The 72,089-nt window shown below is 34.7% G+C and overlaps 1 protein-coding gene across 1 annotated transcript; it reads left to right on the plus strand.

Moving 5' to 3' along the window:
* The first annotated feature begins 2,159 nt into the window (after positions 1-2,159).
* Positions 2,160-29,488, plus strand: LOC138711834 (uncharacterized). The gene is made up of 4 exons (XM_069843092.1): positions 2,160-2,262; positions 7,272-7,306; positions 18,667-18,965; positions 25,267-29,488. The coding sequence occupies exons 1-4, from the start codon at positions 2,211-2,213 to the stop codon at positions 25,268-25,270; spliced, it is 390 nt and encodes a 129-aa protein (XP_069699193.1). The 5' UTR covers positions 2,160-2,210; the 3' UTR covers positions 25,271-29,488.
* Positions 29,489-72,089: the final 42,601 nt, after the last annotated feature.

The following is a 72,089-nucleotide window of genomic DNA, read 5'->3' on the forward strand; positions in this document are numbered from 1 at the left end:
CGATATAGTCTCAATTTTTCCCTTTACATCTACTGTCATCCTCTGAGGAGTTAGTGCTGAGAGGAATGCGGTTCCGACTAGTCTAACGCGATACTGGAGTGGGAGGGAACAGTGACAGCGGCAGCCTGGAAGGAAGTACAACCATACTGAAAAGATTCGCCCAATTTACGAGAGCAATATGCCTATTAGTTTTCTAACGTAGTTTTTGCGAGATAGAGATACAAAAATTCGTACTTACGTGTTCAGAGAAGGAAAGTATTGTAGAAAATGTTATCTATTTCTTTATTTATTTCTTTGTTTATGTTTCTTTGTTTATTTATTTATTTATTTGTTTATTTATTTATTCTGGTGAAATTAAGGTCATCACACCACCAGAAATACAAATACAATAAAATAAATAAAAAGAAGCAAGCATAGAACGTACACGACAGTTAAACTACCCATATGCAAACCAGAAAACTCTAATGTTAGATCATTCTAGATGTGGAGATATTCTTTGGGAGGGGTATGATGAGGTACGAGGGTCAATAGAAAACATAATGTGCACTACATTTTTTATATTCAATTTTATGTAGAATGTAGTCAAATTTAATTAAACCAGTTCCCATTATTGACGCCGTCATACCATTACTTTAAATTGGCTGCTGCAGTTGACATCAGTCAAAAAAACGTGCTGTTACACTGTTCCTGTGTAATAAGAACGAGACAGTAGGAAATATTCACATACGTTTGAAAAATGTGTGGTAGATGCCGCTGTCGATCGCAGTAGATGGGCAAGCAGATTATCTGGTGAAGGAGGACATGTCGATATTCGGAATTCTTCTCGTAGCGGCAGACCACACACGTCAAAAATGCCTAACAATATGTTGGGTGTTAACAACATTGAAACAGTTGGAGTTGAAAAAGTTTTGTTATCAGGTGGATTACGAAGATGTTGACAGAAACCCACAAAGGAACCCGAATTACAGTGTACAGCGAACTTTTGGAACAGTGAGAAAATGGTAAAAATGACTTTCTTGCCAGAATTGTGACAGGAGATGAAACATGGCTTCACTTTTTTGAACCGGAGACGAAGAGGCAAAGAATGTAGTGGTATCGTGCGAATTCACCCAAGAAGAATTTCGGCAGAAAATTTATGGTTTTTCCGATTCAGAAAGTCTCTTATTTGTGGACATCATAACACAAATATTCTGACGCGTATGTGGCAAGCCAAAAGAAAGTTCAAACTCGACTACATGGCGTTCGATCATTTCGGGATAAGTAAGATATTGTGATATTTCACGACAATGCCCGACTATATGCCAGTCACAAAACCGTGGACGAGATCAGAAAACTTGGATGAACAGCATTGAAACAGCCGCCTTACAGCACTGATATGGAACCGTGCGATTATCATCTCTTTGGTAAACTGAAAGAAATCCTTCACGGAACGAGATTTGAACTCACTCGTGAACACTGCTAAACAATGGATCAAACGTACTGGTCACAATTTTCCCGTACTGGTATACAGGCCCTTCTTCCAACGTTACTTACAGCCCTGATCTGGCACCGTACAATTACCATCTCTTTGGTTAACTGCAGGAACCCCTTCGCGGAATGGGACTTGAATATAATGATTCCGTCGTGAACCCTGCTAAACAATGGCTCAAACGTGCTGGTCTAGACTTTTACGGTACGGGTACACAGGACCTTGTTTCAAGGTAGTGTAAGGCAAAATGAAAGAGACAGTATTATATGGAAAAGTGACATTTTGTTCCCAATAGATTTACCTGCATTCTGTAAAACGTTCAAAGCTATAGAATAAAATTTGAATAAAAAAAATGCTATGCATTTCTTTTGGAGTGAACCTATTACTTTTGAGACAAGAAAGCACTTTTTTCTCTGATAGTGGGTGCACTGTTTGCATACAGACTCCTTGAAATAGTAAGCTTTCTGATAAAATCCTGTAAACGTAGGAGGTTCCTCCTTGTGAGATAATGACTTGACGGTAAACTGTGTCCCTGAATGTTAATTGGTTCACACAAAAGACATTTACTTTACACTTCGTTAATCAAATAGCGAAATCATTTAAAAAAAAATAAGGTCGAGATAATTTTCAAGACAGTTTTAAAGCATATTGGTAGGAAATTATGTAAGCTTATAAGGGTGTTCACTTGAAACATCAGTCCAGAGCAGAACACTTCGAACACCAGACCAACTGTTCATCGACAATGCGACCTGGCACGCAGTTCTGGATCTTGGTTATTACTTTTCTAACCACATGTAAGTTACTGATTAATCATATCATGCCGACTACTTAATTTCATATTCTTGGAACAGGTTCTGCTGGTTTTTATAGTCTGAACTTAATAGTACTTATTTTCAGCATGAATATTTTATCTGATGATTTTGTTTTAAATTCATATACGTAATGTTTGATAATTTAAACGAAACAAATTGTTTCTGAGTGTGAAGGAGGAAGAAAATTGTATAAATACTCTTAGATATTAGTGTGGGAAAATCAAGCAATAGCAATTTGTTACGTAGATCACAAATTTAGGTATCAATTCAATATTTGTAATAAATAAATTATGAAAAACGTTCACGACTAATTCATCAGTATACCAGTAAAAACTAAAAGGAAAGCAATGACTAAGATAATCTATTGTCTTATGTGTTTACTTCGGAATAAATAAGGAACATTGGAGCAGGGGTGGAAAAAATACCTCCTTATGATGAGGATGTGAAACGAGATTAACATCAGTCGTTTTTCTGGAGTTAATGAGGTTTCCAATATCGTGCGGTAAGATGTACATGAATATTCAAATCAAAATTATTATAAAACGGAACAGAAATGTAATGATGATCGTAAGAATAAACAAGAGTGAAACTATAACTCATATCTTAAGCGACAAATCTATTATTATCCCTTGCATAACCGATGAGGTCCATTCTGGATCCCATTATTATGTTTTTTAAATACTATTGAAATCTTGAACTGCTATCTAGTGTTTTTTCTATGCCTTAATTGTATAATAATATAAAAATAATTCTCTCTTCCCACGGAAACACTGTTAAAAAAATCTGACCCAAAATAGACCCCATACTGTAATAAATGTGACGAAGCTTGTATTTACAAGAACTGACTGTACACATCTGCGGAGCGCATTGCTGGTAGATCCCAATCTATTTAATGCCCTTGCAGTTATGTTGGCGGCAGTTTTCCCTCTTGGATGACAATTATTATTCTCCCTTCAATGTGTGACATCAATTCTCAGAGTGAAGTTGGCGCAGTTTTTTTTTTTTTTTTTTTTTTTCGTTTTTTCCTTTTTCGTCCGTAAAAATGTTTGGGGGACCTTCTAAGAAAACAATGGACATTTTCACAAGTGACAAGCAAGTATATGGAGAGCAATTGATATGAAATTAGCAGTAGTGACTCAGAAGATGAGTGATACAGAATATGTGCCAAGTGAACATTCCGATACAGATGAAGTGATGGTGTAAGTGGAGGTGAAAGTGAACTTGGTGACAGTAATAGTTCAAATGAAAGGTACAGGGAAAAACAATGAATGTCACATTTCCGTAAGGGTGAGATAATAAGCTAATTTACTATATTACTGCAAAATTTATTGCTCTTCTCATTAAAAATCAAGGAAAGGATGACTGTACCTGTGGTGATAATTCTTCTTTTCACCAGCTTTAATTATTTATTTATTTATTTATTTATTTATTTATTTATTTATTTATTTATTTATTTATTTATTTATTTATTTATTCTGGTGTAGTTAAGGCCATCAGGCCTTCTCTTCCACAACACCAGGAATACAAATACAATAATAGAAATAAACAGAAAAAAACACTATGCACAAAGTAAAGCTACACAAGAAATAAAGAGAGAGAGAGGAAAAAACACTATAAACAAAGTAAAGCCACGCAAAAATATACACAGGTTGCAGTCACACAAACTTTAAATGAGTGATTAAGTATCATAATTAATTCTATCCTAACTAATTAACTAACATAAATAAGAAACGTGCAATTTTAATCTAGATTAAAAAAGAAAAAGAAAAAAAAACACAAATCAATACTTCTAGCAATACCTAAAAAAACATTAACTAAGACAAAATTTTCCAATTTAATTTTGAATTGTGATAAAGTCCGGCAGTCCCTGACGTCATTAGGTAACGAATTCCAGAGGCGAGCTATTTCTACAGTATAGGAAGATAAGTATAAAGGCGTTCTATGATAAGGGATAGAAAGAAGTGCTTGATGTCGGATTCGAAGAGTTGTGAGAAATTGAAAGCGCGATAATGAGGTCAACATTAAATTTTGTTGTAATCTTTTGAATTAGAGTCAAGTGTATTTGACATCATCCTTACGGAATTTTGATATTTATTATTTTTCTCGTGTACCCTTCAATGGTCACATTGATTTGCCGACTGCACCAAATTGACGTAGGTCTAATTGGCTAAAAATTCCTCTTCCTCCCACCCATCTCCTACGGCATAACATACTAGAACTGTTATGAAATGTCAAAGTTAGTAGCACTAAAAAATGTTCTATTGCTCATTACGGGCCCAAAATGGATAGTGTATAATATAAAGAAGCCATGTAATGGGAAATTGTGTGTTTGATTCTCATATCAAATAAATAAGCAAGGATCTAAAATGGGCTGGTTGGCGAGTTGGTATAGCGCTGGCCTTCTATGCCCCAGGTTGCGGGTTCGATCCCGGGCCAGGTCGATGACATTTAAGTGTGCTTAAATGCGACAGGTTCATGTCAGTAGATTTACTGGCATATAAAATAACTCCTGCGGGACAAAATTCCGGCACATCCGGCAACGCTGATATAACCTCTGCAGTTGCGAGCGTCCTTAAATAAAACATAACATCTGAAATGGACCCCATGCAGTAAAAGTTGTGAATAATTTTGTTCAATAATGCGAAGGTTAAACCAGAGTAAAACTTAAAACAAAGAGGAACAAGGAAGATCTGTTGCCTATGTGTACTTTTACGAAACTGGAATTTAAAATTACCGTACTATGCAATTTAAAATTGTAACTCTATTCTAAATAACCTGGAATTCCATAACCAATCATTGGCACTATACCAAATAGGGACATTTCAGGATAAAGTGGAGATAAATATAAAAAATTGAAGTGCTAGTCCCATCAACTGAACATTATTAATAATAAAATATGTTACTAGATCTTCATTAATTTGATAATATCGCGTAAAAGAAGCACTCTGTGACGCTTCATTCCTCTGGGAGAGTGGAGTGAGTTATGAGTACGTTTTGCACCATAACTGATAACCTTTCTAACTGCACGATAAAAATCACATGACTTGATCGTGTCTACATAACTATGCTGTTTACTGTTAATATAGGTATTCTAGTTCTAATTTGTGATTGTATTTGTGTACTACTCTGAATCAGTAAGTACTTGTAACATGTTGAATACAAACTAAATCTTGGGTTACGTTAGTCACAAAAATTAAAAATTTTTCAGTTCCCGAAACATGTAAAATATTTATTGAACTAAAATGCTACATTCTCTTAATACTATATATATTGACTACAATCAGTCATAAATTAATTTTAAATGTAAAAACAGTTTTAAAATATTACTGTGACTAACGTAACATCCAATTGTAACTAACGTAACATTAAAATTATGTCACGTTAGTCACACCTCATGTTGAAATGTTATAAGCTAACAGACGTATTCTTTTCCTGCTAAAGTCTTGCTGTCGTTAGGTAATTTAAGTGGGTTCTAGAACATGGAAAAGACTTCCAAAGGAAGAAAGCAAGACAGCCGTGCACTCAGGACTGTACATAAAATATGCCGAAGAAAGGCAAAAAGCGAAGGAAGGTATCAGACGATACAGAGAAAGAGGAAGAAATAATGAGTTCAAGAAGGAGGAAGCAGAAGTAGGAAAAATCTGTATGCGTAATATGAAAAAGAAAAAAAAAACTAGTTAGCAGATGTCCATAGCTCTTCATTACCCATACAAATCACCACAAACATTTGGGAAAACTGTAAGAGGAGTTCACGCTCCACTTCCAGCAAGTCCCTGCAAGAGGAACGTTGTCCTGAAAAAGCTTGTTGTGTGGAAAATGAGGAACAAACAAAAACTAAGAGAGTAAACTGCTGGACTCTATATCAGAAAAAAAAAAACTAAAAAATTGGTACAAGACTTTTATCAACACTATTATAAAGATAACTGCTTATGTATACCCCTATCTAATATGGAAGATGATGAGAATGAATTTGAAAACATGTTTGCTCAAGTTAAATCCATACACGGAATAAAGGCATGCCACAGTGTGGTTTTATTTTATTTTAGTAGATTATTTTACAACGCTTTATTAACATATTAGGTTTTTTGGTGTCTGAATGAAGTGAAGGTGATAATGCCGGTGAAATGAGTCCGGGGTCCAGCACCGAAAGTTACCCAGCATTTGCTCATATTGGGTTGAGGGAAAACCCCGGAAAAAACCTCAACCAGGTAACTTGTCCCGACCGGGAATCGAAGCCGGGCCACCTGGTTTCGCTGCCAGACGCGCTAACCGTTGCTCCATAAGTGTGAACCCATAGTGTAGTGAAAGTAGGACATCTTTACATTAACCTCTACAGGAATACAGGAGATGAGGAGACAGTTGCAACAAATGTGAAACTGTTATAAGATTCTGGCCGTAGGAGTGTCTGTTTCCGTATCTATATTATTATCTATTAATTGATTAAGTATTCATCGTAAAAACTTACAGATATGAAACCTGAGATGGAATATGTAATGCTATTCTTCTTACTCAGTAGTAAAAATTGTTCGGTATATGCGTATCAATTTACTTTTGTGCATGTTACTTTCTCTTGTGTTAGTCACGTTACGTTGGTCACACACATATATTGACATATATTCATATACTGTGTGATCTATTTATAATTGAAATATGAAATTTTCAACGAAGCTTATTTAAAACATATAATTAATTATGCAATTTATAGTTTCATTTTGCAAACAACCAAATCACAGAAAAATTGCTTAGTTTATATCTCTATTTTCAGAGGGTAATAAAAATGTTACCTAAAATGAGTATTGTATAAATAGAGTTGACATTTAAAACGTCTCTTTAATTTCACCAGTAGAGCTTTATGTACCACATAATATGGTACTAATATAAAAATACCAACATTTGTTATGTTTCACGTACGTATCCACAATTTATTTACGATTGTTGCGTTAGTCACTGTGAAATATCCCGATACTGAAATTATTTGTATCTCTTTTCAGATTTGAACGATGCAGAGGCAATCATTTTTCCACCGGTAGGTACACATAGATTTAAACACTTATGAACCACTGTACATTCATAAAATGTCATCACTATTAATTCTCAAATTAAAGTTACTTTTAACATTGACTACTAAAATGAATTACGTGTTAGACGTCTACAATTATTGAGCAATAATGAACTGCTTATATGAAACGTGGTAATAAATAATTCCTCTGATTAATGAAAGTGAATTAAAAGATAACGAAAGTACTTATGTCTAGCACACCAGTGAATTAAATAACTAAAGATACATTTAATTACAAACAAGATTAATAAAATTACAACATCATAATATCATCTACATGGTGGTTCATCCATAATCTAATAATAACACAAATTATCATGATACAACAAACCTTACGAAACACCTTTCCATTTCGTGGTTACCAGAGTCATGGCGTCCATGGATGTGATGAAGCATTGCTTTCTTTTTAATTTTTAAGGGAAAGTTTTTTGTATGCATACGGATAAATGAATTGTTATTCATTTTCCCTTATATTTCATTATTTTGTGTTTATGTAATACTTTGACTCGGGATAAATTTGAACACGTGGGTGAGCTGAGACGTTAGCTTCCGATTACCTGCTTGTGATAATGGGTTGTTGGGAAGAAAATGGAGACAGAGATATACAGAAACATAATGCTGAAGTACTACAGTATATGCTCGTGCATGCAGACGAAGCTAACGACCGCTATGCTTTCAGATTCCAGGCGACTAGTATAACGTGAGTTTTACTTCCAGCCTATTTCTAACGTTTCTTTGCTGTATTGACATCAGCAAACAGCATTTAGTACTGTCCACAACGCGATAATTTGTAACGATTCAAAATTTGTTATCGGTTAATTTACGACGCCTTATCAACTGCTGTGGTTATCTAACGTCTGAATGAGATGAATGTGATGATGTCAGTGAAATGAGTCCGGGGTTCAACGACGAAAGTTACCCAACATTTACTCTTAATGGGTTGAGGGAAAACCCCGAAAGAAACCTCAACCAGGTGACTTTGTCCCAACCGGGATTTGAACCCGGGGCCGCTCGTTTCATGGGCAGATAGGCTAATCGTTACTCCACAGCGGTGGACCGATGCAAAAATTAATTAACTAGGATGTTATTAGCAAAGCTCGGAACTTGGGGACTTGTGTCTTTGAACGTGGCTAAGCGACCGGACTTCAATGACAACAAACTCCCGCTTCCAGCACAGAGGTACTGTAAGGTCTGCTATAAAAGTGGTTTCTGGCTGGAACAACATAATGATAATATTATGGTAGGTTGAAACAAGTAATTTTATAGCATATATATAAATAAACATGCAAAATATATCAAATTTACAGTTCTGCTCTGTATATTTTATTACAGTGTATGACTACATACATTCGAATATTTTTCGAACCCATACCTTCTTCGTCTGTTAGTTAAACGTGATTTGAAACGAAAGAAACTTATTTCCACGTCACATGAAGTGACGGGAGCAAAATTAATTTTTTTATTTTATTTATTTTAACTAGCTACCTACTGAATACAAATTACATTTATAAAACAAAAATGTTTCTAGCCACTACCGTAAGAGCCAGGCTCGTGTACGGTGTGGTCTTAGTCAATAATATAACATAAAATTTACAAGGACACTTTACAAAATACAGTAAGTAACTTAATTCAAACCAATAAATACAACACAAGAGCAAGAATAAAGAAGAAAGAGAAAAAGAGAGAAAAATACACATTTAATATAAATTGACAATTCGACAGAAGCCAGTGATATTCAATAAAAACAAGAATATAGTAGACAGAAATAAAAGGTAATAAAATACATTTGTTAATATTATATTATATCGTGGATAATTTTACAAATTTATTTTTTAAAAGCTTCAATTTTAAAAAATTTCAAATTTGGAAAATGGTTTGTAATTGTATTATAAAGTCTTAGGCCGAAATAAAGTATTGAATGTTTTCACTGTCACTGTTTCCTGTTCGATTTTCAGTAGTTGCTAGCTGATCTCGTATCTGAGAAAGATAAGTATCCTAAATTTGTCTCGAAAATAGTTTTCAATTTCTATGTCACTACTAGGGAAGGTTCCACTACGACTTGATCCATGGCTATGGACAAATTTTCCACCGATTTAGGGACTGCAATGTATTTCAATGAATGCCCGTTTCCAATCTCTAGTTTGTTTGACACAAGTTACAAAATATAAACTCTCCATTCGAAGAAAATAATGTATCTCCTCAGAATTCCTCCACGAAATTCTGTACCTAAATTTTAAGAAATATATTTTCAAACGCATACAATACCCATTCGAATAATACGTATATTCTTATTTTCAAACAGATCGTTTACCTCTAATTAATTATCTGAATGTCATTGGCTTCGACACGACAGTTTCCTCGTCCGTCTTCCTGTCATTCGATGTGACCACTTTCTTAGTACACACGACTGTCCCTGAGCACTTGCAGCGTGAGCTTTGTGTACGCTGTACCTGTAACCTTATTCATGCACACGACACACAAGTCCCCAAGTTCCGAGCTTTGGTTATTAGTAGTTACATATGTTAATATTACAACTAGTTACAAAATATAATATTAACTAATGAATAATAATAATAATAATAATAATAATAATAATAATAATAATAATAATAATTCAATTTTAAAATTAATCATTATTAACTTATTCTTGGTTGCTTCCACCGCTTCGGAATCCACGCTATGCCACTGGTGATTACAAATGACTATAGACACAATACTGACACTATTTCATTCCAAAATTGTCATGAAACCAGATTCAACTGAGTGACTTTGAATCCGTTAACAACCAAGACAAAGTTTCCGAATTATCAATAATTTCATAGTGTAGATATCGACATAAACGGACAGATATACATTTCAAACAACATTCTAAAAGGTTAAGCCAAAAACTGCCCGTCATACGATATCGCAACACGCTGCTTTTTGTTAGGAAGGTCATTAAGGCTGGCATTCATAGTCGCCACTTTGTATCACCACTTTGCAAAGTGACACTTTTGAAGAAAGTGGCTCTTTCATATTAGTGGTATACATAGACGATTAAAGAAGCGCACTTTACAAAGTGTCACTTTACGCCAGCAAAGTGTAGAGTTACAATTTGGTTGGTAACAGAAGTCCCACAATGCCTTTCAAAACAAGTGAACAAACGATAACAAATTAATGTATAACCCACAGATTATAATGCTTGTGATTTGAGTTGGGAGCCTAATTGATCGCTCGAGAAAGAAAATACTGTATATTTAAAATTGTTTTATTTCAGTTTCTAGTTTTTGTTGCCGATAGTTTAGATTATTTCAGTCAGTTCAGATATATAATATTTTATTAAATATGTAGTGATACTGCTGGTGAAATTAGGTTAGGTTTTGTACAGTACATAGATGATCCATTGATTTATATAGTTAAATTAGGTTTTGTGCATATCTTTTTCATTGATTTATATCGTTAAGTTAGGTTTTGTATGTATCCGTTCCACTGATTTATATAGGTAGGTTAGATTTTGTACGTATCTTTTATTGGTTTATATAGTTAGGTTAAGTTAGGTTAGGTTTTATACGTAGCCTATCTGCTTCATTGATATATCGTTTTATTCCCTTTATTTTCATTTTTGTCTTTTTCGTGAATAGTGAATAGAGATCATAAGAATGAATTACATACATTACTACTGCTATTATTATTATTATTATTATTATTATTATTATTATTATTATTATTATTATTATTATTTCTCTCTCTCTTGTCCATTATTGCTTGCTCTTCAGGAATATTTTGAATGCCAAGTTTTTCTACAATGCAAAACAAAATAGGCCTAGGCCTAATGGTATGATATCCCTTTTCATGTTGAGGTTATGACTGCACATGAACTAGAGACAATATCTCAGCAGAAGCAGCCATATCAGATGTATTTTTTACCGGCATGAAAATATATATTATCAAAACAGTAATGATTATATCAACATCAAGATAAATCTTATCTCAAAATACATGTAGTCAACAAAAATCAAAATCATTTTAAATCCAATATAATTATGGAATCTGCTTAGAAAGCAGGCACGTGAGGTCTCTCAATGCTAATTTTTAAGATAGTTACGCCTACATTAGATTGAAGTTAAATAATATTTAAGTTAAAAAATTCGTTTCAGTAATAAAAATAGGTTATATAGGCATATCTACCTACATATCACTTCATCGAATTGAGGTTATAAATATACGAATGTTACTACAGAAATACCTGAACTATAATATTATAGATATTAATGTATGGTACATATAAATGTCCGATTATTAAAGAGTCGTCTGAAGTTAAGTATTTAGGCATAATTTTCGATAATTATTTAAAATGGAACCAACACATTAATTACCTTTGTAATAAATTACGTAAAATAGTATATTATTTTGTTTTATTGAGGAATTACTTGTCAATAAGTTTATTACGTACAATATATTTAACTTTATTTCAATCGGTAATTATGTATGGAATTATAGGATGGGGTAGCTCATTTAAATCCAATTTTAATCCACTTTATTTATTACAGAAGAAAATAATTAAAATATGTCTTCATAAACCTATTGATTTTCCATCTCAAAATTTGTTTATAGATTTTAATGTACTTAAAGTAAGACAAATTTATTATATTGTATTAATAAAATTCATACATAAAAATCGAAATAATTTTGAATCGTATTCTCATAGTTATGAAACAAAAGGTATGAATTCTTTAAGATTGTTTGAACCAAAATGCAACACTTACAGTATTTAATCATAGTAGTAATTTAGGCCCAAGAATATATAACAAATTAATATTTAAATATCCTAATCTTGTCAATTCTAATAGTTCTACTATTAAATTTAAAAAGTTATGTATGGATTTTATAAAAATTGAAAAATTATAAATTTAAATTTATATACTATAATTTCAAATTGTATTGTATAATTATTAATTTCAATGCAGGAATCCGCCCCTGAGCACGAGTTCTACTCTTTCAGGGGCGAGCTAAAGTTTCTCTGTATATTTTATAATTTATGTTACAATTATTAGCAAAATAATAAATAAATATCTGTAGCATAGAATTTTAATGCAGGCAATAACTGTATTATTGGAGGCACTGGCAAACCTCTATTATTCATTTTTGTCAACCGGCCATCGAAAAGATGAGCAGTCTCAATAACAGTTTCTTTATCAAATCGGAACAGTTTTTTTTAATTCTATAGCATTATAAAATTTCACGGGTTTGTTTTTAGGCCTATCCCTAATGTAGCGCTTTCGTACATTGTCCACTAATTGTGCCACCTCTTCCGCACGTTCTAATAAATAGTTCGACAACTTCCAAGACATCCGCCATTTTTCTACAAAGTGACACTTTCGGCTCAAAGTGTGGTCGGAAGTACACTTTCATCCAAAGTGATCCTTTGCACCAAAGTGTCGACTGTGCAAAGGAAAAGTGATACTTTGCGTCTTCCAAAGGACACTTTAATCAAAAGTATCGACTATGAATACCAGCCTAAGACGTCCAAGGCGAGTACTACCTCGCGGTTCTGCGAACTAAATTGTTATCTGTTGTGGCTGTGAGTACATTCGTGTTCCCTTTCAGTCGGCCTGTCCACTAGGGCGCATCGAAAAGAATTCCGAAATTCAAAACGTAAGGGTGTACAGACGTTGTCTTGTAGTCTCTACTATAACCAGTAAACAGAACTATTGTCACTGATTACATTTTTCACCGATCCGTAGAAGTTTTAAAGGTTATCGTATAGACCTACCTAAAGTAAAATTTGTATTTTTTTTTTTTCATAATTTTTCGGAGCATGGTTAATGGGGCTCAAGTTACTTCTTTTCTACAATATTTAGTTCTGAAAAGCTATTAAAAAGAAAAACTTAAGATTTCATTTGGAATTACGGCTTTGTGTCTGAATGGAATGCAAGTCACAGTGTACAGTAAAAATGATCATTTTGGCATAAGTCTTATTTTCTAAAATGTTGTCGGTATTAACGTTTATATCGACTTATGCCATTAATATCATCACTATATGATATACTGGAAAAATATTATGTTGACCGCTTAACATTTTTATGTATCTGTACTTTAGCTAACAGATGCCAACACATTGTTAATGAAAAAGCTTGTAATATTTTTGTTTCCACTGTTCTTACATTCTAGAATATGAAAGAATAGTATTAACGAGTTACTGAAAGTGTTGTTAAGATTTTCTATAGTAGAAATAAAATGGTTCTTCTTGTACAAAGGCAATAAATGTAGGTATATATATTTTAATAGGAGTATTTTCTGTAAGTATTTCTATTTGTCATATAAAACAGGCAAATCGACTCGCTCTAATGATTAGAATCAAATTAAAATCATGATTTTAGTGACTGATATTATTATTATTATTATTATTATTATTATTATTATTATTATTATTATTATTATTATTATTTACTACATACAACGATTCCTTAGGGGTTATTTTTTGTCTACTGCAATAAAATTTTCTTCAGTTCCTCTTCATTCTGGATGTGATAGAAACTATTGTACATATATAAAAACATTAAAGGTTAATGCAGTGAATTACACTATGTTCAGAGTGTAATAATTACTGTATAATATTGATAAAATCGTAGTTATACTTTTTTATGAGTATAAATGCATCATGAAACGCTATACATTGTGTTTAGTGGAATATATTATTTATAACAAGTAACTAAAATTATGTGTAACTAAGTATATCACTAATAATTATTAACTTTTTAGATTTTATTTATTTGCGTAATGAAACGAGATATTTTTCTTATGTGAAAGCAAAAATGATGCCATGAAATCCAGATAAATATGTTTCGTGGTCGCCTCATATGACGTTGCGTTAGTATCTGGTACTTTATTTTCCTCTATAATCTGGCTGTACCGCCTGCAAGACAATATCGTTCGTAAACAGAACAAGTGGCGAGCTCATCTGCTAGCGCTCACTCGCCTTGGATGGGTAATACCATACATTTTGTGGAAATATTTGACCAGCCGAGAAGGGTAATTCGGAGAGAGACCGGTAAGCGAATGAGTATGAATCTCATCGGTTTCTCTGTGAGGTAGAACCGAAACCAATTACCGCGAATGAGCCGAGAATGGTTGCATTTTACTTCGGTAACAATAGAAACCTTGTAGCCTGAAATTTCACATTCTGTCGGGCGGGCGAGAGCTATTTTATGCCCGCTGCGCGCGCGCGGAACTCTTTTAACTGTGAACATTGCTAAAGGATGTACAGCTCTTAGAACACAACGCATCATGACGGAACGGAAGCGCTTAAAGCTTTCAAGGAAGAGTGGAAGATACAATATTTATACTTCGAACATGGTGATGAAGTCCAGTGTTTGTTGTGTAAAAAAAAATATCATTTGCAAAAAAAAGCAACACAAAACGGCAATCTGAGACGCAACATGAAAAAAATATAGGCATTATTCAGGAGAAGAGAGAAATAAATTCATTTCGGAATTCACATCGAAGGTAAATTAATTTACATTTGGGTCAGCAGATAGTATCTAGATTCATTTTATTTCTTTATTTTAAATGTATTGTTCATGTTTTATTTGTTGCATGTTTCTGAATATTTACTTTTATTACACTACGTGTTTCTTTAATTTAGAAATAATATTTTATCTTTGATTGCACTTTAACTTATACTATTACTAAACTCAAAATGCTAATTCACTTTTATTCCCATAAACAATTTTCAGGATTTTTAGCAAATATGAACTAAACATTTTGAAAACTTTGATGCAAGGAGCTTTTTAGTAACGTCAATATAAAATAGGCCTATACTTAAAAATATAATTTCAAAACTATTAGACCTAATTGCACAAAAGTTTGTACAGATGATATTATTATAGATCTGTTTATATAATTTAAATTTCACAAATTTTGGCGGAAATTGTGGACGTTTTAAAAGTCATCCCTATCCCCTTAAATGATTGACCCCAAAAATTACGATGGCTCTCAATATCTTAATTTAATCAATTTGTTTTTTTCGTGTTACGTGCATCTCACAAATCACTCTAAGAAAACTCATTACATAATCACGACGGAGAGTAAGGACTACATTTTCACAATCACACAATATACTCTATTTCAATCAATATTGCCATTATTATTTTTTCAACAAATACTCAAAAATGCTTAGAGATCACACACGTCGAGCAGGTAGACCTATTAGTTTCTCCTAACCAATGAAGTGAAGTATTTACATAATAAATAATTGCTTTTAACAATAAAATGGTTTACATACAATTAACTTTTCCCATTTCTCTTTTTGTTTCTAAAAACCCTTTCCTTTGCGATTTGTTTATATATTAGCCCTATTACATAGCCAGAAATTTAGTAACGCAAGTTATTATAATACTTGCTGCCTTTATTCGCTGCATGTGCATGTACATCCCTGTTGTCTACGTTACAGTGAATGCGCTTTGCGCTCGTGATCAAGGTCGAGCTCTTCTACCATGATTGGGAGCTGATATAGTCTCATCCCTGGAGTACAAGTATCACAGAGAGACTCATACCGATACATATGCTAACGTAAATTAAAAACACAACATCTGCCACAAAAGAATTCGTTCACCACAAATCTCATATACAGTATATAATTTTTATTTAAAGGTGTCTTTTCAACTCTATTTTCAATTTCCTAATTTATTTTGCGGTGTGAGTAATAGAGTGCACAAATTTCATTTTAGCTCATTTCACTCAACAAGGAATTCCATTTTTATTTAACAGTGAAAAGTAACTTTTCACTGCTACTAGGTTCAAAAATATTAATCTATGTACTTTAATTATCCCATTGATTGCTATTAACATTTCTTCAATATTTTTCTCTCCAAATGTCAATTAAAATCTTTAATGTATTCATATGACGGATACTGTTAAATATTCAATGCAAACTCAATATCATATTATTGCAAAAACCCTACGGACAAGTTAAGGAGTACTTTTTTTAAAAGCTCATTATCTTTAATATCTTTACTCAAACAATCCACTTCTTTACTGCTCAAAAATGTCTACTCTATTTTAAATCAACGAAATTACAATTTATTTTGTTCAGTAATTTTTCAAGATATATAATCATATTATTTACAAATATATTAATAATGAATTCAGCAATTTAACTTGTGAAATATTATCATAAAGTGTACAAGGATAAAATTTTCATAATATAATCCTATCTAATAGCAAAATAACACTTTATTATATAAATATAGTGTGAATCAAAAGTCTGGTACAATATAAATATCTTCCATATGCTTGATTTTCGATTACTATAGTTGTTACCAGTATTTGTAAGACCAAATGCTGTGCCAGTGACACATTCGATTCTAGCCCTCAGCTATCTCAAAAGCCGTCATTTTGGATGCAACTTTGAAATTTTAAACGTAAAGGGGATCATGAAGGTACTCAAAATCATATGAAATTTTCTGAAAAAGAAAAACAATGGTGAAATCTGTTTTGAGATATCTCTAATCGTTTTCAAGTTATTTAAAGATAATTGTCATAATGAAGATATTTATATGATTCTAGACTTTTGATTCAACCTGTATTTGTTTTAAGATTCGTATGTTATAGACAAAAAATCTAGTCCCAGTATTACAGTACATTATCATTACATCAATTATGTTACATGACATTGCATGATATTTCATAGCTGAAGTTAGTCATGAGGTGACTCTGTGTTATAGTTCTTTCGTACGCTGACACTGTAGAAAATGATTTACATGATTTAACAAGCGATATTTTGTTGTTACTGCTACTAGAAATAAGACTTTTAAGTAAAACAAACACTACATAATATTGCAAATTTTAATTCAAAAGAAGTTTACTTCGAACTACATTACACTTGTCTTATGTAAATGAATATCAAGACTAATCTATACTAATAATAAATCTGTAGCCGAAATTTTTTTGGCAATTTTCGATTTTCCAAAAATAATTGGTCCTAACATATATAATTAACCACCCTGAAACCGAAAATCGCTTTTTTGAAATTTTTGTTTGTATGTCTGTCTGTCTGTCTGTCTGTCTGTCTGTCTGTCTGTCTGTCTGTCTGTCTGTCTGTCTGTCTGTCTGTCTGTTACCTTTTCACGCGTTAATGGCTGAACGGATTTCGATGAAAATTGGAATATAAATTAAGTTCGTTGTAACTTAGATTTTAGGCTATATGGCATTCAAAATACATTATTTAAAAGGGGGGTTATAAGGGGGCCTGAATTTAATAAATCGAAATATCTCGCTTATTAGTGATGTTTGTGAAAAATGTTACGTAACAAAAGTTTCTTTGAAAATAATTTTCGATAAGTTTTATTCCTTGAAAAATTTTGATAGGACTGATATTTAATGAGATAAATGAGTTTTAAAATTAAAATAACTGCCATCTAAGGCCGTGTAATGAATTAAAAAACAAATGACTTCGTCTATAAGGGACCTTGGACAGCAACAATCGAAAGCTATGAAAGATAGCCTACAGAGAATGTTTCTGTGTTTGTATGAAGTAATATCGGAAGCTAAATTAACCGATTTGTTTAATTAATTATTATTTCACCATTGGAAAGTGTAGTTTCTCTAGATGGACATAATGCTATAATGTTATTACAGTAACTTCTAATATAATATAATATAATATAATATAATACAATATAATATAATATAATATAATATAATAATACAATATAATATAATAATACAATATAATATAATATAATACAATACAATACAATATAATATAATACAATACAATACAATACAATATAATACAATACAATACAATACAATACAAATACAATACAATATAATATAATATTATATTATATTATATTATATAATTTAAATTACTTTAAGGGTTCACAACCATAGTGGGCCAAGCGCCATTTACTGAATACGTAGAAAACAAGGGTTAAAAGTAAGTTATTACCATAATTCAATGGAAACCTATAACAAGTAAAATAAAATATACACATTAAATCTAAATGATGTCAATCTTCAATAAACTATGATTGCATGTAATAAAAATTAAGAAACAGGCTAAAGGAATTGTCATTGCACCAAATGAGTGTCTCTGGACCAAAATGATCGCATTTTAATTATTTGGATGCAATTTAAATTAAGTAACATATTAAACGATTTATCCTTCTATCAAACACGAATGTTGCCTGGATCAAACGTCCTATTTTAATTATGTAATTACTTTATATTTATTTCTAACGGGTGCAGCGGAGCGCACGGGTACGGCTAGTATTAAGAATAAGGCATCAATTAACGCCAACACCTGAACTGCTGCTCACTCTTACGTGTTTTTCTGTTCACAGGTGCTACTGTTTCCTCCCTTGTTACTTCTCCGAAATTTCTTTTTTCTTAGAATGGTTCCCTTCCTTCTATCCTTTTTACGCTTTTTACCTTTCATCGGAATTCCACTGCTACTGCTACGAGGATTAGCGTCTTTGTTGGGATTTATTCGACCTAACCCAACATCCGGTGTGTTAAGTCTGGTAGGAGGAGTGATCAACTTCTTCCTGGGATTGATTCCAGGCGTCGGAAATGTTATCGGCTTCTTCGGCAGACTCATCAGAGACATCAGTTACATTGCTGCACCTTTCTTCAGACGAAGGTTATTAAGATAGAATATCGTTTTTCTTCGTTCAATGTGTATATAAAGCAATGAATAATCAGGAACTACTTAATGCATTGCCTAGTAACCCATTGAGAGGTAGTGATACATGCATGTGTGTGTCGAACTGCGCTCTTTAAATTCTCAAATAGACTAATTGTTCCATTCAATTAACTGAACGAGATTACGTAATCCGTAGAGAGAAGGAAAATTAACCTTGGAGCACTTCAATGATAAGTTTGACAATAAGGCTATAAACATAGAATTATCATAATTCTTTTATTCGTATTCTCAACCTCAACCTACGTTTTCCTCACATTTGTATCATTTAGGTTTTAACAGATTTTATGCACAGAAAGAAATTCATGATGACAGATCATTTCTTTTCTTGTCGTTAGATTTTTAAACTAATCTATAACTATCATTTTGGATAAGTTTTTTGGAAGTAACATTAAATTAAATTAAACAAACGTTCGGGAGATAAACAAATGAACAACTGTGGCCAAAGACTCAGGAAGGAGAAGTCTTCTATATTATGACATATTCATAATTAATGGTAAAATCCAATATTATTAATAAATAATTAGCCTAATCATAATAGCTGAGCGAAAAAACGTTGAAAATGACATTTCACTTCCTCTTGCAATATAATCAAGTTGCACGTACTCTGTTTTACATTTTAGTGAACTCTGTTGGTTTAAAATGAAAGTAGATCCTTCAATTCAGGACCTTTTAACATTACTACCGGACCTAACACTGACATCCAAGTTGGCGGCAGGTTGAAGGCTTTTTGTAGATTGCATTAGGATACCGAAGATATTTTAACAAATTCTCGATGAAATAGTGTATATTAAATTTTCTTATCTACATAAATGGATATAACATATTCAGTAATATAGAAATATGTCTACTCTACACCAATAACTGGTTATTAGCTTTAAAACTTTATATTAGGCCTATGTGTATTTATATGTGAACACTGGGAACATTCCATTTTAATCGCCTATAAAATCCCAGTTTAGGGGAAATAGAAGGCAATACTACAACACTGAACAGATGTTACATCAGGATTTAGGTAATCTTACCTCAGTTATGCCAACAGGTTCAATCTGCAACTGGAAATTAAGCCTACATATTATGAAGTCTAGTATTCCCACTCACTAAACTTTGTTCACTGAGATTGATTGAAAATAAACCTAGCTATGCACTACAGCTTGCCACTGTGTCCATAGATGTTGATTTAAAATGACACTATTTACTAGTACTACAGTTTCACAATTTCCACAGATGTTGATTTAAAATGGCACTATTCACTAGTACTACAGTTTCACAATTTCCACAGATGTTGATTTAAAATGACACTATTTACCAGTACTACATTTCACAATTTCCACAGATGTTGATTTAAAATGACACTATTTACTAGTACTACATTTCACAATTTCCACAGATATTGATTTAAAATGACACTATTTACCAGTTCTACAGTTTCACAATTTCCACAGATGTTGATTTAAAATGACACTATTTACCAGTACTACAGTTTCACAATTTCCACAGACGTTGATTTAAAATGACACTATTTACTAGTACTACAGTTTCACTATTTCCATTGATGTTGATTTAAAATGACACTGTTCAGAACATTTTGTCACTGTGTCCACTAATACACAAGAAATTAGACACAGGCCTTGCACCTAAAAATGATCGGAAATTCACAGTTTGAAGAGCACAAAAATCTATTTTTTTTTTATTTGGAAGGCTTGCAATGGCTCATTTTTATCTTTCAATCCCAATTTTTTTCATTTTTTACCTTACAGTAATTATTAATTAATGTGTTGACCAACACCTTACTGAACTTCACTGCTAGTTTCTTAAAGTCATTTCACACTTACACGCAACATCAAAATGTGTTGTGTATAATTAAAGAAAGTCATTGCTAAATTCATGACAAGTTTCCTCTGGCAGTTCAACTGTAAGAAGTCATTTTTAAATGTTTCACTGAATAAAACATTAAGTAGTTTATATCCTAGACAACTGTTCACAAATTGACAACTAAATCGGAAGAACATTTCAGACCACAACGCTTTAAGGCATCAAATAAAAAAAAATTGTAGTGTTTTAAATTATTGAGTCCCTGCCTGTAGTTAAACTTGACGCACATGATTAACACTTTCCTGTGTTCGATTCCAATGAGTTAGGTAGGCCTACACTACTCATGTGCAACATAACCACCAATGCAGATCAGATTTTTCTGTGCACTTCTGTCAATTTCAACGGTATATATATATACCGTTGAAATTGACAGATTTCTAATGCACCATCAAGCTTGTGGTACATTCTGGACAGCAGAGATATTCATGTCTGAATAAGATGATGCAAATGATGTTACTGACATTTCTCCTAATGAAACTGATTTCATTCTTAGAACACAATTTCAAATTGATATTTTACACGTGCAACAACAGTAGCTAAATGTTCACTGGGGGTCTTCTTTTCTGTGGCAATTGTTTAGTTAATTAGGAGTGTACATTTGAAAAAAAAAAAAGTTTTTATACTACTTGAAGTTTCAAATTTATTCTAGGCACAGTTAACGAACCGTCCGCACATGGAAATGTATCTTCACTGATAACAAAATCAGAATCAAAATGTTTTATACAAGCCACTAAGTTGTTTCTTTTGGTAAAGTATTCACTTATTCCTTAAATTTTTATCTTTCGGAAATAAAAATACATGTGCAAACAATTGTATCAATTGTAAGATCACAACTTTCTTATAATACGCTATCTTTTAAACCTCACAACGATTACACTAGAGAAAAATAATACAAGAAACACAATGAGTAGTCACATGAAGTGCACGTGCTTTCGCAAATGCATTACAATTCAACTGTCCACTCAATGTCAGGCCCGATAGGATATTTGGAAGGTCCTGTTTAATTTGTACTGTATAACCTGAGAGGCTCTGGGAAAACGTTACAATGCTGAGCACCAAGCAAAATTCCTGTAAAATTTCAATTTGGCGTTCGTAACATTTTCCGCTCAGCTATTCATATATTTATCATCCCGAGTCCTGAGAGTATAGTATACTATACCATATTTTATACATGATTGAGATATGAGATGTATGTGCACAGACCCAAAGTATATAGTAATATACCTGCATTTGTGCCCTAACTGTAACGTGCAGAAATTTTTCAGTATTTTTCCTAATGTCAGTGACTTTTTTTAGGTGTAGAATTATATTGAACTTTAAAAATAAAAACTAATATCTCAGGACTCAGGAGTGTATTATATATATATATATATATATATATATATATATATATATATATATATATATATATATATATTACTTACTTAGCCTATGACTTTTAGAGAACCCGATGGTTCATTGCCGCCCTCACATAAGCCCGCCATCGGTCCCTATCCTGAGAAACATTAATCCAGTTTCTACCATCATATCCCACCTCTCTCAAATCCATTCTTATATTATCCTCCCATCTACGACTCGGCCTCCACAAAGATCTTTTTTCCTACAGCCTCCTAACTAATATTCTATATGTATTTCTGAATTCGCCCATACGTGCTATATGCGCTGCCCATCTCAAACGTCTGGAATTAATGTTCGTAATTATTCTAATGAAGAATACAATGCGTGCAGTTATGCGTTGTGTAACTTTCTCCAATCTCCTGTAACTTCTTTCCTCTTAACCCAAAATATTTTCCTAAGCACCTTATTCTCGAATACCCTTAACTTGTGTTCTCTCTCAAAGTGAGAGTTCAAGTTTATGAACCATACACAACAACCAGTAATATAACTGTTTTATAAATTCTAACTTTCAGCTTTTTTGAGTACAGACTGGATGGCAAAAGCTTCTCAACCGAATAATAACAGGCATTCATTTCCCATATTTATTCTGCGTTATATATATATATATATATATATATATATATATATATATATATATCTCACAAAGGAATCATAAATTTACTAAACATTTTTATAAAAATTTTAGTGAAATGTTGAAATTCTATGGTGCCAGGGCAAAGTAGAATAAGTCGCTAAAAGCACATTTTGAGATACAAGCATTTAAAAGTTTAGACAAATATGTCAGATCGTGGGGTAATGTGTTTTACTGAAATGAACTCGTTTCTAAATATTTTAAGGCTGCTGAATTCAACTAAATCAATAAGAATTCATTATTTTAATATTTACACCGATTTAAGGACTTATACTATTTTGATCAGACAGATTTATCAAGTTATACTATTTTGTTAAGTTAATTTTATTAATATTTTAAGCAAAATTACGTAATTATATGTAAATTATGAAAGCAAACACACACTTTTCTCATTTTTATCACAATGTAATGATGATTTGAATACCAATAGTCATTTTATGGTGTGATTTTAATTTTTAAAGTCACTTCAGGATGAGTTTATATTAAAAAGAACAGGCTCAGAAATGAAGAAATGTCACGTTATAATGTTGATTTGAGTAACAATAGTGACTTTGATATAACATTAAATATTTAAGTCACTTCAGGATTAGTTTACATTAATAAGAACAGCTGCAAACGTCGATAAATTAATAATTAAGTCACACCAGGAGTAGTTTACGTTAATAAGAAGAGACACAAAACTAACAATGTAGTATTGATTTGAATAAGAATAATCACTTCGTTGTGGCTATTTATTTTTAATTCACTCCAGGATTAATTTGTATTAGTAAACACAGACATAAAAGTCATCAAATAATCACTGACTGACTATCTTTTAACTTGGAAGTTAAATCTCGTCTCCACTGTCAACAAGATCCGGATATTTATCAGACTGAAGAGCACGACAGAGCTCATGAAACAAGAGAACAATGAGTGGTAGGAGACAGGAGATCCTCTTTCTCTTTTGAGATAGGGAGAAGTCTATCACAGAGACGTGATGGTGGTAGTTTGGGATTTGAATTTCCTTGACGAAAGAGATTCATGATCTTAAATTCTTATCTTCATTCAGTTTCATTTTGTTCATTCTTTTTTTTTTTTTTTGAGCACTAATGCAGTAGATAAAAGCGACGAAAAATTATGATAATCAGTATACTTCAGCTCGACACTTTGAAGTTCTGAATTTCTTCTTCTTCCCTACTGCACGAATCAACTGATACCAATAATACGGAATTGAAATAGAAACCTATGTCTTCTTCTTGTGTTTTTCAATAATGATTATTCCACATCTACATCACACTCCATAAAATAGCTATGTCCACTTAACACCAGTTTATATAATCTATTTGGTTCAAACTTTTCTTGCCCTGTAATACATTGAGGAAAATGTCAGATACATGTGAATTTCGATTTTTACCTCCACATGCACAAGAATAAAAACATTTTTTTCCTTATCTAGAAAAGATATTAACTCTTTGTGTAGACATGTGGCAATTTGATTACCTCCCTTTCCTCCTTCACCTCATGCCACGTGTAGCATGTCGCATCTCTATTGCCACAGTTTTGCACCGTAATGTTGTAAGTCCAGAAAGATTTCTTATAAAATGCCACGGGAAGAGTTTAGGTAAGGCGTCTGAGACGCTGTTGTAAAAGTATAACACCTATAACTGCAATCAGTTGGTGTTCTCCATTGATACTGAAATGAAACGAGTTGCTCTGCGTGTCTTTTCTTTTCTTGTTACTCGAGTTTTGATTTGATGCATTTTAATTGGTTTAGAATTTACCTTCGAAGTAAAAAATGTAACTCCTTGCTACTTAATCTCCAAGAGACCAGTATTCATCAAATCTATTTTGCCTTCCATCTTCCTGAATTTTTCCCTACCCTTCATTCTGCAGGGTGTGAGTGTTTTAGGACCTCTTTGTCTCGTTACTTTATCATTTCCTGTAACATAAGATTGTCCTGCATTCCACTTACTCTTCTTCTCCTGCTTGTAAGTTCTGAATTCATTTTTTGGTCTGACTAAGCTCTCATTCTCTGACGCTCTCTGTCCATACATACGTATCTTAAGTTTGTGTGTTATTCTCAGCTGAAGTATTACCAGTCTCGTATAAAAATGATAGTCACGCAAGTGAAGTGGGTAGGCATTACACACACACACACACACACACACACACACACACACACACCACACACACACATTTCGTAAGTGATTTCTAATTCATAAAAGGGTTAATTATATTTTTGAGTTGAACGTTTTAAAGCATTTTATAAGAATACAGCTCTGAACTTACATTTTATAACATTAGGTATTGTTATAGAAATTACTAACGTGCCTTTATTTTCATCTCTATTCTTTTCAGGTAACATTGTCAAAATCATCCTTGCTTTGAGACATAATGCTATTTCACAGAGACCATGTGCACAATCTAAGCTGATAAGATGCATTCAAGTGTCGACATTACTGCAAAACTGGGCAAAAAAACCACTCTTGCTTCAAGCACGAGACTATCAATATAGCTCCACTCGAGTCACATCCACAACACACAAGCAATCAAAGTTATCAGACTTTCAACGTAGGAATAATAGACATAACAATCATGTTTATTCAGAGTGGGATGTTACCTTTAAGTTTGCTTATTTTAAATTGCTTCATGTACAATGACAATCAAATGAATTACATTAGCCAATATTATTAAACTAATCATTGTAGTCAAACATGGGGAAAAGTAGTATAACTCAACTTATATTCTTTGGATAATCTGTTTAATAACGTATAAAGTATTATAACTCAACTTATACTGTTTTGCCCAGACACAGAAGATATAAATGTACTTATACTGTTTGGTTTAATGATAATGACTCAGCGAAAAATCGCTACACAGCTATTCCACTTTGCCCAGACCTGAAGAGCGATATAATACATCCCTGGAAACACATATCTCATTTTCTGAAATTGTTGACTTATACTACTTTAACTGGCACTATAGAATTTATAATTTTCTTGTACTCAGTATTAATTAACAAAATTTCTAATCTATATACCTAGATAGTTGTCACAGAACCCGTGAGATACGAAGGTGTCCGGTTAAATGCACACTTGAACAAATGCAGTCACGTCACATAGCAAATAGATTAGCTGCGTAAAGTTTAAGGCCGTAAAGGCAACTATGTTAATTGCATTGCTATAGTCGCGTCGCTGTTATTTCCGGCGTGACTCCTTCTCTTTGCTTACGCCTTAGGAAGCGAAGGCTCTATAAAGTCTAGGTAGGTAATATCGCTCGCCATTTTTGTTCTTTCGTTGTCGAACTACCAGACGAGGAATTTATTTGCCGCATAGTTAAACATTATCGTGTCGTAGCTCTTATGATAATAAATCAAACGCACTGTAATTGAGCAAATAATTGAGCGGCAAACAACGCCCTCGTGTGCTTTCTGCGAACATCAACAAAAGAACCAAAATGGCGGGCGATTATATTAAATATTTATCGAGCCTTATGGAGTGCATAACGTCATCAGCAGCAAATGACAAGACGTTTAAATGTAGCCGACCTGCAACGTGATTGGCTGTCGGAAATAAGAGCGACGGGATTATAATATTAGTAATTAAAATTATTTTTATCAATCAAATAATGTTACGAAGGCCAAAAGTAAGAAGCATGATAATCATGAACGGCACACTAGATGAATAGAATACAATGTCCTTGCAAACAGAATGTGTGTGGTAGAGCAGCGCCGAATGTACTCATTACTAGTGGCCAGGCTGTATTGAGCCATGTCAAATAAAAAAGAAACGATATATTTGTATTAAAACTTAACTGCAGTAGTCACGTGCAAGGCTTAGGCTGGGATTACAATAAACGTTCGTTTGCGTTACGTTTCGCTATGGTGAAGTTTATGGAAGTTCGCAAATAGAAGCTCCATGCATTTGATTACGGCCAACGTTAGAAATTACGCAAGAGGGCACTGATTCTATATAGTCAAGGTATACTCGTACCTTCCACAAACGCAAAGATACGCAAGTTGAACGCCACCCAATCATGAATCGCACTTCGTTTATTTTTATCTTTTATTTCGTTGTAAATATGGCCATATAGTTCTTGAAATATAATATTAATTCTATACTAATAATAAACGGCTGGGGGGATCATCGTGCTAACCAAACGATACCTCCATTCTGGTTGGATGATCGTCCACCTCTGCTTCGGCATGTGGGCGTGAGGCCAGCAGCCGGCTGGTCGGTCTAGGCCCTTCACGGGCTGTAGCGCCACGGATTATTATACTAATAATAAAACTGTTTTCTAAATTTTTCTGGTAATTTTCGTTTTTGCATTACTGATCGGTGTAAACATACAAAATTAGCTCTTCTGAGACCAAAAATCGCATTTTTTTTTAATTTGTTTGTGTCTGAATATATATTTGTAACCTTTTCACGTGATACTGGCTGAACCGATTTCTATGAAAACTGATATATAAATTACATTGGATCCCACTTAAAATTTAGGCTATATGGCATTCAATATACTTTCTTTAAAAGAGATTAGAAGGGCTCCTGAAGTCAATAAATCGAAATATCTCGCTTATTATTGATTTTTTAGACGTTACATTACAAATATTTCTTTAAAACATGTTTCCAACAAGTTTTATTCTATGCTAAATTTTGATAGGACTGATATTTAACGAGATGTATATGTTTTAAAATAACATTATCGGTTTTATTGGTGCAGATACAGTTGATCGTAAATTCAAGGCATAACAAGATCCTAAACTAATCGAACTTACCTGTCACACATACGTAATTCAAGATCTATAAGAGGTGTGAAGGAAACTACCTCAGTGCTAGCTTAGCCGAGCACTAATTGTTGCATAAAACATCTTTTATTTAATATTTAAGAATTCAAAATTAAATATTAAAACAGTTAACTGACATGAAAACATCTTTAACGATCGAAATCAACTTATAAATCACGTAGGTGTGTGTAAAATAAAATGTGATGTAAGTCGACCCGGATTCGACCCTGAGATTAATTATTTTTATCTCTTTTATCATTTATTGCAGATACGTTATTTTATTTCAACCCGGAGTAAAGGGGGTTTTACTACGCAAATAATAATTATATTCGTAATTCGCACTAGTCCACCTCGTTTGGTTATATTGTTATTAATACTTCATCATTTTCATCGTCATTCTATATTATTCCGTCGTAACATGTTTTCGTAATGTCCTATTTATGATGTCTCTAACAAAGTTACCATAAAATTTCATGTTTATCGTTAACAGCTGACTGTCCGACGTGCACATTTCAGTACTCATTATGGCCGGCAGAGTATAGGCCTAGTTGTCACGAACGTCTATGAAAATAAGTTACAACTCTGAACGTTGGATAGAAGTTCAACGTAAGGATGAAAGCAACGCAACTTAAAGCAAACGAACGTTGATCATAATCCCAGCCTTAGTCTGTACAGTGGCGTAATTTTCAATGCACTGTAAGAAAATACAGAATTTGAAAATATTGCTATACATTATCAGAGCAAAAGGAATGAGAAAAATGGTGTGTTCCAAAGAATGTCATTAAAATCGACAATCAAGATTAATTTAGAGGTAATCTTCTCCAAATATACAAATAATTATGGCCGCTTTGGCGTTGTATTTTTGGTCGCCTTTTACGACAATATTCTCAGCATGCAGAATTCTTTAAAGTTTTAGCGAAGTGTACAAATTTTGAAAGCAAATATATTACATGGGTCAAAATGTTCCATCATGTTGACGACATTGTGTACTTAGCTGTTATCATAATGGCACGGTTCAAAGATATGATACCAATCTTGCAGTTTAGCCTTAATGTCATAAGAGTCAGAAAAACTACATGAAATAATCAATTACAAAAGGAATGATTTCAAGTTATGTGAATAGATTGGACCAAATCTACTAATTGAAGTAGGACCGTTGTAATTCCAAGTAATCGTGATATAACAAAATGCGAATAGCTCTGCGAAAAATCGAAGTCTTTGCGAACTATATGTTCAAGAAGTGAGGAAAGAGATTCACGAGAACAAGTTATTTTGAACAGAATTTTTGTTTACAAATAGACAGCAATGAGATAATATTATAAAACACAAATTACTTCCAGATGAGAGTTCGAATTATTAAACACTCAATGCTGTCAGCCAATTAAGAATGTTTCTATTTTTTCATAAATACAACCACTCACCCATATATTTTATTTTTTCTAGAATTAAGCGAGCACAGTGTGTTGAAAGAACATAAGCCTATATAAATATCACTGTAGCTTTCATTATTTTATATTTTGTAATTACAAATGTAGAATTGTATTGTAAAATAAGATGTAGAAAACAATATTGTAAAATAAGATGTAGAAAACAATATTGTATTATTATAATGTAAAGACGAAAAAACGAAACATAAATAGTAATGTAGCTATCGAGTTGATGTTTTTATATAATAAAATTTGATTGATTTGAATATTTATATTTTCAAATGTGTCATGTAATCACATATATATCAGTTTGTATATGTAATTTACTTACAGCTTTCCGTGATAATATTGATAACAAACTCCTTAGATATAAAAACATCTCCACTAGTTTACAGTGCTAAAAATAACTGCTTGCCTTTTTAAGTTCCCAGGACAACAAAACTAGTAAGATGTGAAATTGTGAACATATAAATGAAAACTATTTGAACAGCGAATCATTCTACAAGAAAGTGTGGATTCTTTTATGGTGGAGGATAATTAAGTTCAAATATGAAATAGATGAACCAAGAATAAGACACTTTTTAAAAGACAGAAATAGTTGGAGTCTTATAAATAAAATGATGACGATAATGGCGATAACAGTGAAGTCAACATTGTGACAGAAACAATTAAACTTATAACTTTTTAATAGATTATTCAGCGACGGTGTTTCTGAATCAAGAGCATGCCGTTAGTTTTCTATCCAGGCTGTCCGGATTCCATCCCGGGCCTGGTCGAGACAAAGCAGACGTTATAGGATGGTCCCTCGGGGTATTTTCCTTTCCCTCTTTCAATATCTACCTTTCCCTCATTTCATCTATTATCTCCAATTCTTATTAAAATAGGCTGTAGTGAAGTCTTGGACATAGTACGAGTTTCCTATGCTGAAATGGAATAGCTTAGAGCTCCGGCCCTGTGGTTTATCAGGCTACTCATCCGAGGACGGAATATGGCTCTGTCAGGTCAGACAGAATCGGCCACCTGTCAACTTCGGATTCACGAATGATATTTGTAAATATGGACCATTTTAAATTTAAGAATAACATAACACTTAGAACCTCACTGAAGTTTTCTTGACAACGTAAAAAAAACTTTTACAAACTAACAAAATCACGTTTCAGCACGCACTAAACTAAGGACTGATTTCGCTAGCTGAGTCGTCTCCACCAAGCAAAGTCATTAATACTTTTCGCACAACTAAATATCTCTGCCATATAGGGCCGTATTCATAGACATTTTTAGCGTGGGCTTTCGTTGGATGATCAGCGTTTTTCGTATTCATAAACCAGTGTTAGCGATAGGATATGATTTCAGTTCTGTACTAGTAACCAGTGGATAGCCGGGGCTAGCTTAGTACGCTCGTAGCGCGTGCTGCGAAATGTCTCTGAATAGCACCCCAAGTGACTCTTTTGAAAACTTCTTCCACCATATAACACATTCAAGTACAAAGTTTAACCTAACCATCATTTATTAATTCTCATCTGTTATACACTATCCTTCAAGAAACGACAACATTAACAATGTAAAGATATTTAAACATCAATACAAAATCAAAAGTATCTCAAAACTCTGATGTAGACCTACGTGACACAATTCCGAAGGCAGTTTAGAATTCTACAACCAAAGATTAATATCAATGATTTATCACACACCACATACAAAATCGCTGTTAACCAATGTAAAATTATAATCGTCGTCGTCGTCGTCATCATCATTATCATCATAGAATTAAGTTAATATGGATCTAATCTCGATTGCAAATGTTAATGTCTCTCTTCTTCGTTTTGTTATTGTTTTGTCCTAAGTTTTGTGTTACGCTATGCTGACACTTTTTTGATGTGATAACGTCTTATAATTCGGTCTGCCGATAGGGATTACGCTAGGAAAGTTGGCGCGACGAACTTAAGTAGGAGTAGGAGTATGATAGGAAGTTCCTAATATATTTCGTTCATTTAGGAATGAATGTGCGGAGCATATCCCCTGCAATGTAGCTAGGTGCGCCGTGTGAGAGAGGTGTCGCGCACAGGCTGGGAAGGGCGCGCGGATAGCTGGAGTACAATTTCGATTACACAGTCAAATTCGAGAATGCGCTGAGATTACACACGTTGTCAGATTTAGATACAATAAACTATATAAGTTTACTAAATAAACCTATTTTCTCGAACGAATAGTGATAATTAATCAAAAGTTTTGGTGTGAGTGTTGTGAGCGTGTAAACAAATTTTGTAGTGGAAAATTAGCTTAACATCGCGTTACCAAGGCCGATTCACTCAAATCAAAATTGATAGAACGAATCAAGAAGTCCAAGAAAAGTCCGCTCTGAGTGGGGTTGAACGGAGCAGAAAGTGCAGGAAATTACAGGAAACCGACAGCGAGGAAGCCGCTCAGCCGGGTACGAGCGCTACCGGTCCTTCTACTGCACACATGTCTAACGATTATTATGTCCAACGGTATGGCATAGTTGCGCCCCGCGGTCAATTGGGAGGCCTAGGCATGGCATAATTGCGCCCCGAAGAAATCAGGTAGCAGATGGGACATGGCATAGTTGCGCCCCGAAGAAATCAGGTAGCAGATGGGACATGGCATAGTTGCGCCCCGAAGAAATCAGGTAGCAGGATGGACATGGCATAGTTGCGCCCCGATGAGCATAGTACACACGAAAGTGATTGTCATAAAATAATAAATTACTTAAAAATATTACAGTGATAGCTGCATTGAAATCAGGTAGCCTAGCGTATGATCAATTTTGCAATTTAAAATAACACTTTTTTATTGATCACACTCAATAAATGAACTGCATTTTTTGTTTCTACATCGATATCTTAACCCTACGGTATCGGGTTTCGAAAATTGAAACTTAGAACCACTATCAATTATTAACTCTTCACCCTTTTCACTAAACTTAACATTCATTTTAAATTAACCTCACTATACGCCACAGTCGGTGTGAAAATCACTAATAAAATGTCAAGACTGCTAAGGCCCCATATTCCAACGGCTCACTCATTTGAATATGTCAGTTAATAAAGTACTGCCAACTTCATGGTGTTCATTTTAACGGTATCGATAATGAATATAAATCGAATAAGAAATCAATAAGGTTGGTTGATTACGAGGCTCGAGTTCCCGTAGTGTCTTTTTCTCTTCCTATTTCATCGGGGCGCAACTATGCCATGACCTTTTCTCTACCTGAAGGGAACGGGCGCAACTATGCCATGCCCTTTTCTCTACCTAATGGGAACGGGGCGCAACTATGCCCACAAAACAGGGACCCTTTTTATATGCTGCATTTTATCTGACCGTGTGGCGCAACTATGCCCTGCCCATGTCCAAATGGGCTGATCACCAGAGAAGGTCTCACAGCGAACCGAAAATGTTTAATTAAGCTTATAATATATCAACGGTCCAGGGGAATAACGATCAAAGTCACACTTTCTTCAAAAAATGTTATTCAATGTTGAATCTTGAAAACCCATTTACACAGTAACTGAGAAACACTGAAATTTATTATTGGTTAAGAAATACACTTAGGGATAGTATAAATGATATTATGAAACAGTTTTAATCTGGTATACGGACTCCCATTGAACATATTGTAACTACACTCCCAATGTTTGTAGTGATTTCACATAAACAGATGCAGAAAAAAGTTAAAGTTTTCAGAGTTTTCATCTTACATCTCTAATTGGTGGTGGAAATGCTTCTTCATCATCGTCGTCATTCACTGCAGAACATTGCTTTACCACAATGTAGTAGTCTTGCGTAGCTTCACAGTAGAATCTTTTTAGTACTTACAGGTTTTGCAATTTGGCCTTGATTAAATACTAATAACAATGATAACAAAATTTAGTTCAACACTAATACCGTTTGGGCAACCTGACAACACATTAGGTCCTTTCAAACATGCCAATAAACAATGTTCTTAATTTGTCTCACAAAAATTAAAGGACTTTGATCATTTTTCCATATGGATTCAAATTTTCACGCCTCATACTCAGGACTTTGACAACTTTTCTTCAATGAAATGACATTTAGCAGATAGTACTTGACCTCCTCTAACAGATGGCACCATTAGCTCTTTTTTTTAAATGGATTTATATCATTATTCCCCTGGACACTATTTTATCTATTAAGAATCACATGGATAAATATATAATAGGATGCGAAACTTACTGAGTTTCCCGTGACATGCTAGAGGCGTTAATGTAGAAATTGATCTTGCTGCCAGCTGTTGGCTGGTGGAGAACTTATTACATCTAGCAGCATACCAAGTAGCGAAAACAAAAACGAATTACTCCATGCATTTAGCAGCGCACCCAGTGACGAAAATGTTAAACAATGCAGAAAGTATTCCTTCCCTCATCCCTATTCTCAAACTAACCCAATTTAAAATAATACATTTACATTTTTATTCCTCACAGCATCTTCTACTGAAAATTTTTACCGGAGTCAACAGGAAGATAAAAGAGACGATCTATTTTACACTACCCAATTAAAATATGACCAAACAGAGACAGAAAATAAAGCAAAAGGTTAGATAATTGGGATTGTATTCTTTGGGTATTTAGTGTACAGCGCAATGGAAAAGTCTGCAAAAACTACTTAGATAGTTCAATTTATTATATTACTATTACTTTACAATACAACACTATTTTTACAATGTCCATAAACATCACTGTTTAACATACACTGCTTATACACACACGTAGTATCACTTTAAGTCCACTTATTAGCAAGTTTCTGGCTGCCATTTTGTCTTCTCAAGCAAAGTCTCGAACGAACGGATAAATAGAGAACTCTGGGTAATCTACTCAACACGTAATTCTAATGTTCACCACCTACGACGTCGGGCGCTGATCATCTTATTTGATCCCCCTGCCGTCAGATGTTGCTGACAGCAGTTTCACATCCTATTATATATTTATCGTTGCTTACGAGATTATACAAGCTGGCGCATAGCGCTTGAAATACGGGTCTGAAGTGGTAACCTCGTAATGCCAATTCCGCAGCTCGGAGCGCTGTTCTATACTAAATATTCATACCAGAACACTTAAATGACATTGACATTTGGGACATTTAAAGGACTCACCATTGCTTATTAAATGCTTCGTACAATATTTTATGGACAATAGACGTAATTTTCAAACTTCTACGTCTGAATTATATTACAATAAAAGGCTGTCATTCTTGATATTAAAATATATTACATATTATAAACTAAGGTACTACCTTTCTGTTGTTCAATTCATACACTGTACCTTTTCGGAAATAATGAAAGAAACTTAAAATATTTTACATGAACACTGTAGTCTACCCTTTTCACGTATTCATTTATTATTATTATTATTATTATTATTATTATTATTATTATTATTATTATTAGTATTATTATTCCAATGAATTAAGGTACTGTATTATCTTCCATTTCCCTGACTTCATAATTTAATCATTTGTAAGTAGGCCTAACTTATCCCTTTCTTTTTTATATATTGACGTTGAAGTGTTAGGATTTTTACTAAAGCAAACAGCAGTCAAAATACATGGTTAGTACAAATGTGTAATTTTTCTTGCACAACTTGTAGCGGTGAAATAAATATCTAATAGGCCTGCTTATTAACCTGTTACTTACAAACGGCTTTTAAGAAACCCGCAGGTTCATTGTCGCCCTCACATAAGCCCGCCACCATCGGTCCTTATCCTGTGCAAGATTTATCCAGTAGTGGGTAGTAATAGCAAATGCTATGATATTTTAGTGTGTGTAAAGTGTAAATAGTTTTAAATTAAGAGTTAGAATTAAATTAATTAGGAAGTTAAACTGCAACATATGTGATTAGAAATGGTTTTCGAATTTGACCATTTCCCAAAACATAAACAAATATCTCAGGAATCTCAGGGACAATATTTTTTTAGAATTTGCCGATCATAGGCACATGCGCTTCTGCTCTCCCCGATCCCCATTTCATTTTTAGTAATGTCTGAATCTCGCTGCCCTGAACTGTTTTCTGTCGTCACTCATGACATGTCAATTAATGGAAACATAAAGTAAAATTTTCGGTACACCATGCAGTGAAAATTGTACTTTATCACAATGAATAATTATAGTAATTATTATTTATTTATTTACTTATTACTCGTAATGTCGTAATAATATTTTATTTGGCTTGGAGGATGAGGGGAGTACGTTACACTAAACTCGGCACACTCAGCAGTAAAATCGCATTGCTGCGTATGTTGTATCCTAAATAATGCAAATCGTATATGTGTCAATATTCAGCAGTAATAATTAACCATTGTCGTGGAATATTTCACCACTATAAATGATGGTAAATCATACTCTTTTCCTCGAATAACGCTACTGATTGCCTTAAGGCAAGACAAGCTAAGAACTATATTAATTTGATGATGATGATGATGATGATGATGATGATGATGATGATAATAATAATAATAATAATAATAATAATAATAATAATAATAATAATAATAATGTCAGAAAGTAGCAGAAACCGGTAATTCACTTTCAGCAATTATAACAAATTAGAGGGAACGAAATCTGAAGAAAAACACAGAACTGAAAACAATCAACTTGCCAAAGTAAATGAACCATATGAACAATGTAGTTTGGAAGCAAAATTTTAATTCAACAAATTCAGACTTTCGGGAAACAAAATTGTAAATTCCATTAAATGACACTGAAAAGCTGCATACTGATATTTAACAAGTCATCAATAAATTTCAAATAAGACTGTAATATGCTCGGCATATTTATAATTTTCGTACTCGATCAATAATGCACAATTAATCAAACTATTTTCACGATACACAATGCTTAGTAATGGAACTATTCATCATTTCTTAGTACAGCGAGGCGAACGTAGCGGCAGAAATTGTCATGACTCTCAGAGACCTACTCTCGATCATGCTATGCGCCAGCTTGTATAATCTAGTAAGCAACGATCCATGAGAAACATAACATAGTCCTCAACGAGCAGCGCGTCGGTGTAGACGTATGGTGACTGAGCTCCTGCAATCTTAACGAAGAGAGAAAGTTGGCCGGAGAAGTGGAAGATAGTGAGTGGAAAAGAACTGAGCGTAATGGATCCAGTGAGCATAAGGGCAAATATCAATGAAATAAATAAAAAAGATAGAGACAGTGCAGAAGGAAAATTGTATGCTGAAAAGATAATTACAATATTTGGAAGAGAGCAAAGGAGGAAAAACCTTATTTTTTTTTTTTGGTGTAGAAGAAAATGGAAAAGAACAGACATGGGAGACTCAGGAAGTAATAGTGAATATGTGTTAAGACAGTGGGAAGCAATTATGTAATAATAATAAAGGAAAGTCAAACTACAAATTTAAAGAATGATGTATAAGTAGTGACCAAAGAAAATTGAAAAGAAGTGGGAGAGAAAGTGAGAAAAGAACATAGTTCTATAAGTAATGTGAAGTGTAAAGGGAACAAATGAACATAGTGAAGTGATGTAGGAAGTAGGAGAAGTCAGGGTGAAGGTTTTAGAGATTAGCAAAGGCAAGGAAAGAAGAAGGAGAGGGATCGGGGGGTAAGGAAGTAAAGAAGATGTGAAGATATATTGGAAAGTGAAAAAAAAAAAACAGTGAACAGTTAGTCTATTAATGGTAAATTATATGAGTGGAAAAGAAAAAGTAGAAAGAATTAAATTAAAAAAAATGGATAGGAGATAAAAGTAGGATTAGAAGTAGTAGGTCTAAATGTAAAGGGAGTTTATTAGTAGTAGTGAATATATAATACAAAAGAAATAGAGTAGTTGATCGAGAGTGGAGTAGAAAGTGGTATGAAAGAGACAGTGATAAAGATCAGGAATAATAAGAGTGATGGACGAAATGAGTCAGCTAATGTGTAAAAATGTTAAGTAATGTAAAGAAAGGAAATGCTGCTTCATATACAGGAATGTGAAGATCCAGCAGGATCAAGTGAGTTGTGAACAATAAACCACATCATATTAATAAGTGTATAATATTCGACCCTCACAAGTATTAACATTGTAACTCACTGTCTTTCATTTTTCAGGAGAAGCAAATGAAGTTTTAAAATGATATAAATCAGTGTATACAGATAGTAACAATAAGATTTTACATACGGTTAGGAAGTTTTAGAACTACAATGATGGTACTGGAAGAAAAAGAAACAATTTAAGACTATATTAACTAGCATAACTCAAAACCATAAAAAATTGAGTTACAACGTTAGTATTTGGGAGGGTCGTATTATTAGGCTAGTAATTAGATGACTTCACTTTTACTTACAACACGCCAGTTATTGAAAGAACTCGTCAGTCTCTGCGATACTCCTATGAACACTAAGGTCAGTGGTCGACGTCTCAGTAATTTTAATTAAAGCTCCTGCTGTCGTGCATTATCAAAAATTATTTTTTGCACAATAATGCCCTTTTTGTATACTTACTATCATTGTTGCATACCATGTAACTTGAAGATACAAAACGTTCAATGGTTACTACGGAAACGCTAGTAATAACAGTACAGTAAGTAAATCACTTTTAACACAGTGTTGTAAAACAAATTCTCTAAAAACTTCACATACACGTCACTTGTAAATTAAAAACGGAACAAGAACTCTGACAGAACAAGCTGTAACTTTATTTATTAACATTAAAACTGAACGTGAAGTTTGAATGATTATTAAATATTATGGGATAAAGACTGTCATTCTCTTTATTTCTAGAAAAAGATTCAGACGCTTGAATTTCGTATATTGCAATACCGTTTTATTTATTTGAACAATGCATACATATAAAAGACAGAAGTATCTAAAAATACTAAAAATAGTAGTAGTAGTAGTAGTAGTAGTAGTAGTAGTAGTAGTAGTAGTAGTAGTAGTAGTAGTAATAACAATAATAATAATAATAATAATAACAATAATAATAATAATAATAATAATAATAATAATAATAATAATAATAATAATACTTTATTGCCAGAACAAAGATACATATTGATTTTTTAAATATAAAAACATTATAGCATCCCCAGGAAGAGTAAGTTACATACGGGCATTCAACATAAGTTAATGTTAAGACATTTTACTAAATAACAGAATAAAAAGTAAAAAATAAATAAATAAATAACAAGAAAAAACAGAGATAAGTTAACACAATAAATTGAACTTTGAGTTTTCTCTCTAAACAGTAATTTTAATTGCTTTTTCTTTTAAATAAGGAGCATTAGTAAATTGTATGTTTGGGAATTTAGCTATTATCATGTTATAAAGCCTTGGACCGAAGTTGCTACTAAGATTATATGCTACAGTTGTAGTACATTTAGGTACTGACAAGCATATGTTGTCTGATCTTTTGGTTTTATAATTATGTGAATATTAAATATATTTCGGTTTTTATGTACGAAATTCAATAATACATTGTTATAAATTTCTTCCCTTTATCCTCAACACTTTCGTACTTTGCAGAATACAGGTGACCAAATCGTTCGGACATTTGATCAACATTATAGCCTGATGTTTTTATTTCACGTTTATTGGTGTATGCCTCTTGAAATACGTACATTACCTTCGAATTTTACATTAAAATGTATTCAGATGTTTCTTAAATGATACAACAATTTCTATGGCTAATTTCTATTAATACCTTGACCATCCATATAAAGTAAGCTAAAAAATTTCTACTACAAATCTCGTAAAACGTTCCACTGTAGAATAATTTATTTTATTTTATAATCTCGGTTATGCATAACGTAACATAACAGTATCAGATAAGGCGACTGAGGCAAATATGGGCAATCGATATGGGACCTTTTAAGGTAATGCCCATGTTACCCTAATACTTCGTGAGTTACGAAGCATCAGATGGTATTTTGGAAAACCTGAACTAAGGTAGCGAACCGTAGTGCGAATGGTGTAGACGCTTCCGAACATGTGAACGCTACAAATACTGGAGCATAACAAAAATAGTGCTGTAGATTTTTACATGATTTACTTAAGAAATGACTGCCACAAATGTGTGAGTAGTACCGAAAAACTTTACAGGAGGGAATGGTAGATTTAAACAGAACAATAATCCATATGGTGGGTGTCTGAAGCATGTACTAGCTGGACAAACTGACCATCTGTTGAAATAATACAGTAATGCAAATATGGGAACTATCATTCAGGGTATTATGGGCAAAAGCATTGAATGCTATTTTTAAACCATTTTTTAATATTTTTCTATAGAATGACATTTTAAAAGGTAAATGTCACTTGTATTATTGAAATTCACTCATATACTCTTAATTATACATTATTGTCAAGTACTAAGTCCTGCTTTAACGCTTCATTCCAATTAAAAAAATAACATTCGATGATTTTATGACTTTCTTCTCAATACCAGAACAGTCGTATAATAATTGTTTATGTTCATTGTCATAACTTTAGTGATTATAATACAAATATTATACAAAATTTAGTTTACAGAAATGGAATGTTATCTTCCACTGAAGCTAGAATATTTTTCTTAGTTTTCATTTGTTTGTCTGGAGTTACCAAAAGAGTGGCAACAAGAGCCAATACATTTATAAAATCAGCAGTTTGAAAGCACTTCAATACGAACGCATTTTCAACAAATGCTTCTTGCATTTTTCCGTATGTGGAGGAGATTTTTTGTATTGGACAAAATGGAGAAAAGTGGGTACAGTGCAGTAGCGGCTGGTGGTCAAAATAATGAGTGTGCTACAATTTATATATTGGCCTACTGTATACACTTAGGCCTACATGTATTTATCTTAATTTGAGACTCGCCTAGTGACGAAATATGAAATCCATACGACGTTCCTTCCTACTGCAGAACCTGTCAATTACCCTGGTGTTAAACCCTTCAACTTGAATATCATACTCTTTTCTATTGACAGTGTTACTTCACAGAATGGATCCTGTGAATTGTTGGAGGCTATGTACTGTTGTCACGCTAGGAGAAGGCGGCTGAAGTACTTAGACGGGGCGGAGGGGAAACAGTCGCGCATGAGCACCGCGCTGTTCACTGCAATATTTCTGTTTCACAAACATCTACTGCACGTGTCTATGAATCTTTGCGACTTTGTGAAAATAATAGTGCGGTTTTTATTGTAGTGTTTTATTAGTTTCAACAAGACAATTGTTTTCAGTATACCGCAAATCTTTGTATTGCTTTAGTTATCCTTTGCTTTTCGTGTTAATAATAATATAGTTAATAGAATTTATGTTATTGTATACTGTTATTTAGGTTTATAGCAGTTTTTTGTTTATTGTAAATATGTCGACAAAGAGGAAACAAGGATTGGCAATCTATAGCGAAGAAAGGAATATTATTAGAAGTACAAAATAATTCTGCGATGAAGAAAAAGAACAACAGTGCCTTTGCATTCCTCTTACGAAACCTACAGCAAAGGTAGAAAAGTACTCTAATCTATCCACAAGAACAATACAGCGTATAAGGAATGAAATGAAAGACTGCACAGAAGAAAGTGCGTTGTCGACACCTGAGGGAGAAAAAAAAAAACGGAAACGTCCAGACTAGCGAAACGCAAATGGAGATGACTTCGACGGGAGATTGACAAAAAATATATAATTGAGAATTTTTATTTGAAAAAGAAAGAGGGCCACCGGCGTAGCTCAGGAGGTAGCGCGTATGCCTGCTGATCTGCAGTTGCGCTCGGGAGTGAGTTCGATTCCCGCTTGCGCTGACTACCTGGTTGGGTTTTTTCCGAGGTTTTCCCAAGCGAATGTCAGATAATCTATGGCGAATCCTTGGTTTCATTTCGCCAAATACCATCTCGCCATCATCAATTCAATCGACACTGAAGAAGCTAGTAGCTATTACAGTGTCGTTAAATAACAAGTAAAAAAAATAGTACCAAGCTGCAACAAACTTCTACCCTTTTACAAGAGAAAATTGATTTGAAATGAAAGACAACATTAAGACGAATATTGAAGAAAAAGGATTTCAGGTGGAAGAAGTGTGCAGGAAAAAAAATAGGAAAACACTGTAAATTAGAATACGTGAAGATATCTACGGCAAATAAGAAAGCTTAGGAAAGTGGAAAAACCGATTTTGTATCTGGACGAAATGCGGATAAATAGGTCTACCAATTTAACGTTTCCCAAGTGCTGGCATGATAAAAATGTTACGGGAGTTTCGACTACCATAAATGTGTCCAGAACCCTCATTGTTGTCCATCAGGATGGGGGCTGTGGGGCTAATGGCTTTGTTGAGAGATTCGAATTAATATACACGGCTGGAACATAAACAGACGATTGTCATGGACAGATCATACTCCAGCAATTTTGAAAAATGTGATGATAGTCATAGCGACAACACCGAAGATACGGAATCTTTCATGTCTGACTCCGTTCCCTTGTAGCCAAGTAAGCGGACCGAAATTTTCAGGTCAGAGTGTAGCGTAAAATTCCCCCGTCCCGCCTATCTACTCTCCGCGGCAACTCGTAGCGCGAAGACAGTACCGTAACAATTGAACAGCTCCATCTGTATTCCGGAAGGCAGGTGTTCCGTATAGAACTCAAAGTTGTGTCTTTAACACTCTTTTGTTCAGTACAGTATAGCTGTTGACAGCAACTTCAAGTTCCCGTTCAGGAAAATTAGGCTATCCAAAAATTGCCAGAAAATTTGCTGTTTAACAATTTTGTTGCATCTAGATAGCTTAAAGACTGGAAACAGTGAGTAGTTTTCTGAATTATACGGTCACATACTTCCTTGGCTACAGTTTTCTGGGATTCCATTCTCCGTCGCTTGCTGACTGGTTCAGGAGGAACCTCAAAAACCAGGTAGACCGCAGCAGCAGTCGGACACTTGAATTACCAAATAGGCCTACATTGTAAATAGTTCCGAGTTCTTCCACAAACAAGCATTCTTTCGTTACGCTTTACTTTTGCAATCTCCAAGCTGTGTTGTGCTGAAGCTGACTACAGCACTTCTCCGCGTAAAAATAGCCAATCAGGGCAGTGATTTCAGCTTCGCACATGCGCATTAATTGTCTACATTCTCATTTAGAGTTTTGAGTAGCACATTGTACCCCCTGAGGCACCAAAGAGCTAAGAGCGAAGACTAAACACTCTATAACGCGTCATGAACATAACCACGGAAAATTGTCAAATGGCAGATCAGACACTATGGTGGTATTGCAAATACATTATTTGAGCAAAAATTATTATTGTGCTGTAGCACTGTAGCACATAGGGACGGGCCGCCCCTGGTACAGTGTACAGTGCGCATTTTGGTACAATGAAGAATGTGTTGAAATGAAAAATGATTCATTTTTCAGTGATGGCTTTACAAAATAAAATTAGGACATTATTTTGGCTTCTTTTGCTTTTGTTCTTAGTATTTAGGATTTATACCGTTTCAAATAACATTTGTCATTACTTGAAGTATTTTTCATAGTCTTTCTTCCTCATAGATGTATTAAATCAAGTTTTAACGTAGTCTCATTGCTTACTTAAATATTAGTTGTTTTTTATTTGCTCAATGTTCTGTTACTTCACAAATAACGTTATTCTATGAATGGTTAATGTAGAAAGCATCACATACATGTATTTTGTATTATATATATATATATATATATATATATATATATATATATATATATATTATATGCTTGAAAATTTAAAATGCATTTAATTCCTATACTGCCTATGTGCCAATATTATACTTACAGTGCATATCATAATATGGGCACTTGCGAGGTTCCAGTAAAAATCATATGAAGGGTTCAGAACCATAGTGGGCCATTAACTAAACCGTAGAAAACAAGCGTTAAAATGAAGTTACTACCATAATTCAATGGAAACATATAGCAAGTAATATAAAGTATACACATTAAAACTAAATGATATGTCAATCTTCATTGAACTGTGGTATTCACTAAACTTCAACCCTTGCTTTCTCCGTTTTTAATAAATGGCGCTTGGCCGATTATGGCTCTGAATCGTTAATATATATGCGATATAAAAGAATAACTTTAACATTTGAATGGGTTATACATTTTAAAATAGATATACTCTAAAATGTTTTAGGTTTCAAGCTGTTATCATTACTTAAGTGCAAGATATAGAGTAAACTGCCTTATGGTGCTCATATTTATCTGATTTACATTATTTATTTTCTGAACAATTACTGATACCATTGCAGTACTGTCACACCTCATTTCCATATTCTTATTTTCATATTGATTCTAGATATGTTCTTTCATGAAAAGGGCCTATCGCTTTCTTCAGTTCAATTGTAACATATTTATGTAATAGGTTACGGAAAACAATTCATAAGTTTGTAACCCTTCGTGCATATATGCCTATCTATGTTCTTTGTGTTGTTTATCTAGCCTTGTTTCAATCAGTCATTCAATACGGAATAATAGGATGGGGGGGGGGGGGAATGACAAAGATTATCGTATCTCCATTAATATTACTACCAAAACGTATCATCAAAATTTGTCTGCATAAACCACTTGATTATCCGACACAAGTTATTTATTCTGAATTCCAAGTACTAAAAATTGAGCAAATATATAAACATACAGTACTAATTTATTTTCACAAAAATCTAATAAATTTTATAACTGAAAAACATATACATAACACCAGAAGAAATGTCCCAACTCTTTTGGCAGAACCTAAATGCCACACTACAGCTGGATTAAGACACAGTAGGAATTATGGACCGAGATTATACAATTCAGTATTGAAAAATAATCCAGACCTAAGCAATTTACACATTCTTAAGTTTAAAAATAAAGTGAAAATGTTTGTACATATCATATGATATTTGATACATTTTATTATTTTTTAAGTGTTACTAGCATTATATGGCACTAATTTTTATTGTATTTACCTGATGCATGTAAACTATAAGATAAAACATTGTAATAAATATAAATAGATCATTTTCTTAATTAATAACAGTGTATATCTCCAATAAATGATTTCTTAGGATCGCCACAGATACACTTGATTGTACTTGTCACTATCTCTTGTCACTAGAGAGTTCTTGAAATTTATATTTTCCCCGCCATTCATAAAATATTTTGATATGATATCTCTTGCACACAAGAGGAGATCTATAACTGAAACTTTATTAATATATTTGAGTATTATGTTTATTTATCCTGGTAATAATGAACAGTTTGACTCGTAGACATTTTGTTTTTCCAGCATTACTTCCCATGATTGTACGAGAAGATTTAGAAGAGAACGGCAGTTACGTATACTTTCGGCTCCCCCCTACTACCATTAATGCAACACAATGTCAATACGGCGGTTGCTGTCGTCTGCGATACAACAAACTTTTCTGTTGATTTTCGAGTTCGTCATTTTTTTCCGGTTATTATATGCTTATTTAAGTTGTGTTAACTCTCGCTAGTGATTTTATATTTTATTTTGTCCGTCTTAGTATTTATTTTATTATTGTAAATATTTTTGTTTTATCACTATTATTATTATTATTATTATTATTATTATTATTATTAATGAATTATTTTGTATTACTATCTTTGTATCATCTCAGTCACGATTATTCTATTATTATTATTGATATTATTATTATTATTATTATTATTATTATTATTGTTATTGTTACTATTATTTCTATCATCAGCATTATTATTTGATCTCTGTAAAATTTATGTAGACTACTGGACTGTATCCGAGCACGAGCATATGCTCATTTCGGGTATCTATTCATATGTATTCATTTCAAATGTAAATTGTAAATAAAATTGAAAAATTTAAATTTGAATTTGAAATATGCAGATTTACTATTTCAATTGTCTCAATTTAAAACATGTGTGTGCATCTAATGCCTACCCACTTGACTTACGTGATTCGTATTCCGCATATTGCGAATAGATTACAGGACTGCGACCCATTTTCAATTTGTACATCACATCGGCTGGCCACGCTATACATGATGTGTATCTGTGAAGAATTATGTCGTGTGCTAGGATGAGTGTATGTGTAAGTGTTCGTGTAATTGTAGTGTAGGGAATGAGCGAGAGTAATGATGAATGTAGGGAAGAGAGAAAGGGCAACCTGGTGCCGGCACGTAGCCTACTCCTGTGGAATAGCACCAAGGAGGCCGTCAGGCTTAACGTCCCCGTCCGACAGACGAATCACTATCAACAGTAACTTATGCCTTCTCTTCATATGCACTGCAGAGAGATTTGAGAAAGCCTGGATTAGAAGTTGTGCACCGTCACCTCTCCTAATCCCCAGTTATAAATTTTACATTAAAATCTCTGACCACGCTGGAAATCAAACCCGGGCCAACTAGTCTGGAGGCAGGTACGCTAGCACAGAGCTAACTCGGCGAACTCAATTTAAAACATTTTAAATTTGATAATAAAATTTCTCTCAGATTCAATTTTCAGTATTAAGATATGGGCTGTAGCAATATGATACCCCTTGATAATAATACAACATTTTGCAAATTTTATGTCGTGGCAGAAATGTGAAAAAAAGAATCAGGAAGAAAGGAATAGCTGGGGACAGCTGCTACCAAGCGTTATGAATAAATTTTAGGCAAATTGTTTTAAATAAAATGTTGTTATTGAACGTAGGTACACTGTATCATTCGTGTATAAGTTGCTGTGAGGGCTTATACGTCAAAGATATAGCTAAGGGATAAGAAATGTATAAAGAAACGAAAACTGAAAATTATGCTGACGTCGGAATTTGTAGTACAAGTAGAATACGAAAACTTGATATCTCTCTACAATATTTGTGATTCAGATAAAGAATCAGACTTACTATTGGTGACTGGGATGACGTATGCTATGTGAATAAGGAAGACTTATGGCATGGGAGGTGACTAATGTAATCGTATTGCAATATTGAATAATCTAATACATAGATCTTTCGAAAGTCCCGTCCGCCAAGTTGGTGACCGGGGGATGCAGTGGTGACTCTCGTGTTTTTATATACTTAAATCCATCGCAACACCACCGAGCATTCCTCCTCAGTCTCTTTTCATTTTGACAGCTTTCTTCTTCGACGCCGACAACCGTTGCATACGGAAGGCCGATCCATATCATTACACTTGCTATCATCTTTTCATTCACTGACTATGAAAGTCTTTCTAGAGCCATCCATTTACTTCCCGGTCCTAGACATCCGGCAATGCGTTTTTACGAAGCGCGACGTCAACGCCGATAGTTCAACAATCAGATATGCTACAAACACTCCAGCAATCCTGAACGAGCAACCAAGAGGGCTAGAGAAAAGAGACGTGAAAAGTATGAATACCAGAAAACTCAGTTTCTTTATTACAATCAGAGGAGAAAAGCAGTTAGCTCAGCTCTTAACGATCAATGCACATCCTGTAAAGTGGATATTAACAAAATCCATCATCATTTTTCTTCACGACTATCAAGTGAAAATCTTTGTGAACGTCCAGAATATTCTTCCGTTATAACTGAATCACAGCAAGTTGTTCTAGATAGCACGGAAAATCTTGTTATCACGAAACAAGAAGTAGCATTCGCTGTCAGCAAGATAGCTGTAGACACAGCCCCAGGTCCTGACCATGTACTTGTGCGGGCTTTGAAAGACGAATCATGCTATGAGGTAATAGCTATGATAGCGACCACTATGAAGACAAAATCTTTAGTACCAGTTTGCCTCAAACAAGCCAGGACAGTATTAATTTATAAAGGTGGGGATGATATTGAATCTTGAAAACTAGAGACCAATAACTATTTGTTCTGTGGTCAGACGGGTAATAGAGCGAATTCTTGATTTCCTCCTGAGAGCTTTAATTAACTTCTGCGAAAATCAAAGAGGGTTTATTAATTCCCCCGGTACCCTGATAAATACGTCAATTCTTAGAGTCGGTTTTAGTTGCTGCAAAATCTCAGAAGAAAGATGTAACATTAGTATTTCTCGACATAAGTAAAGCTTTTGACAATGTGGTTACAAACACCTCCAGAATACTTTGCTAGGACTTGGATTGCCTTCCAAATTATCAAACCTAATACTAGAGCTGCAGAGAGATAATAAAACTCAAATAGAAACGAGAACGTACAAAACCAAACAAATCACTATCAAGAGAGGAGTTATGCAGGGTTCACCGCTCTCTCCCTCCCTTTATAACATATCAAGTGACCATATTCTTGAAGAACTGTCTACTCATGAATTGCAAGAAGAGCATGGATTTTCAGTTTCTCCAGGACTACCAAAGATAACATCATTAGGTTTTGCAGATGACACCATGATTGTTGCTAGAAATGAAGACTCAGCAAGAGTACTGGTTGAACTTGCCATAACTATATTTAACGAAATTGGTCTCAACATAAACATAGACAAATGCAAATGCATTTCTGTAACCAAAGGATTTCTTAATTACAAATCACTTTACTTAATTCCTGGCCAAATAATTCCGTCAATTGTTCCAGAAGAAAATATAAAATATCTCGGTGTAAGTTACCACACTTCTACTGTATTTGATGCAGTCAAGTGTATGGAAAAGTTTAAGAACAAACTACATATCCTTGCATCAACTCCCCTATTACAACATCATCAGAAATATTCTGTGTTATGCAGCTACATCCGCCCTACTTTGATTTATCAGTTTCAGACAACACCACTGAATAAAATACCAGCCAAATTTCTTTCTGATGCCGATGTTCTCATTAAAACCACATTGAAGGAAATACTCCAGCTTCCCACCGACACACCAGACAACATGCTTTATGCTGACAGAAAATACAAGGGATTGGGACTATTTAAATCTAGCTGGAAAGCTTTTTTGCAGCATATCAATGCATGTCAAAGCTTACAACGATCCCAAATATCCATGTAAACGCTTGTCGCAACTAGTCTAATGAGATTGGGATTTGTTTAAATAAACTTGGACTTCAAAACATCTCTTCTGATTCACTTCAAGTGAAAAAATTGAGACAAGAGCTCAGGGAGCGAGCATTTCAATCTTGGTGCTCTTTAAATCAGAAAGGGAAAGGCGTCATCCTCTATAAGGAGTTCACTCCCGCCAATAAGTGGATCCGACAACCTGATCGCCTCACTAGCAGTGAATGGAGACAAGCTCTTAAAATGACAGCTAATGTTTGTCCGCTGCGTGCTAAACCAGGACGATCCCGAGACGGAAACCACTGCCGTAGTTGCGTCAGTGAGATTGAAACTCTTGGCCACGTTTTGGGTGCCTGTCCTTTCAGCGAGACACTGCGGAACTCTAGACATCACAGAATCAGGTCCATGATTTCCGAAGCCTTGAGGAAGAAAGGTCTCACTGTGCACGAAGAAGTCCATGGCATCTCTCAAGAGGGATCCTGTCGGCGAATTGACATGCTTGCCATTCCACCAGGCTCCACATCACCACACATTATCGACCCGACAGTCAGGTTCGAGGCTGAAGTCCACTCAGAAAAATGAGAATTTATGAGCCCAGAGTTCCATTCTATTTGGAGAAATATCACCTCACCTCCATTGAAGTAGTTGGGCTAATGGTTGGCGCTAGGGGCACAATACCTCGCCTCTTTGTCAGTTTCTGCAAGAAGTTCCAGCTGAACAACGACTTCATTCGTGATGTTTCCCTTGCAGCTATCAGAGGATCACTTGCCATTTTAAAATACCACCTGTACTTTGTTTCCTAAAAAGGGAGTTTTGCTCGAATATCTAATCTGTTTGTTTACTATGTTTAGGCCTGTTATATGCATGTTATTATCTTTCCTGTACTTAATTTTCCCTTTTGTTCGTTCCCCTCCTTTCTCTTTTGTGGTCTATTATGCTTTGTTCAATGAGGCAGTCCCGTCATTGGGAAAGCTGAAAGAGTGTCTTTCAATGTGTAGGCACATGTTTCTTCCTCTTCTAGGCTTATTAATCAATCAGTCTTCAGTAGGGCTAGGGTCAGATTACTAACTTTTCCCTTTTGATTTTCATTGTTAGTGAAAGAAGAAATAAGCAGTTTTAAAACTGTTTTTCATATTGTACTTCACTTATTTACTTATAATTTTCCATAAAATATTTGCATCTACCTTAAATTGTTAATTGAAATACGGAACTCCTTCACCTATATACAGTATGCTGACAAATTGCTACAAAAATGTTTTATTTTTATTAATTTTTAAGTACAAAGAATAAACATTGCTGAACAAAGTTTATATAACATAGATTAGCCTACATATGAATGTGCAATTTCTAACTCAAAATTACAATATTCGGGTATGGAAACAAAAAACTGACTGAAACTTTAAGTATTGCACTAAATTCAACAAAACCTTATAATCTGCGATTTAAGGATAAAGCACAACAGAAAATGAAAGAAAATGAAAATATAAAGCACAATAACAAACAAATCATATGTCTTAATTATTAAATACTTAGTTGACAATAATTTGTGCCGCTTTAAAAATCACTGATGCACGTGGAGGTCCTTTCCACAAACAAAAAAATGTGTACGCTTAAATACATTATACATTATTGAAACAAATCTATACGCAAACAATTCGAGAAGCGCCCTTTTCTGATTGCAAATGCAGTGAAACTGGATAATAATATCTTTCGTTATTTGAAGAACAAGACTATATATATGTAAAATTGCCATAACTCCAGTTCTGACATACTCAGAAGTCATCTGAAGGTAAACAAGCACACGTTCTTGCTTTGTTAATGTGGTTGTTTTACAGTGACTGTCACTGTAGGTTGTTTTGGCTTGATACGCCAACTAGTGACTCTTTCCCGAACTATCTACCTTGTGTTACTAATTTGTACTACCAGATGGAGTAATAAACACTTTTTGTGTAAGTTAGTTTGCAGATAATTATTTCCTTGTGTTTACTTAATTATTCACATAATTATTGGTGTATCCATTCACTCATGAGAACGCTTAAGAGGTTTCAAAGTATTTCGAGCAACATAAATCTCACAGAAGTGAAACGTTGTAATGACGCCACTGTCCGACGGAGTGATTATGTTGCAGGGTCGGCGAAACGGGGTAAGTTACGTGACAGCTACTTACTTTGCGGAGTCCTTATCTTTACTCGTAAATTATTTTAAACAGTTAGACCTATATGGCCTAATGTAACCGGTACGTAGGCTTTCAATTCCGCATAGCAAATATCTTCAGGTAAGAACACAACGTTCCGCCAATAGCCTTTACAGAGAGGCCAGCTGAAACGGGTGGGAGAAATAGAGATGTGACGTATCAATTCGGTTGGACAGTAGCTCCGGCAGACCGACAGTATGATTCACGCTATGATCACGAAAGAACGTGGAAATAGGTAGCTATATTGAGCTTCCCTGTCTATTTTAGATGTTCGACAAATCATCTGTACATTTCACTTTTTGTTGATGTCAATTTCTCTGGCGATAACTGCCGTGTATTAGCCATAACAAGTTGCTCGTAGGTTATTGTGGTCTGACTGGCATGAGTAAATGGGTAAGAAAAGTTAATATTCTTATGCAGGAGATTAGGGAATTTTTTTTTACAATGTCTACATGTTTTTGGTTTGGAAGTCTCATATGCTATGATTCAATTTCCAGAAGCTTTGAAGAAATTTGCTTTAAAAGAAAAAGATAGTGTGCAATCTAATGATCTTCTGTATGTCATATCAATATTAACAGATCGAAATGGTGAAAATAACCAATATAATCATTGGAATTTTCAGATCGACACTGATAAAATTTCAACAAAAATTTCTCCCTAAACCTAATTCAAGTCGCAGAAGGCGTTCTTCTCAATTTATGTTTTAATGAGATTGCACTTTACTGCGTGCATAGGGGTCCGTTATGTGCAACAATGCACAGTTCCAGTTTAATGGAAAACTTCACAAGGGACATGTTATTATGTTATTTCGTAATTACTCAATTTATACGTTCTGTCCAAATAAAAAGCGTGAACATGGAAAAATTCACATATCGATCTTCTTGCTGAAGATAGAATTGAACATTGTTGCAGATCTGAGAAGGTATTTATGAAGTTAATCAGAAAACATAAACATTATTATATATGTATAAATGTTATTATAGGGAGTAACATTATAACATTATAGATTGAACACACTGTGCAGAAAAAAAAATGAATACAGTAGAACATCGATTATCTGAATACCGATCAACCGAAACATCGGTTAACCGAAAGAGTTCATGTCGGCAAATTCAAATTAGCGCGCTCGTCATGTAGAAGTTTGCGAGATATAGCGGCAAAAAAAAAAAAAAAAAAAAAAAAGTCTCAATCAACTCTGAAGCAAAAAAAAAAACTTATTTTCCTAAACTTTAGGCCTACTTTAATGGCCATTTTTAACTTGTCAAACTAGACTAGTCAGTTCTCTGTGTTATTTGTAAGATGTGTGATACAAAATATATACAGTATGGTACAGAGGGCTAAATCAAATAGCGGGGCTATACGGATAATGTTAAGGGTTTTCGCATGATCTGTGTCTACCGACGACGCCATATTGTCGTATTAAGCTTCACAGTGCATGAAAGAGTGTTGTTAATGTTTGTGGCTAGTTTGGTGAGAATTCTCTTATCTTGAGACAAGCAACACGAGTTATTCTAACGGACGGTAAGTAACAAACATCTCTAGAGTATGCAGCATGTAATATTGTGGTCAGTGAACATAAGCTTTATTTGCCTTCAACCTACTAAATACCATATAGTTTTTATCTGTGATTGTGTCCGTGGTATGTAACAGTTCGTCAGACTGGATGGTGGGACTATCTCTTAAATTGTCCAGTAAGTAGGTCCTCCTTGGTTATAGATAACCTGCGGGGCTATTTGGATACATTTTCGTGGGGCTATACGGATAACAATTTTTTTTTTCCCTGTGCATAATTACTCAAAGTTACTTTCCATTAACAAATGAATATTTGTGACAGCAGCACTTCCAGGAACATTGTGCACCAGGAAAAGTTCTTATGATTGTAGAGGTCATTCATCCCATGCAGCACTTTCTGCTCTTGAATATTACCAGAACTGTGACATTGAAATCCGTCTTCTCTCACACACAACACATACTTTGCATTCCCTCGATCGTTGTTTTTTTCAAGTCACTCAAAGCTAATTATCACCGTGAAGCAGCATCACGGCTACACAGGAATCCACGATCTAAAATAACTATGATCCAATTCTATTCATTGTTTAATGAAGCATGTGGAAATAAATGGGTTTTCTTGTATAGGAATTTTCCCTTTAGCAAAGACATGCAAAACGAAGTAGTTCAACCTGAAGAACAGCCTAGTACTTCGCGGCCTCCTGTGCGAATCGCTTCTGAAAATCTTAGAGAGGTTCTTCCTAGCCCTCAATAGAAAACAACGCAAAAATCTTCTCGAGCTAAGCAATCAGCTTGTAACAGCACATCACCAGAGAATGTAGCAGTTGTCAAGGCATTAAAGAGCAAACAAACTAGACTTCAATTCAGTGATAGGCCTTAGGACAATGTCAAAAAAGTGGAAGAAAAAATAAAAAAGCTAAAAAGGCATCTGAAGAGAATGACTTTAAATGTGTGTTTTGCATGATCAATTTGCTACTCCAGGTCATCAACTTTGAAAGGTGAATGGATTCGCTGCCAGAAATATAAGGTATGGTTTAGTGAGAAGTGTGTGGGAGCACAAGGAAGAAAACAATTCATTTGTGTTAAATTCTTGCAAAATAACCATGTAATGAATAAATTTGTTTCAATGCATGAAAATACCAACATTGCTATCCATATTACTCCGCAGCAGTAACCAATTAGCCCCTCTTAATTTCTTCATTTACAATTGGTCGTGTAATTCGGATAGCTTAATTTCAGTCTCAATAGTAATTTCTCTTTAGTGAAATTAATTCCACAGTACGTCAAAATAATGTACTCTTTGTATGTTTACTTGTTTGCTCTGTACAACACCAAGCTTTTTCTGAGTTTGAAAATTTTTGTTAACCTTTCCTAATTACCTCTCTATATCCTATATACAGTTTTGTGTTTAGCATCAGCGTTTCTTTGTTTCATACTACTTCTATGACACAGGTAAAAATTGTTTTCGTAAATGATTCGTTATCCGAACACCCCCGTCCCCAAATGTTTCGGATAATCGATGCTCTACTGTAAATACTTTGTGACTCGCTTTTGTCTTTAACTGCCTGTAGACTGTGTGTGTGTTACATTATACAACCATAAACGAAATACATTTGCATTTTGAACAGGAATTCATAATCTGAATAAGCAAGGTCTTAATGCTTTAAGAACAACAATAATAATTATACTTTACCCATACAACACATACGTTATAATTTATTATATAATTTACAATTAAAATTGATAGCAAATAATTAGAGAAACACATCAACTAATCCAAGTAATTAATTCGACATTCATTGTTAAAAATATCGATGCTTTTTCCGCTTTATTTTTAGCACTAACCAAATTTTATAGCGCATTTGGAACCATTTTTCAAACATGCTGCAAAATTATTGATGCGTTTGCTAATTTTCTTTGCCTCTTGTTGCAATCTTATCTGCAATGCAGTTTTTGCCCAATTCTTTGGTCGTAATCTTCTTCGCCAGAGTAGGAAATTCAAAATGGTGTTGCGGATTATCCTTCTAATAGGTCTCTTTCTGAATCGAAAAGCATTGAAGTCCATTCCCAATGCTATAAAGAATTCCGCAGGTGATAGAAATTGAAATGCGATTTCAACAACCCTTTCTGGAACTTGTGCCGTGCCATTAATTACGTCTGCTAACTTATCTACTGTTATTTTCACACGTTCTGGAAAACGTAATATATGATTGGTCAAACGTTCCACAAAAATTTCATTCAGTACAATTGGATTAAAATGACGAATAATATCAGAAACTATGGGGATTTTTGGTCTTTGACTCTCTGCTAAAAGAACTATTACTTGTAATAAATTTTTTGGCCTCAATAGGTAGATAAATTGTGCAGTTCTTATAGCCATAGTTATTCCTTGAACAGAATCATTGAGTAAGCGAGGCACGTCCACAACTGTAATATTATCACTAGAACCTGATACATTCCTCTGAAAGAGAATGAGTGAAGTAGTAAAGTTATACACGTCTTCTAGTGCACGACCTGTGAAATTCAGAAAAATGTCTCCAAACGTTTCTATTAAATAACGGTATTCATTGATAGAGAGAGAACTATCTGGCATAGACGTTGTAAGAGCAGAATCAGGTTCCAAAGAATTTTCTGTGAATCCGGACGTTGAAATTGAGTTCCCACGTTCAGATGGAGTTGATGGAATAGTTGAAGTTGTGCTGTCATCTTCTACTATAATTATAAGAGTAGATGAAGTGTCCTCTTCTACAGCGTATACTCCTGAAGAAAATTCAAGCATAATTTTAATGTTTTTCCAAGACGGAAAAAGGTAAACACATTTCAATATAGCCGGTATGTGTTTGTCTTAACTTTGAGTTTTTTATTGACACCAACTTATATGTTTTTGGCAATTTCAAAGAAAATAATGAGTCAGAGTAAGCAATAGTTACTTTGTAGAAATGGAAAATGTTATGTTGTGTAGAAGAAGTCGAAGCAAATTATACTGAATGAAAGTGAATAGGCGATAAATTTAATACAAGAAAAGTAGGCTTGTGCAGCAAACATAATATCATTACATATGCCAGTATGAAATAAATGTTACTCAGTTTCATTACATTTTGGGACAATAACATCGTTTTGAATTTCTTTCCTTTATGAACTATTTTCCAAATTGACGTATAAAACAGGATTATGAAAACCTGCAATAATAGTACTATTTGAAACACATTCCAAGATTTTTATCAAGACTTGTATGATATTTGCTTAAATTTATTGTCTTTTCTTCTAGAGGAATCCCTTACGGATACATAGGTTGTTTTTACATTTGTAGTCGCTTTAACTTCTATAGTCATATTTACGTATGTATGTATGTATGTATGTATGTATGTATGTATGAATGTATGTATGTATGTATGTATGTATTATTTTTTTATTTGGTTATTTAACATCACTGTATCAACTACTAGGTTGTTTAACGTCGATGAGATTGGTGAGAGCGAGATGTTATTTGGCGAGATGAGGCCGAGGATTCGCCATAGATTACCTTGTTTTCACATTACGGTTGGGGAAAACCTCGGAAAATACCTAACCAGGTAATCAGCCCAAGCGGGGATCGAACCCGCGCCCGAACACAACTTCAAACCGGCTGGCAAGCGCCTTAACCGACTGAGCCACGCCGGTGGCTTGTATGTATGTATGTATGTATGTATGTATGTATGTATGTATGTATGTATGTATGTATGTACGTACGTATTTATTTATTTATTTATTCACACTGGAAATAGGTATATAGCCGGTAATATATAAAGAAAGACCTTCTTTAAATTATTTTAAATGTGACGGAGAAAAAATACATTTAAACTTCTTAGTAACAGTAGACTATTTTTAAGAAAACATAATCGATCAAGAAACAAATACAGGATATAATCTAGTATCAGCGAAATGTACTGTTTTTATCTGAAAATTATGCCAAGACAATCATGTTTAACTCTTCAAGGAACTGAAGTGTTTAACCGTGTTAAGTAAATACATATCAATATAGCAACATATTTGAATTGTAAAGTGAACCGAAAAGAAGTGTGCATTCATATATACTTGTGAATGATGTATTTATTACTTCAAAAGGAATTTTCATTCTAATTAAAAAATACTAGTCTGTGGTCCCACATTAAGGATTTCAGATAGTTATCTAAAGAACATGAATAGTTAGGACTATAATTATTATGAAAAAAAAATTCTAGAGTTTAAATATACATTATTGCTAATAATTAAAGCGCGGACCTCGTTGCCTTTTCATTGCCTGCTGCCGCGATACAAGTTGTCTGCACAAGGGCTATACCGACAGTCTGACGTCACGTCCACATCACTCGCGATGGGTACGGCGTCTGGACGCATTCTCAATACGTACAGCAGTCGGTCGGGCACGTGTAGACCGTGCAGAGTTGTAAACAAGAGTGCCAGTAATGTCAGACGTAAAGAAACAGAAGTTGTTACAATATGTGGAGGAATTTGTAAGTCTAAACAACATAAAACAAGTATAATTCTGTTTGGCAGACATGATACAAAATCGAGTTCAAATTCATATAAGCCTACTCAGAGAAAGTTTTGTAACGACCTCTGCAATATGATGGTATGTTGCAATATTCCGTTACACAAGTTACAAAATGCTACTTTCAAATCATTTCTGCAGAAATATACTGGGCGAAACGTTCCATGCCAGTCAACTCTATGCAAAAGATATTTATCCCCGTGCTATGATCATGTCATCAACGGCATTAGGAAATCTGTCGCAAATAATAAAATATGGGTTTCTATAGTCGAAACGGCAGATGTGGAAGGAAGGTCTATTGGCAATGTTATTGTTGGAATATTATCTCCGGACAAACCTTCACAAAAATACTGTTGACAACCGAGGTGTTTACTGCAGTAAACAGTTCCACAATTGATTCTCTTTGAGACTGCTATGAATCTTTTGTGGCCTGGTGGAATACAAAGAGAAAATGTCCTTCTTTTTGTGACCGATGCTGCAGCATACATGTTAAAAGTAGCACGCCAAATCCGAACTAGATATCCAAATCTGCTACATTTAACTTGCTTGGCCCATGGTCTGCATAGGGTAGCTGAAGAAATTATTCGTTATTCCCTGATATTGACAGCTTAATCTCCAATGGAAAGAAAATCTTTTTGAAGTCCCCGTCTCGAAAACAGAAATTCAAAGATATCATACCAGGAATTTCTTTGCCACCACAGCCCATTTTAACTCGGTGGGGAACTTGGTTGAAGTCGGCATTGTACTATTGTGAACACTACAAGGAAGTCCGTGGTGTAATACAAACATTTGATGATGAAGCGAGTGCGTCAATAAAGGTTGCAAAGTCGTTGTTTTCGGAAGCACTCTATGAAGATCTGTTGTACATAAAAGATGTTTACAAAGATGTTCCCACAACAATAAAACAACTAGAATCGTCAACCCTCGAAATGTCCAGTGGCCTCTAACTCGTAGAACATTTGTACCAAAGTCTGTGTGAAGCAAACCCACATCCAAGTTTGAAACCGGTTAAGACGAATTTGGGACCGTGTTGAAAAAGAACAGCAATGTGTACAATAAGAGATATTTTGTCGGTTAATGGCGAGCCCTCAGATGATACGTGTGACAACTCATATTTTCGTTTCGCACCACTCACGTCTTGCGATGTGGAACGCACATTTTCTCAGTTCAAAATGTTTCTAAGTGATAGGCGGAGAGGTTTTTCTTTCGATACTTTACGGAAATGTATTGTTCTTTATTGTGATGGAACTGTGGACGCATCAATAGGTGAATCATAAATGAAAACTGTTGTTCAGTATTGCATTCTATTCCTAATATAATGTTATTAAAGTTCTAAGGATGTGTTACAATGCATTTATTTACAACAACGCTGTCATGTAAAGAAGGTGCAACTTTGTCCTTCACCGCACTGAACCTGTACAACGGAGGGAACGTCCGTATCTTCCCCTCCCATCACACATCAAGCTAGGCATACACCACACTGTCCAAGCGCAGGTAACTTATGAACGCGGGCAACGAAGACCGTGCTTTACTAATAATCATATATCATAGAAAGCAATTCCAGTGCTGTCTCTGGGACAGAGCAGCCGCCACATCAAAAAATGTCTTGCACGTATCATATGAAAAAGAAAAATTCCTGGAAGGCAAATTGGCTGAATGAGTGTTGTCTCTTGATCAAGGTGATTAGCTAGAGGCTTTTAAAACCCTAGTCATTTTTCTTTAGTGAGAGATAAGGTGTAAATGTTGCGCTTATCAAAATGCTTTCGTGAACTGAATAATCGCATAGGGGTGCTTTTCAAACAATGATTGGCAGATTTTTTTGGGATTCTGAGTGTCAAGAATTATTTCAACTTGTGCGTGAATATTTAATTTCTTTAAGAAAGCCAGAAAAACTTTTCCAAGAACTGCTTAAGCAATTAAAATTTAATTTAGTTCATTCAATAGCTGTTATTGAATCAATGGTTTTCAATCTCCTTCCACCACGTGTATACACCTTTATGTAATTAAAGAATATAAAACCAAGTGTACTCATGCAGTGACACATTGTTCTTACTACAAATTGACAAGGAGCAATTATTTACTAATTGCAAAAAATTTTGCTATCCAGTTTTACATTCTTTCATGTTGTACAGCTGTCGCCATTATATGCGCCTGGAGCTAAAATATTGTCTGCTGAGAAAATGAGAAACAGCTCGTTGTATTTTGTATTTTCTAAATCTGGAGCCAAGGAGAAATTAAGTTTTTGTGTCAAGAACAACATTACCCTTCCTTTCTACTTCATATCGATTTAGGGTGAATGTAATAAAGAAATTGCAGGTAATTATTTCGTCATCAAAAACATCTAGCTTGCAATTCCGACACTGTTTATAAAGAGAAATTCAAACGAAGAACGTTGCCGGTGTTCGCTTTAATAAGCTCGTTCTCAATATAAAAACTAACGAATTCATTTAGCGTAAAAAACAGATAGTGAAGGTTTATGTTTGAAACTTGTGAATAAAATTCTCTGATAAGGAATAAGAAATATCTTTGAAATTTTAACGATACCGTACATAAAGAAAAAACAGTGAGACTTCATACAAACATTTCGTTCCGTTCCAGACCTACCGAAATTTGCATACTTTGATATACGATATTAGAACTTGTACCGGTAGCAGATTTTCTTATGAATAATATGCATAAAAATGTAACATTAAAATCACTTTTATGCCTAATATATATCAGTTTCCACATAAAAATTAAAGTAAAAAATGAAACTGGTGCTCTACCTTCCTGAACATGACACGGAGTTTCATAAACCTTAAGTACAATGGAATATCATATTAGGAGAAATAGATGCTGACTAAGTGAATAAGAAAGACTTATGGCATGTGAGGCGACTAATGTAATCGTATTGCCCTATTGAATAAGTAATTCTAATACATAGATCTCTCGAAAGTCCGGTCCGCCAAGATGGTGACCGGGGAATGCAGTTGTGACTCTCGTGTTTTTATATACTTAACTCTAGGGGAAACCCGGGCAAAGCGGATAAGCTAAGAATAAACAATGCCACAGGCTATATTTTGGTGCTCCCGAAATAAAAACTTCATGACATTGGTTGTGACACATGTTGATCACATATCTAAAAAAAAAACAGCAATTCGTTTCTCGTACCTACGGACAGTGATATGATTTGAGAAAGAAAATATAGTTAATTATTCGCTTTGCCCGTGTACCCCGCCAAAGCGAATAATTAACCCGGGCAAAGTGAATATCCCTATAACATTTTCACATTCCTATTTATTTTTTATTCACTGATAATAAAATTAAATCAACACATAAGCACGATGTTAATGAGTCACATTAGACGATAAGAAATGTTATTACAGCCTTTTACAGCACGTTAGATTAGTACAAAATACAAATTTGAACATGTCAACGTTTCACTAGCACTGAAGACTTGGATTTCTTCTGCTTTTGCTCCTGCCCATAAGTTACATCTCTTTCAACGTTTTTAATCGGTATAAATGTAAGAATTTCAGGGCGCTGACATTTTCTTCGTTTACCTCGTATCTGTCGAGCATCCACTTTTGGCACTGGTCTAAACCAAAAGAACTGACTTGGATTCTCTTGCTCACGGTGTTGAGGGTTTTGGTGTAACCGGAGCTAAAAATCTCAATGTAATTGATGTATTGAATATTCCTTCAATCTCTGAAAATAACGACATCACAGAGGTGGTTGATTCTGAGTGAGCATTAACTGTTTCTTCAGCCGCTGAAGAAGGTGGCACCGCAGAATTTGTTAAATCTGAGCCAGCTGTCGTTTCGCTGATTTCTATCTCAAGTGGGCGATCTGTAAGTTGATCTGGAGCAAAATCATCATCAACAAACATATTATGGTTGTATGGCGAGATAGCAGAACCACTGATTGGAACATTTTATTTCTTTAAGTGCTTTCTTCATGGCTTCTTCAGACCATTTGGCTTGTTCCGTCTTGCGTTTTAAAAAGTAAACCATCTAAAAACACATTACGACCTTTTCAAGTAAAAATTGAGATCAGTGTTGCTGATTTATAATTTAATTAGTGTGACGTAATGCCTCCATTATGTAAAATGATCTAACACTCTTTATTACAATAGACAAATACATATAAATATACAGCTAATACTTATATAGTCAAATAAAGGTGGCAGGGCAAAGCGGATAAGTTATCTACTTTGCCCTATTCACTTTGCCCGCAGACGCCATTTCGCTTATCATTTAAGGTTATACAAACATAAACGTCAATAATCTTCTTCGTAAGTACGGCACTTTAGAAGTAATCGTATCGCCTATATATTACTATCACATAACAAAAAGTTTCTGCAGTATTGTAGCCTATATTGTACATTAGTTTCTCTTACCTTGAAATATTTTAAGAAAACAGTCAATTTTCTTCAAACACACGCTTACTTTTTATCTCACTAGCTAGAATGACGACAATTCAGTTCCAACAGCAAAATCTGGTTGGAATTCTTCTCCAACATAGCGGAAAACGCTACCTGTTTGCGTTTCTAAGAAACAGGAGTTATTCTCTTTGCCCGGGTTTTCGTTTTTCCCAGGTCTTCCCTATCTCAACATCACCGAGCATTCCTCCTCATTCTCTCTTCATTTTGACACCTTTCTTCTTCGACTCCGACCACTATTGCATACGGAAGGCCATTCCACATCATTACACTCACTATCATCATTTCATTCACTTGATTTCCAACAGTTGCATATATTAATAGGCACATGTTTGTTCCTCTTCTAGGCTTATTAAACATCTTAGATTAAGGCCTTAGTGTTATTAAACTCCGCCTCACCGACGGAAATCTGTCCTATCTCCAGGGTTCTGTCCCACTATTTCGAGTGCGGATTCCTACTTATGTAGTTCAATAGGACGCCCAACAAGATGCTAGAGTGAATCCTTCTTACTGCCCCTATGTGTAAGTCCACGTGCAGAGTCCGGATCAGTGGTCAAGTACAGTCACATAGAGCCCCATACTGGGGTCCGGAGTGATGTAGGCATCCCGGTGCCCGAATCTACACGTCCCGGGACGGATATATCGCTGACGAATGATAGTCTTCACGGGCGGTTATATCCTCAGCAGAGCGGGTAGAAGAGAAAGTAACGTTAATTCCTCTAGTTCAGTGGTTCGTAGAGTGGCGCTAGCTCTGTTTTCCGTTCCCAGTTTCAGGATCGCTATTCGAGCGAAAGCAAAAAGTTTTTAAAAATAACCCGTTAGATAAGAATGTATTGTAGAGTACTTTGTTACAATATTTTACTTGTTTAAAAATGTAATATTACTATATTAACAAATTGTGAGTTATATAACACAACCCTGAATAGTAAATATAATAATTAACCGAAAAATAGAACATTGTGCCGGCTTCAGCCAGAAATACGCAAAAAAAAAGTGCAGCTTCTCAAAACCGAAAATTCTTATGGCATTATAAAGTACGCATTGATATGAAATTATAGTTTTTATACACAAGAAAGAATGTAATATAATAAAGGAGACACTTTATTTTCACCAATACTATTTAGATATTAGTTGCTCTTCTCTCTTTCTCAGCTCTCAACCTGCAGGTTATAATAAACAATTTTAAGGATGAAGTGCTTTGCTTGAGATCGGATTATGATGGGTTTCATGGCCGTCAGAGAGCGTTAAATGTCCCTAGTTCTTTTTCTTCCGCATACTTGCTATAATAACATCATATTGTAAGCCATAGTTGTTGTGCATTGTTTGTATACATCCTGAAGTCTGATGAGTGAAATATATAACTAGTGTGCAATTGAGTAGGAAAGGAACTAGCCACCCTATCCTATTATCTTCTGGTCTAGTTGCCTTATGTGGTTGCCTTGTTGGTGTTACTTGTGGGGTTCATGCCTGTCTTTGGACAGTTGACTAAACAACAATTGCTGTGCTTCATCTGACATGAAAGCAACTAAAGAGATACTGCTGACTCGTAAGTACAACCCTAGGGTACAACATAAACTTTCCGATCCACAGAATACGCAGTTATTACAAATAATCTTTGAACATACTACCTTCATAATTATCTCGTTAAATAAAATAACATACAAGTTATTACAGAATGATACCACTTTACGGAAGGTTGTTTCCGATCTTTGGAAACGACTTATGAATGACGTCATGTACGTCAGGAGTCACACGACAGTTGAACTGTGGTGAGAGGTGATAAAGAAGACTATCAATTTAAATTGAGCTTCATAAGCCAAACTTATAAGATTGCATTAAAGGCCAATTAAATTAAATTAGTCGTATTAGACGAAGTGTAACAAGAGAGTACTTTTATTGTATATACATACAGTATCTATCGAAATTCAATTTCTCTGCATCTCGGTCTATTTTTTTCGTCTCTTTTCGTAGACAAAAGTTAATACTCTCGCGAATAGTGGAAATTAAACAGGTTTGCTAATAACAATAACAAAAATGCTAATAAATTCAATATTGGCTTTCACGATTTTTTTAAAGTGCATGTAGGGGAACGGAGGGTTGTACCGCTCAGAGGGCATTCGAGCTCATGCTAATATATCTGCTTGGTTTAAATTTTGAAGAGCTCAGGAGGTGATGCTATTTTGCGGACACTGTACTAAATGCATAGTAGTTGAATGCTTACCGTGGGAAGGCACATTTCGTTGTTGTGAGCGAGAATATTTCTGTTAGTATTTTGTTATAAGAACACGCATATTTCAAACTGAAAGTATGTGAATAAATATCCTTTTACATTATAATCAATTAATTGTTTATGTAGGGGATAAAGTCAGCTTCACATTGATATATTTATAAACATCTGTAATCAGCTTCTTTCGTCGGTACATGTTAAGAATTTCAATGTTGCTACGGAGGGTTGTGGCGCTCAAGTGAGCGGTATTACCCTCCAGCTGAGGTTATTTCCTTGCAGAAAACAGTCCATTTAAGCCTATATTCTTACATTACTGTAATAAAATGTTATTTAAAGCATACAATATGTTAAATATTATTATGCTTTCTATTTTAATGACGTGCGATATCTTTATTCTATTATTAATTAACTTCGTAATTCGACTATTAACAGATGCCGAAAAAAAGATAAAGGTGTACAAATAAGGCAGCGTGGACAATGGAGACCAAGAAAACAGCTTTTAGAGCAGTTTCTTCAGGAACATCAATTCCACAGGCATCTCGGCAATTCAATATCCCTTTCATCACACTTAAGGACAGAGTAAAAGCGGGAAAACCTTATGCCCTCTCTATAGGTGCAAAATGTGTTTTCAGTGAGGAACAAGAAAATGAAACTGAAGAGTATGTTTTGTCGATTTCTAGATTATACTTTGGTATTACAGTTTCCGAACTCAAAAAGATAGTTTTTGAATATGCAGAAACATAATATGAAATTAAAAACTTTTCCAGAGACAAAAGGGAACCTGCAAAAGATTGGTTTTACGGTTTCCTAAGACGGCATCCAAAATTGAGCTTAAAGAAACTTGAAGCAAAAAGCGTTAACCATATTCTGGCATTTAATAAGGATGAAATTCAACGAGTCTATATCAATCTTGAGTCACTGCTTTCAAAATTCAACTTTCCAGCCACGAGGATCTACAATGTAGACTAGACGGAGGTCTCAACTGTCCATAATCCTTCGCGCATTATTGCATCTAAAGGGACGAAACACGTTGGCGCCATTACCAGCTGGGAGAGGGGCAAGAATATTACGGTCTGCGGGACACTACATTCCCCCGAAATTTATCTTCCCGCGCCAACGAATGTCACCTTAGCTACAGTGTGATGAACCTGCAGGAGCACTGTACAAGTGCTCTAAAAATGGGTGGATGACGTCTGAAGTTTTCACAGTCTGGTTACAAAACTTTGCAAAGGTAACCAGTGCTTCCACCGATAACACTATTCTTCTTATAATGGACAACCATAGCAGTCACACATCACTTTCTTCATATTCTTTTTGTAAAGAGAAAGGCATCTACATCATTTCAATACCTCCCACAGATTGCAGCCCCTTGACCTCACCTTCTGTGGACCATTAAAATCAGCGTTCAACAAAGAATGCGAAACTTTCTTAAAGACTCGTGCAGCTCAAAAAAAAAACACACACACTTCATACGACATTGTAAAGCTTTTCAATGAAGCATATATTAGAGTTTCTTCTGTGGAAAAAGCGACCAATGGATTCAAAAGAAGTGGCATTTGGCCCTTGAACCCAAATATTTAGTCAGATGAAGATTTTATGGCTGCAATGAATTTGAGCCCACCAGGTGAAGGTTCAGCTCTTTCATTGATTGACGACGAAAATAAGATTGAAGGAACAAGTTAGGAACTAGTATCAACCAGTGTGAAGCCAATATGTCACAAGAATTTACCCACAAGATCTTCTATACAGCCGACGACCTCTCAAGAAATTCCATCACATCCTTCTGCATTAGGAACAAATCAAAATAGAAAATCAATACCAATAACCCAAATATCACCTATTCCTGGTCCCTCAAAAACCACCAATAAATGAAGATCCTGCAATACCAAACAGCATTCTGAGATACTTACAGCATCACCTGTGAAGGAAAAACTAGAAGTCTTAGAGAAGCGCAGAGCTGACAAAAGTAAGACTAAGAAGTATGAAAAACCAAAATCAACCATTTCTCCTTTATCAAAGATCAGGGCAAAGAAAATTAAAAAAAAAAACAAAAAGAAAGTTATTCGAAAGTACATCAGAAGATGAACTGGATGAAGATGATTTGTGTGACGATGATGAATTAGACGACATTAATCCAAACACAGTTCTTCAGGAAGTGGAAGAGATTTGCGCTGTGTGTGGAGAATTCGGTGAAGATGGTGAAGTGTGGTTTCGCTGTACTGTATGTGCAAACTGGACACACAAGGAATGCAGCGGGGTTGATCGATCACATAATTATAAATGCGATCACTGCAGCTAAATACGCGTGAATGTTATTTACGAAGTTGAGCGCCATTGGCCTACAGTGTCGGGCAATACCGCTCATTACTCATTTTCATTATTTTCCTAATATTTCCCTAAATATAATACTTTCTTAAGTAATACTATTTCAGATGTAAAGAAAACTAGTTCATGTTTGCATTTTGTGAATAAAATATTAAGATTGACATTGTTTTGAAAACAAATAATGGTTTTCCTTAGGTGAGCGCCAATACCCTTCCTTCCCCTACTAGCCCCGGCAGAAATAATATATATACAAAATTATGAGGAGTAGAATTAATTGCAATATTTATCAATTCATCTGAGTGATACGCCAATTCATTTTATTCATTGATTCAAAGTTTTCTGTCCAACAGCAGTTCTCTCACTTCAAACGCAGTACTCTTCAATCTTTTCTATTTTCTGCCTTCCTTCTATTCTCCGCATATGATCCATAGCTATATCTTAATATCGTCTATAATCTGATATCTTCTTCTGCCCCTGAAATCTACTCTCATTCACCATTTCTTCCAGTGCATCCTCAATAGACAGTTTCTTCTCAGCGAGTGACCCAACCAATTCCTTTTTCTCTTCCTGATCAGTCTCAGCATCATTCTTTCTTCACGCAGTCTATGCAATATTTCTTATTCTGTCTGTCCACTTCAAACGCTTCAATCTTCTCCCATATCCACATTTCAAGTGCTTCTATTCGCTTCTCTTTATTTCATCGTAATGTCCATGTTCCTGCCCCATGTAATGTCATACTCCATACAAATTACTTCACTAGTCTCTTCCTTACTTTCTTTTCCAGAGTTTTGCAAAAGATGCTCCTTTTTCTATTAAAAGCTTCTCTTTCCATTGCTATCCTCGTTTTGACTTTCTGGCATCAGCTCATGTTGCTGCATATAGTGCACTCCAGTATTTGAAGCTGTCCACTTGCTTTAATGCCTCATTTAACAATTAAAATCAATTCAAGAACTTGTAATATATATATATATATATACAGGGTGTTTCAAAAATACGAGGCATAATTTCAGGTATGTATTTCCCATATGTAGACAATCAAAATAGTTCATTACAACATGTGTCCGGAAATGCTTCATTTCCGAGTTATGGCCTTCACAACATTGAAATTCACCGGAACGCTTTTCTTTCCGCAGGTCGTTGTCATTACAGAAGATGTTCAAAATGTCCACCTCCTGCTTGAATACAGACCTCACATCGATGTCTCATTGACCTGCGAACACGATCCCAAACTCCAGGAGTATTGCATATGCCCTCAGAACATGCCACAATTCGATTCCGAAGGGATTCCAAATCAGGCACCGGAGACGAATAAACCAATGATTTTAAATGGCCCCACAAGTAGAAATCGAGAGAGTTCAGATCAGGTGAGCGTGGAGGCCAAGCAATTGGGCCACCTCTACCTATCCATCGATCAGGAAACCTTCGATCCAAGTACCGGCGAGCCGTACGACTGAAGTGTGCAGGAGCGCCATCATGCAAGAAGTGAATGTGTTGACGATTGATCAGTGGAGTGTCTTCTAAAACATGAGGTATGGTGTTTTCCAGAAAGTTTGTGTACGCCTGCACCGTAAGTCTGTTTACAAGTACATGGGGTCCAACTAATCGATCACCAATGATACCGGCCCACATGTTGAGGGAGAACCGCACCTGGTGATGAGATGGAACAGTTGCACGTGGGTTTTCATATGCCCATACATGCTGATTGTGGAAATTTGTTATGCCATCTCTTGTGAACTGTGCTTCATCTGTAAATAATACTAAGGCAGGAAAGTTCGGATTTACACCACACTGCTGCAAGAACCACTGACAGAACCTAACTCGTGCAGGGTAATCTGCTGGTGACAGGGCCTGTACACGTTGCAAATGATAAGGATACAATTGATACTCTTTCAACAGTCTCCAGACAGTCGTATGAGGAAAATTGACTTGCAACGCTACCCTTCGTGTGCTGATAGAAGGAGTCATGTTCACAGCCTCCAGAATTTCCTCCTGTACTTCTGGAGTTGTAGATCTTGGTCGTCCCCTTCCCAAACCAGGAGAGTTAAATTTTCCATACTCGCACAGACTTACAAATGTCTTCCGATCTGGACATTGTCGGTGTGGGTACCTCTCCTGGTACAAACGACGAGCCAGCGCAGCATTGCCGTCCGCCTTACCGTACATGTAGTGCATCTCAGCCAGCTCTTGATTTGAATACATGTCGCACAGTCTAACGCCTACACAACACTGAATGTAACCTTCGCCTCGGAATGATCTGTCAGAGTGCCCTCTTAATGTCTCCTTTGACGGCAACGACCTGCGGAAAGAAAAACGTTCCGGTGAATTTCAATGTTGTGAAGGCCATAACTCGGAAATAAAGCTTTTCCGGACACATGTTGTAATGAACTATTTTGATTGTCTACATGTGGGAAATACATACCTGAAATAATGCCCCGTATTTTTTAAATATCCTGTATATATATGTGTGCAGAGCAATTCAACAGACGCCAACTCATTTACTGTAGATAAATAAATAAGTATTCACAAAGAAATCTGAAATTATACACAACAGGAAGAAGTATGCGTGAAGCTAACAACCTTGGTGCTCCAAAAGGTTTTTTTTTTGTTTCAGTAGGTTATTTTAAGATTCTTTTTTAACATCTTAGGTTATTTTGCTACTGAATGAGATGAAGGTGATAATGCTGGTGAAATGAGTCCGGAGTCCAGCACCGAAAGTTACCCAGCATTTGCTCATATAGGGTTGAGGGGAAACCCCAGAAAAACCTCAACCAGGTAACTTGCCCCGACCTGAAATCGAACCCGGGACACCTGATTTCGCGGCTAGACTCTGTAACTGTTACTTCACAGGTGTGGACTCCAAAAGTTATTGTGTGGTGTGGAATACTAGGTGGTACGGTTGTGGAACCATATCTCTTTGACGAAAATGTTAACACATATATAGGGAATTGCTGGACAGCACTGTAATGGGGTTCCTGTATGATTTGCCACGAAACAAATGGATAAGAATATGGTTTCAACAAGATAGGGTCATATCACATTATGCTTTAACAGTTCGCCAGAAACAAAATGAGATGTTCGATGTGCACTGGGTTGGACGAGGTGGACCTCAGTCATAGTCTCCACGGTCACCAGACTTCACACTCCTTTATTTTCTTTCTATAGGAATTTGTGAAACAGCACGTTTTCCGGACAGAACTTACATCTACTGATGATTTTAAACAAAGGATCACCAATGTTATCCAGCACAGTCCACTTGCAACACTTTTAAGCGTGGCAGAAGAATATCAGGATCGAGTGAGGCACTGTCTCGAAGTAAATGGAGCACATTTTGAACATTTGCGGTAGTGAACATACTGTATACAATTGTATTTCCAATTAGAGTAATGTTTGCCATTTTTCAACTGACTTCTGTGTCACACAGTACTTTAAATTAAGGCAGAACCATTCGCAGCCATATTCAAAGAATTTGTTCAAACTTCGTTTCAAAATCTTTCAACTTGCAATTTTAAAAAGGGAATGTTTATAATACGATGTTGTATTGTACCTTCCTCTATAGTCCGCCATCTTAGGTCTGAAGATAACATGCAGGGTTTCCATAAAAGCAATCCCTGGTTCATTTACCGGCGAGGATAATGGAAGAGATCCAATGGGACCGAGTGTTTGTCCTTTTAAATATGATGCCCTGTGTTTTCTAAGCTGTGTTCCTGTGCCGGGCTCATAACACGAACAAGAAGACCCGCAATTTGTGCTTGTCTAGTGTTGATCCAAATGTATACCCTCTTCCATATCGTATAGGAAAGTAAGTCGTTTTCGATGAGGTAACATATGACAAAGAAATACTTTTCTTGTCGAACATCTAAACCATTCGCTAGCAAGCTACTGTTTACTTTCTCTCAAGTATTGCTTTTTTGAGTTTTATTATAAGAAACAAAAACACATTTCAATATTGCTACCAATTTTAAATACTTTAAATTATTATTACTAGCCATTATAATATTTCTTGCCATTTCCTACGAAATTGATTAAATATCGCAATTTCATCGCACAATTATGTTTTATACAGAACGTTCCAGAATCGCAGTCCACTTTTCTTGAATAGACAACCCAAATGACAGCATAAGAAATGGGAAAAGCCGCTGGAATAAGACCTATACTGTTTTACCTTTTCATTAGGTAGGACTACTTCCTTCCATTGCAGTTCTTTTATTTAAGGGGAGGCAGAGGTGAAATTTTCGAACAAAACTAAAGAAAAAATGAAAATTTCGTTTTTTCCATTTTTATTATCTCTATTCTACGGGTGTTTGAGAATAAGATTCTTAGGAAAATATTTGGGGCTAAGAGGGATGAAGTTACAGGAGAATGGAGAAAGTTACACAACGCAGAACTGCACGCATTGTATTCTTCACCTGACATAATTAGGAATATTAAATCCAGACGTTTGAGATGGGCAGGGCATGTAGCACGTATGGGCGAATCCAGAAATGTATATAGAGTGTTAGCTGGGAGGCCGAGACGTAGATGGGAAGATAATATTAAAATGAATTTGAGGGAGGTGGGATATGATGATAAATGGATTAATTTTGCTCAGGATAGGGACCAATGGCGGGCTTATGTGAGGGCGGCAATGAACCTCCGGGTTCCTTAAAACCAGTAAGTAAGTAAGTAAGTTTATTTTGATATTCCGATGTTAGTTTTTGATTTTGTGCCCTTAAAAGTATGAAATTAAAACCAAGATAACTGTATTATTATATTATTCCCATAATAAACTAATACTTATCATTATTTATATACCTTCTCTGAACATATAAATAAAAAGAAATATTGAAAGTTTCTTATAATATGGTGCATGGAGCATTTTATATCAAACTATATAAAGTTTTATAAAATTATTAATATTTACAGAATTATTGTACTTAGAAAGTTGAAACTTGGTATGTCCATTACTAGTAACATACTTAGTATCCATAATCAATTTCAAACAAATCGGATAAATATTGTGGATTTTGAAATATTCACCTCTGCCTCCCCTTAAAACGGGCTTTGTGGTATTGCTAACACTGCACTGTTACGATGTACGAGCCCTGATCAGACTTATATCAGATTGGCCATTCACATGTTATGAAATGAGAAAATAAAAAGCGAAAAACCACCAGACCCTCCACTGTTGAAAAGACATTTGTGGTAAGGACTGCTAGATGGAAATAATGTTGCATGCTATTACCCATATAATTCTATAAGGGTTATAACGTGACTTGTTTTGCAGTCTTTAGTACTGTTTGTAATCGATATTTACATTTGAATTTGCACCTATTTCGCACATTTTTCAACTATATTACTACAAGACCTTTTCTACACCTTTTGGACCTAAATTTTGCACCTTAATTTCCTAGCTCTAGATATAACTCAAGTAGTGGACTGCGATTCGGGGACACTCAGTATCGTAAAAGTTCCTTTTTCAGACAGTCATTCCAAAAGAATTATATTTTAACGCTAGGTATGCGTGGTACAAATTGATTATTATAAAATAGCTTTTCAAAAGCACTCTTATTAGTAGTGCGAAAAGTATTTTCAACACTGGCTTTCCGCTGTTTGAGCCGATTATCAATTGTTTCCCACCAGATATCACATGATAGTATCACAGTCTTACCAACTTCAAGTAAGAATTTACAGTAATCGATTAAAAATTCCCGTTCCTGCGCGTCACTCTGTATTAATAAAGTTGAAGATCTTATGCAGCGTTAGTGAGTAACGCTCTTATAGCACCCGGCTCCTCAATTTTAAAAGTGGGCCGGATTAAAAGAAGCTGCAGGGAGAGTAACATTGGAAATATTAATAGCAAAATCAAGAAAACAATTCGATATAACACACAGCAGGTTTAGAGAATGTGGAAAATGAAATAAGGATGCCTAAAGCGGAAATACTCTTTCCACCAATTCAGACTAGGCCAATGTTTCAAATCCTAATTGATTGCTCATAAATTTTGGCAAATGTGTAACCAGTTTACTGTCTGCAACTGCAACAACTGCAGTATTCATATACGAATTTATTAATGTCTTAAAGGCTATTGTTGTCGATAAAATATATGTAGTAGCAATTTATTCAAGATGTGTCCATTTCTCAAGAAAAAACTATCATTTTTAAAAGTAGGTTTGTTACTGTTTGAATCGCTTCATTAATGGCGCTATTTGATATCTGCTACGAAACAATTGACAGTCGGCTCAAACAGTGGAAAGCAAGTGTTGAAAATACTTTTCGCACTTACTTACTTACTTACTGGCTTTTAAGGAACCCGGAGGTTCATTGCCGCCGTCAAATAAGCCCGCCATTGGTCCCTATCTTGAGCAAGATTAATCCAGTCTCTACCATCATAACCCACCTCCCTCAAATCTATTTTAATATTATCTTCCCACCTACGTCTCGGCCTCCCCAAAGGTCTTTTTCCCTCTGGCCTCCCAATTAAAACTCTATATGCATTTCTGGATTCGCCCATACGTGCTACATGTCCTGCCCATCTCAAACGTCTGGATTTTATCTTCGTAATTATGTCAGGTGAAGAATACAATGCGTGCAGCTCTGCGTTGTGTAACTTTCTCCATTCTCCTGTAACTTCATCCCTCTTAGCCCCAAATATTTTCCTAAGAACCTTATTCTCAAACACCCTTAATCTCTGTTCCTCTCTCAAAGTGAGAGTCCAAGTTTCACAACCATACAGAACAACCGGTAATATAACTGTTTTATAAATTCTAACTTTCAGATTTTTTGACAGAAGACTAGATGACAAAAGCTTCTCAACCGAATAATAACACGCATTCCCCATACTTATTCTGCGTTTAATTTCCTCCCGAGTGCCATTTATATTTGTTACTGTTGCTCCAAGATATTTGAATTTTT

Source organism: Periplaneta americana, chromosome 13 (assembly GCF_040183065.1).
Source record: "Periplaneta americana isolate PAMFEO1 chromosome 13, P.americana_PAMFEO1_priV1, whole genome shotgun sequence".
Classification (NCBI taxonomy): domain Eukaryota; kingdom Metazoa; phylum Arthropoda; class Insecta; order Blattodea; family Blattidae; genus Periplaneta; species Periplaneta americana.

Coding starts and splice junctions, on each gene's coding strand:
- LOC138711834 (XM_069843092.1), top strand. CDS start 2,211: ATGCGACCTGGCACGCAGTTCTGGATCTTGGTTATTACTTTTCTAACC. Junction 2,263..7,271: donor TATTACTTTTCTAACCACAT/GTAAGTTACTGA, acceptor ATCTCTTTTCAG/ATTTGAACGATGCAGAGGCA. Junction 7,307..18,666: donor AGGCAATCATTTTTCCACCG/GTAGGTACACAT, acceptor TTCTGTTCACAG/GTGCTACTGTTTCCTCCCTT.